The sequence below is a fragment of the Mus musculus genome, chromosome Y (assembly GCF_000001635.26).
Source record: "Mus musculus strain C57BL/6J chromosome Y, GRCm38.p6 C57BL/6J".
In the NCBI taxonomy this organism is placed as follows: Eukaryota; Metazoa; Chordata; class Mammalia; order Rodentia; family Muridae; genus Mus; species Mus musculus.
Window position 1 is genome coordinate 71,682,192 of NC_000087.7, and position 72,089 is coordinate 71,754,280.

The 72,089-nt window shown below is 37.6% G+C and overlaps 1 protein-coding gene across 1 annotated transcript; it reads left to right on the plus strand.

Moving 5' to 3' along the window:
- Positions 1–11,275: 11,275 nt before the first annotated feature.
- On the plus strand, positions 11,276–35,840 carry 1700040F15Rik (RIKEN cDNA 1700040F15 gene). The gene is made up of 9 exons (XM_017318757.1): positions 11,276–11,393; positions 16,730–16,796; positions 17,442–17,476; positions 24,486–24,552; positions 25,128–25,162; positions 32,319–32,436; positions 33,221–33,320; positions 35,353–35,451; positions 35,811–35,840. The coding sequence occupies exons 1-9, from the start codon at positions 11,276–11,278 to the stop codon at positions 35,838–35,840; spliced, it is 669 nt and encodes a 222-aa protein (XP_017174246.1).
- Positions 35,841–72,089: the final 36,249 nt, after the last annotated feature.

Here is a 72,089-nt window from a genome sequence, read left to right on the forward strand (position 1 = left end):
AGTGGAATTGAATTTGTGTTGTGTATTACTAACTGAGAGGCCAATTTATAACCACAGAGCACTTTGAGTTGAGTGAAAATAATATTTTTACAATTATAAAATGCATAAAATTCCGTACCAAATTTTTATCAAACTTGCTTTATATGTAAGATAAACCAAAAATTAACAGACAACTACCAAACAGTTAAAGCATACAACATGGCAATAAATTAAACGAAAATGCTTATTTAGAAGTGGGAGAAGATAAGCTTTTATGGAATCTGTTTAATTGTATAAGAAAGAGAAACATCACTTTTCTTCACATGCTCAGAATATAAGAGGGGGAAAATATCCATGTGATAATCCAGTTCTATGTACACAAAATTAAGCAAGATCCTCATAATTAATGTGTGAGTACACAATGCCTGACTCAAATTCTATCATAGACACTCAAGTCCTGTCACTGAAGGCTCATCAGTCTCACTGTATTATTGTTTATTATTATTATTATTATTATTATTATTATTATTATTAATTGCTGTTGTTTTTCTTTTTGTTATAATTACATAATTTAAATTTAAAATTTATTCAATTTCAGTAAATGATATTCAAGAAATGTTTAAAACTTTTAATATTGACCAGGGGCAAATGACTCTGCACTAAAAAACTAGATCTCATTCCCCATATTATTATCTGTTAACAGTGTGCACAAGAAGACCTGAGACCTAACAAAGTTGTCCTTTAGTTCCTCATTTTGCTCACATCAGCATCTGTAAACCATTGCCAAGTTCAGAGGCTAAGAATCTGCATAGTATCTTTCACAGACCAAGTCCTCATCGATGACAGAAACTGTGGCTATGTACTGTGTTTATACTTTATTCCTCATGATGAAGGAACAGCTGAAAGCAAGAAACTGATGCTCTAAAGGGCTTACCAAGAAACTTCCCTGGACAATATTGGTATGAATTAATACAATTTGACTAAAAGAGCACTTTGTCCACCAGGCTTGGAAGATGTAGAAAATGTAAAAATATTAAAGAAAAAAATGTAAAGATGTACTTGTAATATAGTTAACAAAACACCCATGGAAGGAGTTACAGAGACAAAATTTGGAGCTGTGACGAAAAGATGGAGCATCTAGTGATTGCCATATCCAGGGATACATCCCATAATTAGCTTCCAAACGCTGACACCATTGCATACACTAGCAAGATTTTGCTGAAAGGATCCAGATATAGCTGTCTCTTGTGAGACTATGCCGAGGCCTAGCAAACACAGAAGTGGATGCTCACAGTTACCTATTGGAATGGGTCAAACGGCCCCCAATGAAGGAGCTAAAGAAAGTACCCAAGGTGCTAAAGGGAACTGCAACCCTATAGGTGGAACAACAATATGAACTAATCAGTACCCCAGAGCTCTTGTCTCTAGCTGCATATGTATCAAAAGATGGCCTAGTGAGCCATCACAGGAAAGAGAGGCCCTTTGGACTTGCAAACTTTATATGCTCCAGTACAGGGGGACGCCAGGGCCAAAAAGGGGGAGTGGGTGGGTAGGGGAGTGGGGGGATGGTATGGGCAACTTTTGGGATAGCATTGGAAATGTAAACGAGGAAAATACCTAATTAATAAAAAGAGAAATAAAAAAGACTTTATGGTTAATGAGAGTAAATTTTTGTTAAGATTTGTTCACATAGCCTGTCTTCCACTTAGCTCTATTTCCATAGCCAATGGAATGAAATTCTGCCAGGCCTTGTCTATCATCAATATGAGTGGATGTGCAACTACAATAGCCAAAACTAGAAGTTATCATGGAAGATCTCTTTTCTGAAGAAAAATTGAGGAAGAGTGGATTGGGGTAGCAGGAGTGGAGGAGAAGTCAGGGAGCAGAGAAGAGAAGGAATACTAGGTTTGGGATGTTGATTGATTAACTAATTTAAAAAATCAGCTCCAGGACAGATTATTTTCTGGTGTTAGAGAAAACTCATCTCAACAATTATTATTAAGGAGAATTTTATTATCTGAGATCCTACAGTGAATTCGTATTGGTGTTTGTGTCTGTGTCTGTGTGTCTTGGTGTGTGAACCTACTATGTTGCTTAAAGTAGCTAGCAAAATATAATTTGTCTTTCATGAACTCACAAGCCAGGATTCACTTCTCTGACTACACGGCCATCTTAAGAAGTATCCTCCTGACCAAGCAGTTGTTATTTCAACATAAACCTGGGATTCAATCTACCCTGCTTCTAATTGGGACCAAATGTATAAGCCACATGTGTTTCTCTGCCAGACTACTAGTGGATGAGACCCTCGAGTATCAGATGCATACCATGTTGGAGAGGGTACAGAAGCTCCCATGCACTGACCTTATCAATAAATTAATGCTCAAACTTTTCTATAGAGAAAACTGCTATACTCATTTAAAATTAAGAAATCACAAATTGTACATCCCTTTAGGCACAGGAGTGGTATGCAATCATTTAAAAATTCCAATTTGTGTAATAAAAGCCAAAATAATCAAAGTCACTTTACTGCTCTCTTTTACTTCCACAGAGATGGATAACTAGTATGGACAGTGAGATCTGTAAGTGGACTTCAAATGCTTACAACTTTCTTAGGTTTGTGCTGGCTTTCAGGTCTTCTTGTGTTCCCCAAGCTTCCTTGAAAATAGACAATGTCAAGGGAGAAACTGAGGTGACAACTACCATGCTTACACTGAAGGAAGACACAGTCTTATCATCTTGTTCATAAATTTACCTGAATCTTTGTTTTGGTATTCTATGACGGTCAACATTATAGCCACTGAAACTATGCCATGAATATTAATTCTTTCTGACTTCAAGGGCCATAATAGCATTTTACATCTCTTCTGAGAAAAGTGAAGAATTAAATCATAGTCCATGGTACCTGAAACCAGAGGATAGTGTCTAAGAAAACATTGCTATGGACACAGATGTCTAACAAAAACATAGGTATGGATACAAATGTCAAACAAATACTCATTTCTTTTATTACTAATACAAAAAAAAATGTGTGGATAACACAGATAATGAAAGACAGTGGGAAACAATGTAGAATTCTATTGTATCTTTTTTTATGATATGAAACATAACTCTCCCAAATTTTCTAGATTTTAAACCTTCTTTACATTCTGTCCCTGCAATATGCTAATTTTCCTTAGCTTGGCCATTCTGTCTGAGTTTTCTGACTAAGTACATTCTGGTGTCTGAGAAGCCTTGATCATCTGTTAAACATTTTCTCACACAGGTTACATGTATAGGGATGGTCAGCAATGTGGGTCAGCTGGTGCTTAATGAGGTGACATTTTTGAAGGAATGGTCTCCCACATTCAATACAGTTAAACAGGATTCTCTCCTGTATAAAATCATTCATGTTCAACTAAATTTGTATTATGATTAAAGGTTTTCTGGCAACAGGAACACAGATGTAGTTTTATTTCTTAGTGAGTCAGATAATGTATTTTAAAATCTGAACGGTGTTTTTCTGTGTGTGAGGGTGCATGTGTGTGTGTGTGTGTGTGTGTGATATGTATTCAGAATCCAAAGAGACCAGAAGACTTAGAGACACAAGTAGGTTTTTATTCTTGTTTTTTTTTTTTGTTCTTTTGTTTTGTTTTGTTTTGTTTTGTTTTCTAGACAAAGTTTGTTTGTTTACCCCTGGCTTTCCAAAAACTCACTCTGTAGACCAAGGTGGCCTCAAACTCAGAAATTCGCCTGCCTATGCCCCCACCCCCCAAATGCTGGGATTGAAGACCTGTTCCCACACTGCCTGACATTAGACAGTTTTTTTGTTAAACTATATTTGGCGCTATAAACAGAACGGGAAGTTTAACATGTACTGTTTAAGAATTGAGCCATCTCTTTCTTCACAATGCAAAGAATAACAAGAATGAATAAAATAGAAAAATATTGTATAATAGATATGAGGGCTTATCTATAATTGTTTAAGAGTTAAATAATAACAACAAAAAGTCAATCAGCTCAGTCTGGACATATGTATACAAATTGCCAAGTAACTTTTAACAAAACACACAAGCAATTCAATGAAGGAAGGCTATAAATGTCAATAAATGATGGGGAGCAAATTGGACAATGTGATGAGTGTTCTTGGGTTTGAACTTTACTGCATCAAAAATTAACTAAAATCCAAATGACTGGGCAAGACATTAATGGATTTTTTTCTTAGTAATTTGAGATGGCAAGATCCATTTTGAATCTGAATCTTTCAAGTGGGAAAAGTCACTTTAAACCTGGCACACACTTATATAAATGTTCTGCAACCTATATGAAAGACATGGAAGAAGAAACTTTGTTTTCTTTGCCTGTTTGCCCTCATTGGGAAGCCCATTTCTTCACTGTCAATACAGGCCATTTTCAGTATTCCATAATACACTGGAGACTACCTGAGACAATCCACCTCATTGACTGAATAACTATGAGGTTCTTAGAATATCAGTTGGTAGACAGCTATTGTTGGATCACACCCTGTAATTCACTTTAAAGTATATTTAAACTACATTTACAGTATATTATATAACAAAATATTATAAATGATAAAATATATTACATATAAAATAAATTATATATAATATATACACCATAGTTTTATAAAATTATGCATATATATAATTTGTGCTGTATGTTTTGTTTCACCCGAGAGCAGTGACACATAATAGGTAAAAGAGTCAGCCTCACACTCAATCTCAACTTCATACTGTATGTAAAATAATTCACAAGGGCAGGTAAGAACAAAAAAAATTTAGGAAAATTGGAGTATATGTATGATTAAGAGAGTTAAGAGTGCTAGATTTCATGGAAGAAATATTCATTCTAAGAGAAATAATTGATCCTCACTAAAATTAAGAACTTTCACGCTGAGCTGGATGGTGGTGGTGTGTGTTTTAAACCCAGAACTTGGGACACAAAGGCAGGTGAGTTTGTGGTAAACCTGCTGTACAGATTGATCTTGAGGACAGCCAGGGTTATGCAGAGAAATTGTATGTTAAAAAAACAAAGAAAACAAACAACCCCAAAACAAAAAATAACATAGAAAATATTTTATTTTTCTGTAGCAGTTCCTGATTCAACAGTGAAGAAGCAATCTAAATCAATTATAATCCAAAAGGCAATATCGCCCAGAGTATATTTTTCACTGTTACAGTCCAGGTTACACAATGTATACACAAAGGAAAGGAGTTATAGTTAACCAGTTAAACTAGTCAGGTGGTTAGCTTGTAGATGGCCAGCATTACAACACTGTAGAGTGTCTTCTTCCATGGGTTAGCATAGCCCATTCTACCTCAGATAAATAAATTTGTATATCGTCAAATATTAACATTCCTGAAGAAGAGAAAGGACTTGAATTTAATACTGAGTCAGAAGCAGTTGTTGTACCTGTCTGTGAATCATGGCAGGCTGCATACTGAGGAAATTATCAGTAACGAATTTAGGTGGAGAAACTGGGATAACCAGAGGTAGGCAAGTGGACCAGATAATTGGTTGTAAAATATCCAGTTTCCACTCTGATCCTGACAAGTCTAGTCGCCTGGAGATCAGTAAGGTTGAATGTACCAGAGAACACTAGTGGTCTTAGCAGCAGGAAAAATCTAAAATGAGACTGCCTGAATTCAAAAGGGAAATGTTAAAATAAAATAAAACAATAACAAAAAGCAATCTGACTTTCTCCAGCCCCTCTATGGTCCAGTAGCCTCCATGGCTTTTTAACACCAACAAACCACTAGTAAACACTACTGTTGGGCAGATTTGTGTGTTGCTATAAAGCTGCCTTGATCATTTGCTTTCTTGGGTGTTATCCTTCATGAAGTTATTTCTCTCTTTTCCTTCTCTGTAAAATATATAAGACTAAACTTAAAAGCATTTTCTGAAGCGATACATGAGTCCCACCCTCTCTATATAAGATCTGTTTACCATGAGTCAGCCAAAATAAACTCTGCCTGACATTCTTAGGTTGGATTCTGAAAGAGGTGGTTTCTGTTGTCACTGGGGTGTCACTTATTTCCCCATTCACTAGCAGCACCTAGAACATGGCACTAGGGTACAAAGGCCAGTGGAAGTCCTCCTCTCTCAACTCATGGATGTATTTTCATAAAAAAGATATTAATCCCAGCATCTATTCCACCTCTAGAGAACATGAATGCTAGCCTAGGCTCCTATACCTAACAAAACTCTCAATCACCATAGACGGAGAAAACAATATATACAACGACAAAGCCAATTTTACACATAATCTTTCCTTAAATCCAGCCCTACAAAGAATAATAGGTGGAATACAACAACACAAGGAGTGAAACTACACCATAGAAGAAACAAGAAAGTAATCTTACAACAAATCCACAAAAACATGCTTCCACCTCTAAGAATAAAACTAATAGAAAGTAACAATCACTTTACCTTAATATCTATTAATATGAAAATTAATATTACCATCATAACCTAATTGAATGAAATTCAAAAATATGAGGAATTAGAAATTGTCCGTTTTTCATTATGTTGTTCCTAATTTCGTAAATAGGATTAATAAGTCCAATATTGTATAATCCATATATTCTTTCTTCTTGTTTATACATAACACTGTATTGCTGTGTGCCACATAATGGTCTTGAAAACATGGTTCCCCTATCTCAGCCTCTGTATTAGTAGGATTGTTTATTTGATATTTTTACACTATACTATGGTTTTCAGAACAGCTTAAATTTTTCAAAACTCTTTATAAACCAAAATAAATGTAGACAATTAATTTGGGAGGTGGCTTATAAGAGAACAGCAAAGAGTGAGACTAAAGGCTTTGCTTGATATTTATTATTATTGTATAAATTCTGAAGAGGACTTTATAAGTTACTATTATTCTAAGGTGAATGCTTTTGAAAAAACATCACATCCAATAAAACTGAATTCTATCATCAACTAACTTCTGTGACACTCTCCAAGCAGAACAATTCTTCATTGAAACAGTTGATCAATGACTTCATGGATAGACCATCTTAATAAACACCCATTCCATAAGTGAATGTACCCTGTTACATGTGGCCTGAGAATGACAACAATCACTCAAATCAAATAGCTTTGAACATAGCAGGAAATTAGTATCCAAAAATCATGCCTACAGTTCATTCCTTGCCACAGCAGATATATCAACTCTACCCTTAGTACTATGGAGGTAAAATACTTTGGTGATGTGAGGGACATTCAAGTACAGCCTTATTACAATGAAATCCAGTGTCCATAAATTGTTCTTCTTTTTTTCTTTTCTTTTTTTTTGTATCACAGTAAGCCAAGATTTTTTTTTTAAATTTTACAATTATTATATACTTTCTTCGTTTACATTCCAAAAGTCCCCTCCCGCCTCCCCCCTTACCTCTCCTTGATCCCCAACATACCTACTCCCACCTACATTCCCTAGCAGTACCCTGAGCTGAGGCATATAACCTTCACAAAACCATAGGCCTCTCTCCCCACAGATGGCCTACCAGGCCATCTCCTGCTACACATTCAACTAGAGACATGAGCTCTGGAGGTACTGGTTAGTTAATATTGTTGTTCTTATTTAGGGTTTCAAACCATCTCAGTTCCTTGGGTACTTTCTCTAGCTCCTCCATTGGGAGTCCTGTGTTCCATCCAATAGATGATTGTGAGCATCCACTTCTGTATTTGCCAGTCACTGGACTATCCTCACACAAGACAACTTCAGGGTCCTGTTAGCATAATCTGTAAGTCAAGAATTTTAAGATCTCCTAAAAACACAACAAACAAACAAACAAACAAACAACAAACAAACCAAAAGACTATTTATGTTCACCAAAAAAACTAATAGTGATATATTATTTTAATATATCATACAGTTAATATATTTGCAGTTATTTAAAATTTATGAGAAAAAAGAATTTTCAGTATTGCTGCAGACAAATATATAAATTGATTGTTGTTTCTATCAAACAACATTTTTAATATTCATTTTTATTGTTACAATATTTTATAAATATTAAGGAACATGATAAAAAATGGAAGGTTGATAGGTTTTGAGTGGGCATCAGCTGGAAGAGTTGGGGTACAAAATAAAAAGAAGAATGTGATGTAAGTCTGTTTACTCAAAATATGTTTTTAGATGTTAACAAATTCAGATAAATTGAAATTATGTATATTTTCTTATCATAATGCAATAAAAATTAAATCAAAATATATTTCTAGAACTGGTGGGATTGCTCAGCAGTTATGAGAACCGGCTATTATTTTACAGTTCCTGAGTTCAATTCCCAGCAACAACATGGTGGCTTACTACCATATACAAAGTGATCTGATGACCCCTTCTTTCATGAAGGTGAACCCATAAAAAGAGGACTCATACATTTTAAAAATGATAGACTTAAACACATTAAAATGTTTCTATTATTATTATTATTATTATTATTATTATTATTATTATTATTATTATTAAAGTGTCTAACTACTTCCTTTCATTTCTTTCCACCAAACCAGCCTTGGAAATCTAATGCACAAGTAGGAAAACACTGCAAGTTAATGGGCGGAATGCTCTTGGGTACATGAAATACACACTAGACTAGTTGAAAAAATGGAAAAACTAGCTGTTAAGGGCAACTTTTGGTTAGGCAGTGTTGGTTCATGCCTTCAATCACAGCACTTGTGAGGCAGAGGACAAGGATTTTTGAGTTCAAAATCAGCCTGGTGTAAGTTCCAGGACAGACAGTGCTACACTGAAAAACCCTGTCTTGAAATTTAATAATAATAATAATAATAATAATAATAATAATAATAATAATAATAATAATAATAATAATAATAAAAGCACCTATTCTATGCAGAGGACCAGGCACAAAGCACCCACATTGTGGCTCATAACATATGCACAATCACAGTTTCAGAGAAACAGTGCTCTCTTGCAGCGTCTGTAGGCAACAGAGGCATAAGTGAGAGAGAGGGGCTGCTCAGCCTAGCACATAAGTGAGAGAGGGGACCTGGGCAGCCCAGCATATAAGTGAGAGAGAGGCCCTGCCCAGCCTAGCACATAAGTGAAAAAGAGGGCCTGCAAGGACTAACATCTAAGTGAGAGGGAGGTCCTGGGAAGCCTAGCACATAAGAGAGAGAAGGGCCCTGGGCAGTCTAGCACATAAGAGAGAGAGAGGACATGTGAAGCCTAGCACCTAAGAGAGAGAGAGAGAGAGAGAGAGAGAGAGAGAGAGAGAGAGAGAGAGAGAGAGAGGACCTGCCCAGCCTAACTCCTAAGTGAGAGAGTGGGCCTGAGTGGCCAAGCACATAAGTGAGAGAGAGAGGGCCTGCACTGCCTAGCACACTCTTCTATCAAGCTGAGGACTAGGAAAGTAGAGAAAGGAGAGTACCAGGGGTTGTAGGAAATCTGCATGTTCCCTTCTGAACTCTTAGGGCAGCATAGACTCTTCTGGTGTGCGTGTGTACATGCAGAAGTCCACATTATTAAATGTTTATGCACATAAATAAATAAAAAACCAAAAATGCTTACAAGAGCCTCTACAGCTGAAATTAAGTAGAGCCATTTGCTGTATTTCATATGTTACATATTTGTTCTGGATTTTCAAGTTTGTAAGCACTTGTCAACCAACAAACTGGAAATCATTTGTCTTAAAGCCAGTAGATTACTCCCACCTTCTAAAATCTCCCTTCAAAGTACTTGGTATTCCGTGAACGCATGCGCAGGGTGTATTCAGCCAATCAGCACAGTCCTTTGGTGAGACCTATTTGCTCAAGCTGGCATCACAAAGGATCCTCTGAGTCTTCTGTCTGGGTGTGGCCCCTGACAACGGTTTTTTTTTTTTTTTTTTTTTTTTTTTGCCATTGAGGAGCTAAGCACAGAAGGGTGCGGTTTGGAAGGTGTTCTCCTCTTAGATGAGCTGTAAGTGATAGTCTGCCCTGATCAGGGTTGTTGGACAGTTAATCGAGGTGTGACAGGGTGGGGAATCTCAGGCCCAGGAGCCCACTATGTGAGGAAAAGCCTCCTGATCGCCATTTTCTGTGGAATCTGAGGGTGAATGGAAGGTGGAGGACCATATTCATGGAAGAGGATCGAACAGGTCAGGGCCATAGAGAATTGGGAACCCTTGGAAGAGAAAAGCTTGGGGCCTGGGGATAGGATCAGAGAACCAGCTGCAGGACTGTGGGTCAGGGAACAGGGAGCCATTGGTGAGATGCCTTGGCGATTGTCCTGTGTGATATTCAGGATCCCTTAGAAACACACTGAGGATTCCTCCCTCCTCATTGTCTTCTCTATGGTGTGTTCCTTTAGTATAGACTGTATGAACATTGCAGACAGTAGAATGGCATAGGAAGATGAATGAAAAGAAGAAGAGGAGATAATTGTAAGAGATTCATAAGTCATTGGGGATGGATTCTGACCACAGATCTTTCTGTCTCAGTCTCCCATGTATTGGGATTAAAGACTTGCACCACCAAGTTCAGCTTTTTCTCTCAGTTTAGTTTCTGTAGGATGGGATCTATCTTTGTAGTTTCAGCTGGCCCGGCTTGGCCTGGCCTTGAACTTACAATCTTCAGATGTTTGAAATCCTCGGCTTCCCCAAATCCCTAATTTCTCCAATATAAGGTCTTTCTGTGTGGGTGGTGGTGGTAGTTCATGTTTTTTTGTAGACTTAGTGGTGGATCTTTTTGATATGAATATACAGTTACCATGTTCTTTATCTTTCTGGATAGAACTGTGAGTTTACGTTAGACTGAGATAAACTGGTAAACAGAATTGCTGATGTTTTGTTTAAAAATATTCTGTGGGAGATAGGACCAAAATTCAGATACCTCAAAGGTTAAAGGATGTTGCTCATCGTTTTTTGGGAGGAGGGGAGGACTCATATGTTGAAGGTTGGCCAGTTTTTGTCTCTTTTTAAACTGAGAAATGGCAAACTAATAATTTAGGTTCTAAAGGAGGTTTTTAAAGAAGTGAGTTAAAGAAGTTTTTAAAACAAGTTGTGAGGGAGAGGGACATGATAAATGGGATACACGGAGGAAATGGTACGGGTAAGTGTATATATATATGCATCACCATATTGAATATGTACACAGAACTCTCTGATAAAGGCAATTGATTAAAAATATACATGTTAAGTAAAAAAAGAAATGATCTTTCATTGAGCTAAAATAATTATTTGATTTTTTGTTATTTTTAATTATTTAAATGATAATTTTTAATCAGGTAACTAAGTTCTTTTTTTTTCCTTTTTATTTTTATTGTTTTTTTTTTTTAAACTAAGAAGACTACTGAGTTCTTATGAGAAGAATGGCTCTTAAGAAATTGAAGGTGATACCAAAGGAAGGTTACTTATTACTTTTGGACTTTGATGATGAGGACGATGACATAAAAGTTTCAGAGGAGGCTCTTTCGGAAGGTATCGCATTTCCAGTATTAATTGTGTCCTGCAGTTCATTAGACTTTACCTAGTCACCTGAAATGGAAGAAGTCTTTGTTAAGAGTTTACATATACTTCATTTCTAATTTTACCTATATCTCTCTATTCCTATATACAAGGTTTTGCAGCACATAAACCTACTCTTGGAACTATATCAGCATATGTTGAGAGAGAAGAACTTTCTTGATTTCACCTCAAGAAAAGACATGAACATTGTTCGTATAATATGTTTGCCAAACATGAATTTATTTCATAAAACTTGCAAATAAATTATTTCCTTTCTTTTTCTATTATAACTTTTCCTTATTTACATTTCAAATATTATCCCCGTTTCTAGTTTCCACTCCAAAAAATCTCCTGTCCTCTCCCCTCTCCCCCATCTCCCCAACACATCATCTACCAATTCCTAACCCAGGTATTCCCCCATACTGGGGCATAGGATCTTTACAAGAACAAGTGTCTCTCCTCCCATTGATGCCTGACTAGTCCATCCTCTGCTACATAAGAAGCTGGAATCATATATCCCATTATTTGTTTTCATTGATTGGTGGTTTAATCCCATGGAATTGTGGGGTACTTGTTAGTTCATGTTGTTTTTTCTTCTAGGGGCCTGCAAACTCCTTAAGCTCCTTAGGTATTTTCTCCAGCTCCATAATTGGGGACCCTGTGCTAAGTCCAAAGGATGTCTGTGAACATCCACTTTTTTATTTGTCAGGCATTAGCAGATCCTCTCAGGAGACAACTATATCATTCTCCTGCACCCAATCCCTTGTTGGCATCTTCAGTAGATTTGGTGGTTGTATATGGGATGGATCCCCAAGTGAGGCAGTCTCTGTATTCTTTTATTCTCAGCTCCAATCTTTGTCTCTGTAACTCCCTCCATGATTATTTGGTTCCCCATTCTAAGAAGGAACGGCATATCCACACTTTGGTCTTCCTTCTTCAGTTTCATGGGTTTTGCACATTTTACCTTGGTTATTCTGAGCTTCAGGGATAATATCCACTCATCAATGTGTGAATATCATGTGTGTTTTTTGTGATTGGGTTAACTCTCTTAGGAAGATATCATCCAGATCCATCCATTTGTATAAAAATTTCATGAATTCATTGTTTTTAATAGCTGTGTAGTAATTCATTAAGTAAATGTGCCATATTTTCTATATACATTCCTCTAAAGAGAGTCATCTGGGTTCATTTCAGCTTCTTGTTATTATACAAAAGGCTGCTATGGACAAAGTGAAGCATGTTTCCTTATTACAAGTTTGAACTTCTGGGTATAACCTTATCAGTTTTATGAGGTCCCATTTGTCCATTTTTAATCTTATAGCACAAGACATTGGTAGTATTTTTTTTCAAGAATATCCCCCCTTTGCCCATGTATTCCAGGCTATTCCCCACTTTCTCCTCTATAAGTTTCAGTGTCTCTGGTTTTATGTGCAGTCCCTTGATCGACTTAGACTTGAGCATTGCACAGGGGATGAGAATAGATCAATTTACATTCTCCTACATGCTAACTGCCAATTGAACCAACACCATTTGTTGAAAATGCTGTCTCCTTTCCACTAGATGGTTTTAGCTCCTTTGTCAAAGATCAAGTGACTAAAGGTTTATTTCTCTGACTTCAGTTCTATTTCATTTATCTACCTGTCTACCACTATACCTGTACCATGTAGTGTTTATCACAATTGCTTTGTAGTGCACTTTGAGGTCAGGCATGGTGATTCCACAAGAGGTTCTTTTATTGTTGGGAATAGTTTTTCCTATACCAGGTTTTTGTTTTTTGTTGTTGTTGTTGTTGTTGGTTTTTTGTTGTTGTTGTTGTTGTTGCTTGTTTGTTTTTTTCAAATTCCAGGAGAATTTGTAAATTGCCCTTTCTAACTCAGTAAAGAATTGAGTTGGAATTTTGATGGGGATTATATTGAATCTATAAACTACTTTTGGCAGAACAGCCATTTTTACTATATTAATCCTTCCAATCCATGAGCATGGGAGTTCTTTCCATGTTCTGAGATCTTGTTTCATTTCTTTCTTCAGAGACATGAAGTTTTTATCATATATATCTTTCACTTTCTAATTTAGAGTCACACCAAGCTATTTTATATTATTTGTGAGTATTGTGAAGGGTGAGTTTTCCCAAATTTCTTTCTCATCCTCTTTTTCCTTTGAGTAGAGAAAGGCCACTGATATGTTTGAGTTAATTTTATATTCACCTACTGCACTGAAGTCATATATATGGTTACGATTTCTCTGGTGCATTTTTGGGTCACTGATACATGCTATCATATATTCTGGAAATAGTGATATTTTGACTTCTTCCTTTCCAATTTGTATTCATTTGTTTTCCTTTTGTTGTCTAATTGCTCTGGTTAGGACTTCAACTACTATATTCAATAGGTATGAAGAAAGTGGGCAGCCTTGTCTAGTCCCTGATTTTAATGAGATTGTTTCATTTAGTTTAATGTTTCCTACTCGTTTGCTGTCTATTGTATTTTTTTTTTTATGTTTAGATATGGGCCTTGAATTCCTGACCTTTCCTGGACTTTTATTATGAATGGGTGTTGTGTTTTGTCAAATGCTTTCTCAGCATCTAATGAGGTGATCATGTTGTTTTCGTCTTTGAGTTTGTTTCTATAGTGGATTAAGTTGACAAATTTCCATATATTAAACCATCCCTGCATTACAGGGATGAAGTCTACTTGACCATGATGGATGATCGTTTTGATGTATTCTTTTATTTGGTTTGCAGTGATTTTATTGAGTATTTTTGCTTCGAAATTCATAAGGGAAAATGGTCTGAAGTTTCCTTTCTTCATTGTGTTTTTGTATGGTTTGAATATAATTGTAATCTGGCTTCATAGAACAAATTCAATAGTGTTCCTTCTCTTTTGATTTTGCATATTAGTTTGAAGAATTTTGGTCTTAGGTCTCCATGTGTAAGACCCCGAAGATGGACCTCCTCTCAAGTCCAGTAAAGTCCCGGGATGAGCTGGCCAGCACCCCAATGACTTGAGAGAAATCGATACCTGATGCAAACTGCAAGAGTTTTTATTATCAGCTAGCTAAGGACAAACTCCTTCCACTGTGCAGGGCAGGGGCGTATGACTCTGAGATGTGACAGAAGAAGGTTTTTAATAGCTAGCTGAGGAATTGGGATGAGTTGGGAGGAGAGTTTGGAGGAGTTGGGAAGAGATGGGAGGAGTGTTCTTCTCTGCCCAGATGTCCTTGTCAAAACTCCAATTTTGAATCTCTAGCTGTAAGGCTCAGAAACCAAAAGGATTTTTGGTGGCTGTAGAGAACATAGAGTCTCTTTCTGGCTGTATTTTTATAAATCAGGGAAAACAATCTTGGAGAATGTCCAGGTGCTTTACCTTCCAGGGAGAAACGCTCTATGTTGTGGTCTCACATTTCCCACTCCTTCTAGTACATAGTTCTGATCTTATAAGTTAGAAAATTAAACCTCTGACCCAGCTGCCAAACAAAGCCAACATGAGGTCACAGCTTTAGGATATGTAAGATTGAGAACCTCAGAAGCCCATTGAATGAGACAAAAGAGCCTCTTGCCATTGGGAGGAGGGAGGGAGGGAGGTTCCTGTGCAGTGCCCACTGTGTGTGAGCAGTGCCAGGCCAGTGGGCCATGGCAGGCTGGATGCCAGAACTGGGCACATACTGGAGGTGTGGCAGCAGGGCTTGTGAGAATCATCAGGGAAAGTCCTTTTGATCTGAGTTCAAGTTTGCCAGAATGGTGGCACCAGACCAGGACAGGTACTCCTGTTTGAAATTTATGTGGCACCAAGATGGTTTCTGGTTCGTATGTTTTTTGTTTTTTTGTTTTTGTTTAAGTTTTTTATTGTGTTTCAACATTTCCAAGGCATCTTTTCTGACCAGTTGTAGGTCCTTCAAGTGAGCTAGTGGGAGTTCTGAAAAAGAAACATGAGGGTCAAACATTCCACCTGCTTCTGTTAAAGGGGGGGGGGTCCCCAGTTGAGGAGTTCGAATGGTGTAAGTTTAAATTTCCCTGTGGTGTTCCATACTCAGAACAAGGTGAAGGGAAAAAGAGCTGCATAATCTTTTCTGCAGGTCTCTAAAACCAATTTAGTCAAGGTTTCTTTTAATGCTCTATTCATGTGTGTTTTTGAGCTTTACTAAAGTTTCTTTTATGAGTGTGGATGACATTGCATTTGGCGTATAAATGTTCAGAATTGGGAATTCATTTTGGCAAATTTTAACATTGATGAATATGAAGTGTCCCTCCTCTTTTTTTTTTTTGATAACTTTGGGTTGAAAGTCGAATTTATTTGATATTAGAATGGCTACTCCAACTTGTTTCTTTGTAACATTTCCTTGGATAATTGTTTTCCAGCCTTTTACTCTAAGGTAATATCTGTATTTGTCCCTGAGATTTGTTTCTAGTATGCTTGGTCTTGCTTAAACATCCTGTCTGTTATTCTATGTTTTTTTTATTGGTGAATTGTGTCCGCTGATATTATGAGATATTAAGGAAAAGTAGTTGTTGCTTCCTGTTATTTTTGTTGTTAGAGTTGGAATGTGATTCATGTAGCTTTCTTCTTTTAGGTTTGCTTCAAGATCAATTTCTTGGTTTTTCTAGAGTGTAATTTCCCTCCTTATATTGGAGTTTTCCCATTATTACCCACTTGATGGGCTGGATTTGTTCGAGCATATTGTGTAGATATCGTTTTTTTTTTTCACAGAATACCTTGTTTTCTCAATCTATTGTAAAATTTTTTGATGCATCTAGTAGCCTTGTCTGGCATTTCTTTTCCCTTAGGGTCTGTATGACATCTGCCCTGGATATTATGGCTTTCATAATCTCTGGGGATAAGTTAGGTATAGTTTTGATAGGATTTCCTTTATAAGTCACTTGACCATTTTCCCTTAGTGCTTTTAATATTCTTCTTTTTCTTTTCTTTTTTTTTTTATTATGCATTTGGAGTTTTGATTTCTATATGATGGAAGAAATTTCTCTTGTGGTCCAAACTATTTGGAGTTTTGTAGGCTACTTGTATATTCATAGGCAACTCTTTCTTTAGGTTAGGGAAGTTTTCTTCTATAATTTTGTTGAATATATTCACTGTCCCTAAATTTGAAAAACTTACTTGTCATTGATACCTATTATCCTTAAGTTTTGTCATCTCCTTGTGTCCTGGATTTTCTCGGTGTAAATATTTCCTTTCTAAAATCTCTTCCAAAAATTTACATGGAGAGTTTTTCCAGATAAATTCAAATCGATAGTACTTTATTAACTATTACTTATATAGAATCCTTTCAAATGTTTCTGTTTTCTATTGTTAATACAGTAAAGAGCCCAGCATTTGATAAAAATGAGAATATATCGCCTCAAGCAGAAGCAGATGAAGATATGGGGTAACATTTTCAATATTTTTTGCCAGCTCAATAGATTACTTCATAAGTAGTGTTTGTATTACCTTCACTGGAGAAGTAGATTCAGGAAGATAGCAATACAAATCAGACACTGCTATATGTTGAGTTCAAGCCCAGCTTGAGGTCCTTCAGACCTTGTGATAACAAACACATAGCAACTAGTATAATATGACCACCTGCCTGAGATCTTCCAAGATATACACACAAAGAAAAGGAGAAAAATCATGAAAATAAGAGGGGGACCATCTGGCAAGAACAAGGGTCTCAGCAAGAGTGGGAGAGTAATGAATAAACTACTGTGGGTGTAAATGTATGAATTGGTAAAAGTAAAGGATACAAGATCACTTTGATACTCCACCATGTAATATATACATATATATATATATATATATATATATATACATACATATATATACATACATACATATACATATCTACACATACATATACATATGTATATATGTATATATATATATATATATATGACATTTGTTCTTAACCAAACATTATATATTTATTATAAATAATTAAAAGAAAGTTCTTTTTAAAGTTTTGTGTGGGTAAGAAAAATGCCTACCAGTCCACTATATTTCTTGCATTAATTTTTTTATTTTCCTTTCTTCACAGAGATGAAGTAGACAGTATGTTGGATAAATCTGAAGGTATGTGTTTTTGGAGGTATTTGCCTGTTTTTTAAAGAGGTCAGAAGAGGGCATCAGATTTCTAGACTGTATAGCAAAAGGGGATAATTTTGGGTTCACAGTAATTGTAGTTTCCTTTAAAACACATATGAGATAACTTCTCAGCAAACATTCAGAATGCAAGATTAGCTGAAGATGTAGCTCAGTGGTAAATCACCATTTAAAAGTGATGAGTTTCATCTTCAGTGGCAAAAATAAACAAACAAAAACAAACAAAGAAACAAAACAAAACAATAACAATAAAAACCCCAAAGAAACCAACAAATGCACCAAATTAACAAAAATCCTACCAAACAAGCAAAACACAGTTATAAGTCTTGCAAATGAAATGTTAGGTTGTCCAGTTTGCCAAATTAACTGCAAATTGTAAAATGAGCAAGAAACCCAGTTTGCTCTTGTAAGGAAACAAGCAAAACCAGCAATAAGCATTTTAGGAGCCTAAACTTAGGCATGATTAGAGAATAAAAAAAAATATACAGTGGCTACCACAAGAGAACAAACCTCTCAGAGGGGCTAGAGAGATGGCTGTTTTGGTAATGTGCTTTACTTGAAAGTATATAAATTAAGGAGGGGGTCTTAAATCGGCTTTAAAAATGCAGGCTGCAACCCAGTGAAAAGTAGTTGGAGACAGCTTGCTGGCTAGCCAGGCTAGTGGCATTGGTGAGCTGCAGATTCAGAGAGAACCTGTCTCATGTTTTAAATTTGGGCAGTCAGAGGTGGTTCATGCCATAATCCCAGCAGTTGGTAACCAGGGTGAGGTCCAGGACTACAACCCTGCCTTGAAAAAAAAAAAAGGAAGTTGGAATGTGATTGAGAATGCAGCAAATGTCTATTTGTCGCCCTCTTATGCATACTTATACTGGAATGTATATACATCAGTTTTTTACAATACTCTTTATCTGATTTACACAATCCATTAAAATGATGGTTTTTGTCTTTTTGTTTTTTCTCTATGAGCAAATTGTCAATATTAAGAAAGTGTTATAATTTTGTAATCTCCACTGTATAGTACAAAGAAACATCTTTCAAGAAAAATGATCAGCACACCTTAAAAGACACAAAGGACAGGGATGGAAAGATGGCTTAGAAATTAAGAGCACTTGTTGTTCTTGGACAGAACCAAGTTTTAGTTCCTAGGACCCACACAATGGCTCAAAACCATTTTTAATTCTATATCCATGGGTTTTGGAATTCTCTTCTAGTTTCTATGTGCACCACACATGCATGTTTATAAACACAAACATGCAAAAACAAATTACTTAAATAAATAAAACAATTGAAAATTACAAACAACAGCACCTTCATCTGAAACAAAGTAGGAGAGTCTTGTTTGGGGTCCGTTTTATTTTAGCTTTCAAGTTAGTATTGTAAACTTGGAAAATGGAAAGCCTCTGGGTAGTAGTGGCAGCTAAAATACTACCTCCTTTTTGCTCTTCAATGACAGACGACTGATTGAGCCTTTCTCACCCTTAGTACACATGTGCAAACACTGCCAATCAGCAAGTGCCTTGGCTGAGATTGTTTTCCCGCTATCCAAACCCTGTTACCCAGTATGCTTTGTGGTAGTCATCAAGCCGAGTTCTTGTGGAAGCATGGTAGGGAGAAGTCTCAGTAGAGGTAGTCAATTGTCTGTTGAAAGATGATTAATACTGTTTGAGCTGGGGGCCTGTGTGGGGAAGAAGGTGGAGGGGTGGAGGTGTTACTTTAGGAGTAAGGAGAGGAGGTGACCCTCACTGGACTCAGGAAGGTACTGCTTCCAGGCTCACAATCAACTTTTCCCACTTAGTTCTCTGCTGAGAAAAACAGAGAACTTCGCTAAGGGCAGGGGTTTGAACAGAATTATCTTCTAACAGAAATCAGGAAGGCCAGGGAATTGGAGACCCTGGAAGTCTTCTTGGGGCTTGGGGAGGTGAGGAGTGAGTAAATTGGAAGTCAGTTAGTGGAGCCAACAGACTAAAACCTTCTTTTAGCTGCTGCTGCCTGCCAGGAATTCATTAAAAACGAACTGAAAACCAGTCTTCATTTACCTCTACCTGTTGTTAAAATGGCAGATTCCCGAAATTTCTATGTATAGGCTCCAATTGCCTCAAAATACAGAGGCTCCTCTCAGCCTCAGAAGTGCTGGGACTTCAGACATAATTCAGGCCAGGTTGTTGTTATTTATTTGTTGTTTTGGTTTAGGACAGTAAGCTCTAACTCTATATCTCAGGATTGTCTGAAACCTCACCTGCAGCTTTGACTGGCCTTGAAACTGAAGTCCCCAGCCTTACAAATGTACCTGGGCCTGAGGAAATATGTGTTCTTTATTTTTTATATTTAAATTTTTGTTTGTTTGTTTGTTTGTTTGTTTGTTTTTTATTCCTTTTTTCCTTGTTGAAGATTGAAACCAGAGCTTCTTGCTGTAGCAGTAAAATATTTGTCCAGCCAGAAAAACTTTATATTTTAGATCTGCTTTAGATTTGTATTATGATGAAAAAAATTGAGGAGCTTGGTTATGATAAAAGCAACCATGATTTCATTTGGAGATTGAGATGCAAACACATTTACTCTAATTTATCAAAACCCTAGCAACAATGGGACCAAAATTTAGATCATCCTGTGATTGCATATAAACCCACTTGAAGTCACAGTTAAAGCCATCATATTAGGTGTGTGTGTGTGTGTGTGTGTGTGTGTGTGTGTGTGTGTGTGTGTGTGTGTTTATTTACATTTCAAATATTAGTCATTTCCTGGTTTAACCCCAGAAATTCCCTTTACCATTCCACCCTCCCTCTGCTTCTATGAGCATGTTCCCCCACCCACCAACACCCATGTCCCTGCTCTGATATTTGCCTACACTGGGACACCAAACTTCACATGACCAAGGACCTCTCCTCTCACTGATGTTTGACAAGGACATCCTCTGCTATGTATTTAGCTGGAGCCATGGTCCCCCTCTTTGTTTGCTGGCTTCGTCCCTGAGTGCTCTGGGGGGAGGGGGGCGGTCTGCTTGGTTCATATTATTGTTCTTCCTGTAAGATTACAAACCCCTTCAGCTCCTTCAGTCCTTCCTCTAACTCCTCCACTGTGGACCCCATAATCAGTCTGATTGTTGGCTGTGAGCATGAGCCTCTGTTTTTGCCAACCTCTGGCAGAGCCCCTAAGGGCACAGCCTTATTAGGCTCCTTTCAGCAATCATTTGTTGGTATCCACAATAGTGACAGGGTCTGGTGTTTATATACGGGATGGATCCACAGGTGGGGCAGATTCTGAATGGTCGTTCCTTCAGTCTCTGGCCTGCACTTTGTCTCCATATTTCCTCCCAGTAGTATTTTGTTCCCCATTCTGAGAAGGACGGAAACATGCACACTTTTTTCTTCCTTCTTAAGGTTTATGTGGTCTGTGAATTACATTTTGGGTATTCTGAACTTTTAGGATAATATCCACTTATCAGTGAGTGCATACCATATTTTTTCCTTTGGGATTGTGTTACCTCATACAGGATGATATACTTTAGACCTATCCGTTTGCGTGTGAACTTCCTGAAGTCATTTTTTCTTTATGGTCACTATACATTTTTATCACTATTTCTCTATAATACAGCTTGAGGTCAGGGATGATTCCCCCTGAAGTTCTTTTATTGTTGTGAATAGTTTTACAATATCCTGGATTTTCGTTATTCTAAATGATTTTGCATATTGCTCTTTCTATCTTTATAAAGAATTAAGTTTGAATATTGATGGAGAGGGCATGGAATCAGAGCTTACTTATGGCAAGATAGACATTTTTACTAAATTATTTGGGACACCAATCTATGGCCATGGGAGATCTTTCCATCTTCTGAGAATTTCAATTCTATCTTCAGAGACATGAAGTTCTTGTCCTACAGAACTTTGACTTGCTTTTTTCGTGTCACACCAAGTTATTAAAATATGAGACTATTGTGAAGAGTGTTGCTTCCATAACTTCCTTTTCAGCCTGTTTATCCTTTGAGTAGAGGAAGGCTACTGATCTATATGAGTTAATTGTATATCCAATCACTTTGCTAAAGTTGTTTCTCAGGCTTAAGGGTTCTTTAGAGGATTTTTTGGGGTCACTAAATATACTATCTTATTACCTATTAATAGTGATATTTTCATTTGTTCTTTTCCAATTTTTAACTTTTTGACCTCTTTTTGTTGTCTATTTAATCTGGCTAGAACTTCTAGTACTATAGTGAATAGGTAGGGAGAGAGTGGGAAGCCTTGTCATATATTAGTGGGATTGCATCGAGTTTCTCTCCATTTATTTTGATGTTGGATCCTGGTTTGCTACTATGTTTAGTTATGGGCCTTGCTTTCTGAATCTATCCAAGACTTCATCATGAAGGTGTGTTGATTTTTTTTAAATGATTCCTCAGCGTCTAATGAGATAATACTGTGTTTTTTTCCTTGAGATTCTTTACATATTGGATTACATTGATGGATTCCCATATATTGAACCATTCCTGTATCCCTGGGATGAAGCCGCTTGATCATGAAGAATGATCATTTTGATGTGTTCTTGGATTGTGTTTAACAGGATGTTATTGAGTATTTTTGCATCAATATTTATAAGTTAAATTGGTCTGAAGTATCCTGTCTTCATTGGGTTTTTGTATGGTTTGGGTATAAGAGTAAATGTGGCTTCATAGAACAAATTAAGTAGTGTTCATTTTCTTTTGTTTTTGCATAATAGATTGAAGATTGTTGGTATTGGTGTTTCATTGAAAGCCTGATAGAAATCTGTACTAAACCCATCAGATACGGGGCTTTTTTTTTTTTTTTTTTGAGGGGGGAGCTCTTAATGACTGCTTCTATTTCTTTGGGGATTATGGGAGAGTTTACAGGGTTTATCTCAACCTGATTGAAATTTAGTACCTGACATCTGTCTAGATAATTGTCCAATTCATCCAGATTTTCCACTTTTCTAAGTTACAGGCTTATATAGTAGGATCTGATGATTTTTTTGGATTTACTAAGTATCTGTTGTTATGTCTCCCTTTTCATTACTGGTTTTGTTAATGTTGATATTTTCCCTGTGCCCTGTAATTAGTCTGGCTTATGTTTTATCTATCTTGTTGACTTTCTCAAAGGTCCAGCTCCTAGTTTGTTTGATTTTATGTTATAGTTCCTTTGTTTCCACTTGTTTGATTTCAGCCCTGAGTGTGATTAGTTCCTGCCTTCAACTCCTCTTGGGTGAATTTCCTTCCTGTTATTCAAGGGGTTTTAGGTGTGCTGTCAACCTACTACTGTATCTTCTCTCCAGTTTCTATTTAGAGGCATTCAGAGCTATGAGATTCCCTTTAACACTGCTTTAGTTGTGTTCCACAACTTTCGGTATGTAGTAACTTCATTTTTTTTTAAACTCTAAAAAGTCTTACATTTATTTATTTTTTTTTTTATTTCTTCCCTACCTGATTTATCACTGACTGGATTTTTGTTCACCTTCTACGTGTACATGGGTTTTCAATTATTTATATTATTATTTCAGATCAGCCTTAGTCCTTGGTGATTAGATAGGATGTATGAGATTATTTGGATATTTTTATATCTGTTGAGGCATGTTTTGTGACTGATTATATTGTTAATTTTGGAGAAGGCGTCATGAGGTGCTGAGCAGAATGGACAATTTTTGTTCTAAAATAAAATGTTCTATAGATATCAACTAATGTATTTGTTTCATAACTTCTGTTAGTTTAACTGTGTCTTTTTTTAATTTTTCTTTCCAGGATCTTTCCATTGATGAGGAGGGTTGTTGAAGTCTTCTGCTATTATTGTGTGTGGTGCAATGTGCATTTTGAGCTGTACTAAAGTTTCTTATATGAATATGGATGCCATTGCATTTGGACTATAAATGTTTAGAATTGAAAATTCATCTTGGTAAATTTTAACTTTGATGAATATGAAGTGCCACTCCTTGTCTTTTTTGATAACATTGGGTTGAAAGTCAAATTTATTTGATATTAGAATGGCTACTCCAAATTTGTTTCTTTGGAACATTTGCTTAGAAAATTGTTTTCCAGCCTTTTACTGTGAGGAAATATCTGTCTTTGTCCCTGAGGTTTGTTTCTGGTATGCTGGGTCTTGCTTACACATCCAGTCTGTTTGTCTATTTCTTTCTAATTGGTGAATAGAATATGGTGATATTAAGAGATACTAAGACAAAGTCTTTGTTTCTTCCTGTTATTTTTGTTGGAATTTTGTTCATGTAGCTATCTTCTTTTAGGTTTACTTCAAGATTAATATCTTGCTTTTGCTAGCATGTGATTTCCCTCCTTATATTGGAGTTTTCCCTTTATTATCCCTTGAAGGGTTTGGTTTGTTCAAAGATATTGTGTAAATATTGTTTTTTCACGGAATACCTTGTTTTCTCAATCTATGGTAAAATAGTTTTACTGCATATTATAGCTTTGGCTCTTATTTCTGCTCTCTTAGTGTCTGTATGATATCTACCGTGGATCTTATGGCTTTCATAGTCTCTGGGGAGAAGTTAGGTGTAATTCTGATAGGAATTCCTGTATATGTTACTTGACCATTTTACCTTACTGCTTGTAATATTCTTTCTTTGTTTTGTTCATTTGGTGCTTTGATTAATATATGATGGCAGGGATTTTTGTTTTTGTTGTTGTTTTTCTGGTCCAAACTATTTGGAGTTCTGCATGCTTCTTGTATGTTCATGGACATCTCTTTCATTAGGTTAGGAAAGGTTTCTTTTATAGTTTTGTTGAAGATATTCACTGGCCCTATAATTTGGAAATCTTACTTCTCATCTATACCTGTTATCCTTATGTTTTTTCTTCTCCTTGTGTCCTAGATTTCCTGGATGTACTTAATTTTAATTAATTTTTAAAATCTGTTTCAAAAACTCAAAATGGGCAGTTTTTCCAAAGAAATTCAAATTGATAGTACTTTATTAACTATTACTAATATTGCATACTTTCAAATGTTTACATTTTCTATTGTCAATACAGTAAATAACCCAGCAATTGGTAAAGATGAAAATATATCGCCTCAAGTAAAAGGAGATGAAGACATGGGGTAATATTTTCAATTCTTTTTCTTTTTTTCTCTTTTTTTTTCTTTCTTTTTTTTTTTGCCAGTTCAATAGAGTACTTCAAAAGTAGTGTTTGTGTTACCTTCACTGGAAAACTAGATTCAGGAAGATCAGCATTTCAATGTCAGATGCTGATATATGTTAAGTTCAAGCCCAGCTTGGGATCCTTTAGACTTTGTGATCACAAACACATAGGAACTCATACAATAGGACCACCTGCATGTGATCTTTGACACACTCAAAGAAAAGGAGAAACATCATAAAAATAAGTAGGGGACTATCTGGGGGAAAAAAGGGTCTTGGCAATTGTGGGAGAGTTATGAATAAACTCCTTGTGGGGTGTAAACGTATGAATTGTTAAAAGTAAATAATTCAAGTTCAAGTTGGTAGTCCACCATATATTTTATATGCATATGACATTTGTTCCAAACCAAACATTATATATTTATTATAAAAAATTAAAGAAGGTTCTGTGTAAAGTTTTGTGTGTGGTAAAAAAAAATGGCCTACCAGTCTACTATATTTCTTGCTTTAATTTTTTATTGTTCTGTCTTCACAGACATGAAGTAGGCAGTATGTTGGATAAATCTGGAGGTATGTGTTTTAGAAATATTTCCCTGTTTCTTGAAGAGGCCAAACGAGGGAAACAGATCTCTATAGAACCTATAGCATAGGGGGATAATTGTAGGCTTCACAGAAATTATAGTTTTCGTTAAAAAATACACACAGATAACTTCTCATCCAACATTCAAAACTAAAGATTAACTAAAGATGTAGCTCAGTGGTAAAGCACCATTAAAAGTTATAAATTTCATCTTCAGTGGTGAAAACAAAAACAAAAACAGAAAACCAGCAAAAAAAAAACAAACCCAGCAAATTAAAAAAAAAAAAAAAAAAAAAAAAAAAGCACCAAAGAAACAAAACACAGCAATAAGACTAGTAAATGAAATGTCAGTTCGTCCAGTGTGCCAAATTAGCTGCAAATTGTAAAGTGAGCAAGAAAACCAATTTGCTGTTGTAAGGAAACAAGCAAAACCACCACTAAGCATTTTAGGAGCCTAAACTTAGCCATGATTAGAGAAATAGAAAAAGAAACCAAACAAACAAAAAACAAACAAACAAAAAATTGCAGTGTCTATAGCAACAGAACAAACCTTGAAGAGTGGCTAGAGAGATGGCTGTTTTAGTAAAATGTTTTTCTTGAAAATAAAAGTGGGGGCCTAGAATCCACTTCTAAAATGCAGGCTGCCAACCAGTGCTGAGTAGGTGGAGACAGCTTGCTGGCTAGCCGAGGTAGTGGCATTGGTTAGCTGCATATTCAGAGAGAACCTATCTCAAGTTTTAAGTTGGGTCAGTCAGTGGTGGCACATGCCTTAATCCCAGACGTTGGGAGGCAGAGGCAGGGAGATTTTTGATTTTGATGCCACCCTGGTATACAGGGTGAGTTCCTGGTTAACCAGAGCTATACAGATAAACCCTGACTTGAAAAAAAAAAACTGAAAATGAAAAAGAAATTTGGAATATAATTGAGAATAAAACAGATGTCTATATCTGGCCTCCTTATGCACCCATATACTGAAATGTATACACTCCATTTTTATCCTGAAACTATTTATGATTTACACAATCCATTAAAATTATGTTTTTTTTGTTGCTGTTTTGTTTGTTTGTTTGTTTGTTTTTCTGTTTCTGGAAATAGACAACATTAACAAAGTCATTTTTTATACTCTCCATTATATAGTAAAATTAAACATCTATCGTGAGAAATGGTCCAGCACACCTTAAAACACACACAGGATAGGAATGGAAAGATGGCTTAGAAATTAAGAACACTTGTTGCTTTTGTACAGAACCAAGGTTTAGTTCCTAGAACCCACATAATTCTCAAAATCATTTTTAATTCTAGATCCAGGGATTTTGGCATCCTATTCTAGTTTCTAGGGGAACTAGTCATACATGTTATATAAATACAAACATGCAAAAACACTTTAGTTAAAAAAAAAAAAACCAAAAAAAAGAAACAAAAAAACAAAACAAACAAACAAACAAAAAAAAACAATTTAGAGTTACACAGAACAGTCCCTTCATCTGAAACAAAGTAGGAGAGTAGTCTTTGGAGTTCATTTTATTTTAACTTTCAAGTTAGTATTGCAAACTTAGAAAATGGAAAGCCTCTGGGTAGTAGTGGAAGTTAAAATACTACCCGCTTTTTGAAGCTTTAATCACAGATGACTGAAAGAGCCTCTCTTACCCTTAGTACTCATGTGCAAACACAGCCAATCAGCAATGGGCTTGGCTGAGATTATTTTCCTGCTGTTCAAACCCTGTTACCCAGTATGGTGGCTACAAAGAGTTCTTGAGGAAGCAAAATTCTTGAGGAATCATGGTAGGATGAAGTCTCAGTGGAGGTAGTCAATTGTCTGTTGGTTAATCCTGGTTCAGCTAGGGGTCTGGGTGGGGATGAAGGTGGAGTTTTGGAGGTGTTTCTTCAGGAGTAATGAGATTAGGTGACCCTCACTGGACTCAGGAAGTTGCTACTTCCAGGTTCACAATCGACCTTTCCCACTTAGGCCTCTGCTGAGAAAAACTGAGAACTTCACTGTAAGTGCAAGAGTTTGAACAGACTAGCTCCTAGCAGAAATCAGGAAGGCCAAGGAAATGGAGACCCTGAAAGTATTCTTGGGGACAGGGGATGTGAGGTGTGAGTAAACTGGACTTCACTTAGTGGATGAAACAGACAAAACCCTCTTCTGTGCAACTGCTTCCCACCAGGAATTTATTAAAAAGAAACTGAAGACCAGTCTACATTTTAACGTGTTGTGAAAATGCCACATTGCCGAAATTTCTATATATAGGTTCCAAACTGCCTCAAATACTAGAGGCTTCTCTCAGCCTCAGAAGTGCTGGGAATTCAGACATAATTCAGACCAGGCTGTCTTTATTTATTTGTTGTTTTGGTTTAGGAAAGTAACCTCTAGCTCTATATCTCAGGATTGTCTGAAACCTCAATTGCAGCCTGGACTGGCCTTGTACCTGAAGTCCTCAGCCTCAGAAATGTAATGGGGCCCGAGGAATCATGCCTTCTTTATTTTTTATATCTAAATTTTGGGGGTTTTTATTTTTCATTCCTGAAGATTGAAACCAGAGCTTCTTGCTGTAGCAGTAAAATATTTGTCCAGCCAGGAAGAATTTTATATTTAAGATTTGTCTTAGATTTGTATTGTGATGAAAAAGGTTGAGGAGCTTGGTTGTGATAAGAGCAACTATGATTTTATTTGGAGATTGAGATGCAGACACATTTACTCTAATTTATCAAAAAACTAGCAGGAATGGGAAAAATTTAGATCATCCTGTGATTAGATGTAAACCCACCTGAAGACACAGTTAAAGCCATCTGTGTGTGTGTGTGTGTGTGTGTGTGTGTGTGTGTGTGTGTGTGTGTGTATTTATTTACATTTCAAATATCAGCCATTTCCTGGTTTAATCCCAGGAAATCCCTATTCCATTTGACACTTGCTTTGTTTCTATGAGCCTGTTCACTCACCCACATACTCCACCTCCCTACCCTGGCATTTGCCTACACTGGGGCATGGAGCTTTCACAGGACCAAGGACCTCTCCTCCCACTGATGTCTGACAATACCATCCTCTGCTCTATATGCCGCTAGAGTCATGGGTGCCCCTCTTTGTTTGGTGGCTTAGTCCCTGAGTGCTCTGGTCTGTCTGCTCGGTTCATATTGTTGTTCTTCCTGTAAGGTTGCAAACCCCTTTAGCTCCTTCAGTTCTTCCTCTAACTGCTCCCCTGGGGACCCCATGATCAGTCTGATTGTTGGCTGTGAGCATCAGCCTCTGTTCTTGCCAAGCCCTGGCAGAGCCTCTCAGGAGACAGTCATATTATGCTCCTATCAGCAAGCACTTGTTGGTATCCACAATAGTGACTGTGCCTGGTTTCTGTATATGGGATGGATCCAAAGGTTGGACAGAATCTGGATGGTCATTCCTTAAGTCTCTGCCCTGATCTCCACATTTCCTATCAGGAATATTATGTTCCCCATTCTAAGAAGGACTGAAACACCTACACTTTTGTCTTCCTTCTTCTTCAGCTTCATGTGGTCTGTGAATTACATTTTGGGTATTCTGAGCTTTTAGGATAATATCCACTTATCAGTGAGTGCATACCATGTTTTTTTTTCCTTTGAGATCACACAGGATGATATATTTTAGATCTCTCCATTTCATGAAGGCATTGTCTCTGTACCATTACCATACATTTTTTTAATCACTATTTCTGCATAATACAGCTTAAGGTCAGGGATGATTCCCCCTGAAGTTCTTTTATTGTTGAGAATAGTTTTGGGATATTCTGGAGTTTTGATATTCCGAATGGTTTTGCATATTGCTCTTTCTGTCTCTACGAAGAATTGAGTTTAAATTTTGATGGAGAGTGCATGGAATCTGCAGATTGCTTTTGGGAAGACAGCCATTTTTACTAACTTAATCTATGACCATGGGAGACCTTTCCATCTTCTGAGATTTTTCAGTTTCTTTCTTCAGAGACTTGAAGTTCTTGTCATAGAAATCTTTCACCTGCTTGGTTTGAGTCACATCAAGGAACTATAATTTGTGACTTTTGAAAGGTGTTGTTTCCATAATTGCCTTTCATCCTGTTTATCTTTTGAGTAGAAGAAAGGTACTGTTTTGTTTGAGTTAATTGTATATCTAGCCACTTTGCTGAAGTTGTTTTTCAGGTTTATGGGTTCTCTGATGGAATTTTTGTGGTCACTTAAGTATACTATTTTATTATCTGCTAATAGTGATATTTTGATTTATTCCTTTCCAATTTTTATTCCTTTGACCAATTTTTGTTTTCTAGTTGCTCTGTCTAGAACTTGTAGTACTATAGTGAATTGGTAGGGAAAGAGTAAGAAGCCTTGTCTAGTCCTGTCTTGTCTTATTTTAGTGGGATTGCATCAAGTTTCTTTCCATTTAATTTGATGTTGGCTTCTGGTTTGCTTCTATATTTAGGTATGTGCTTAAAATTCTTAATCTATCCAAGACTATTATCATGAAGGTTTGTTGATTTTTTTTCAAATAATTTCTCTTCATCTAGTGAGAACTGTGTGTGAATTTGCTTCAATATATGTGTGCATGTTTGGATGTGTGTGTCTGTGTGTGTGTGACAGATACATATATATGTATCTGATGAATCCGATTGTTTCATAACTTCTCATTAGTTTCACAGTGTCTCTTTTTCATTTCTTTTTTTCCAGGACCTCTGCGTTGCTCAGAGTGGGGTGTTGAAGTTTCTCACTATTATTATATGGGGTACAATATGTACTTTGAGTTCTAGTAAAATTTCTTTATGAATTTGGTTGCCCTTGTATTTGGAGCATAGATATTCAGAATTGTGAGTTCATCTTTGATGAATTATCCTTTGATAAGCATGAAGTAACATTACTTACCTTAAAAAAAAAAAGTACTTTGTGAACCTCCTCTTTTCACAGTAGGCCCTCTTGACTACTGAGCCTTTTTTGTAACAGCTTTGAAGGAATTTTAAAAGGAAAAAAAATAGATGTAAACATTTTCACAGTTCCATGTACTCATAGCTAAGTGATATGTATACAAAATTCTGTACATGAAACATATTTTCATTGATCCAGTGCTAATTTTATATTAAGTCAGTTTCTTTTCTAGGAGTCTTCTGTGCTTCCTTCTTTATATGGCACAGTGCAAAACTGAATTCTTTAATGTAACCCTTATAACTTATTTTTAAATTTTATGTTATGGTTATTTTTTTTTTCTTTCACGTGTGTATGTGCACAACTAGTGTGTCTTGTACCTGAGGAAGCCAGATGAAGGCCTTGAATCCCCTGAAACTGAAGTTATAGGTAGTGAGCCACCTTGTGTGTTTTGGTACTCCAATCTCAGAAAGCTGGAAGGGAACCAGTGCTCTTAACTGCTGAATCATCTCTCCAATCCCTTCATTGTTTTTTTTTTTTTTTTTTATGAAATGAATTATGTAACTGTAAGTGGAAGACAACTTACTAAACAATGAGAGAATGATACTCAGATTCTAAAGTATCTGTTTTAAATTATATGTAACTGAATGCTAAGTGAGCTTTCTCAGAAGACAGTAACTTGTCTTTGAGATATGGTGTCATTATGTAGTTCAGGCTGGCCTGCATTTTCCTATTTAACCTATGCAGTCTTTACACTGGAAATCTCCTGCTTAAGCTTCCAATACTAGGATCATACACACACAAAAAAACATCTTTACATGGCTTACTAAACAATGCTCCTAATACCTATTTTTGGACTTATTTATGTGTATTAGTGTTTTGCTTACAGTTATATATGTGCACCACATGTGTACCTGTTTTTCAGATATCAGTTGATTATTTCAGATACCTGGAACTGGAGTCAGATAGTTGTGAGCCACCATATGAGTGCTAGACACAAAACCTATGTCCTTTGCAAAGAACAGGAAGTACTCTTAACTGCTGAGCCATATCTCTACCCCCATGAAACAATATTATATTTTTAAAAAATAATATTTTGCTTCTTTCAAGTTACCCATTTTACCAAATTATTTTTTTTCAACTGAAGGATTTGCTCTATTTAGAGGAGGCAGAATAATCATTTAATAATCTGATTTTGTCTAGTACTATGGATGGTGAGAATATTAAACATGTACACCGAAATATAGCTTCATCCTAGTTACTGAAAGCTAACTGTGCATGCTAGAAAGGTACTAAACATTTTCTGAAGCATTACAATTTTCATGAACTGCAGCAGTTACTGATCAAAAGTTCCTACCATAATTTTCTTCAAGTGTTTTTTTTAAAGGATATGTTCTGAAATATAATTACCAATTCACTTTAGAAATAATTTTATTTTGATTAAAAAAAAACTTGGAGATCATTGTTTTAAACATAGATTTTAACATTTTTATCTATTTTTATTTATATAGGTATTTTGCCTATAAGTATGTCTGTGAGTCATATACATATGTACCTGGTGCATGCAGAATTTAGAACAGGGCATCACATCCCCTGGAACTGGAGTTGGAGGTATTTGTGCACATTATGTAGGTGCTAGGAATCAAACGCAGGTTTGATTCTGACAGGGTCTCATTTGTAGCTCTGTCTGTCCTGGAACTCAGTATATTGACCAGCTTAACCTGGAATACACAAATATCTCTCTGCCTTTTCCTCCAGAATACTAGGATTAACATGGGAACCAATATGACCGGTTGCCCTCTTATTTTAATTGAATATTTTAAACAATGGGTCTAACAGTTCCACAGTCAAGTTTGTTCTTTCAGTTGCATCATCTTTTTTAGATTTGGAAAAGAATTAGCCTTTATTAAAAGTGTTTCCTTATGAAGAATTAAGTATACTTTTGATCCTTTGTTTTGTGCATTTGTTCTTTTGAAAACTGTTCTTGAAGCTCAAAATTATTTTCCTTACAGAAATTAAAATTCAGATAAGATTAGATATTTCTTATCCAAAATACATGGACTGTTTTTTTCTATGTTGTGGAACATTTCTGTAGACTTTACAGGTTGAACATCCTTCATCTGAACATACCAAACCCTAAGTATTCTAAAGTATGAAGCATGTTTGTGATATCTATCATTTAATTTTAAGTTTCCATAGCATTATTGAATGAAATTTATCTATATCTATTTTTACTTGAATACATGGAATCATCTAATTTTTCTTCAAAATGACTCTTTATTTTTAATATAGATGACATTTATAAGACGCTTCACATAAAGAGAAAATGGATGGAAACTTATGTCAAAGAATCTTTCAAAGGCAGCAACCAGAAATTAGAAAGATTTTGCAAAACGAACGAACGAGAGAGGTAGAGTTGTTATATTTGTAGGGTCAAATGTGTATCATTTTAAAAATTATATGTGGCTGCAGTTTAAAAAAATTATATCATGTCTGATTCTTTAGTAAAAATGTGTGGCTTTGATTTTGTCTAAACAGTTAACCCTATAACATCATGCCTTCAAGCAAACTAAATCTAATTCATAGAAATCTATGAAAATTTTATTTTCTGCTTTAAGTCAATGTTAATGAGATTTAAATTTTAATTTACATTCATTGTGGAAATACAGAAGTCTTGCACATAGTCTTAGGAATGTAATTTATGGATTATTATGTTTAACAATATTCAAAAGGAACAACTACAATTACATATGCAGACAATTTGTATATTTTAGTTGACATGTTTTGCACTGTCTTTACTAAGGCAATGTATGAAAAATAAATTAGAACTTATATTTGGTAGAAAATAATGAAAAAAAAACCACATTGAAATATAATTAAATTTTGTACATGTATATATATATATATATATATATATATATATATATATATATATATATATGTGTGTGTGTGTGTGTGTGTGTGTGTTACGTGTGTGTTGTGTGTGTTTATATTTCTTTAATTTTGAAAAGCTAAAACGTAAATGAAAACCTCTCTGATAATATGTTAGCGGAAAAATCTATAATGATTTCCCATTAGATATTTTATACTGCTATTTTTCTTTTTATAGTATGAAATGTTCAATTGAATTTGTTCTGAGTGTTCATTTTCATATTGGTATGAAATGTGCCTGCTTTTGTTACTGTGCTTTACAGGAAGAACATCAACAACAAATTTTGTGAGCAGTATATAACTACATTTCAGAAGTCTGATATGGATGTACAGAAATTCAATGAAGAAAAAGAAAAATCAGTGGTTGGTACCATAAAAAAACTTAATATTTAACCTAGTATTACTAAGTAGGAATGGAACAACTAGCCTTGAGTTGAGCATATGAAACTAAATTAAGTTCCATTATCTATCTATCCTTGCTTCTGTTCTAGTCTTACTGAGATATAAACTATTGATTGCATACTATATCAATGAAAACGACTAGGCATTTTATGGTATACCAGATCATAAATTTTCAAGAGGCAGACATTTGCAGAAAGATCAAGAGATGATTACCAGTGACTACAAAAAAAAAAAACAAAAAAAAAAAAACAAAAAAACCACAATATATCAGAGTTCAAAGAAGAGAGAAAGCTTATTTATTGGTTTCACCTGGACTCTGTTGTTTATATTAAAAAACCAACTCAATTTGGTAAATCAGTTCTTACAGTCCTAAATTTAGTAAAGATTTAGTAACAACAGAGGATGGAAACAAACAATCTCAACAGCCCTGGAAGAATTTTCCTGTGGAAGAATATCAGCAAACAATTTTAGATCACGTCTCCATTACTCTACCTGTAGAGTCATCACCTGGTTTCCAAGTAAGATCTGAGACAACGATAATCATATTAACTATTTTATTTTATTTACTGGTTAATAGTTTGGAAAGTATTCAATTTGAAAGGAACAGCAAATTCATTCTTGCCTCAGAAGGCATTGAGGAACCTGCCATTATGAGTCAGTTCTGGAAAGAGATAGGAACTAAAGATAAGTAATAAATACTCCAATTGAAGACAGTTTTTAAACATTGGACTCTGGATGACATTTCAAGGGAAAGTGATCATCCCTGTAAATAAGGAGTCTAAAGACAGAACAGCAGGGTACTTCAAAATTTGTAATTCTGCATATGGCAGCTGGTGAGAGGGAGCCAGTAAAGGAAGAGAACCACTGGTAGAAAGAAAACTACCATGAGTGAAGGAAAGTTTTAAAGAAGAAAAGATCCCTAAATGTGTCATATGCTGCATGTGGGCCCAATAAGATTGATTTACAGGGCTGGAAGATGGTTTAATTGGTAATCTTTCTCCCGTGTAGGCATGGAGACCCCAGCTTATATTCCCTGCATTAGGATGAATGCCCACACCACCACCAACAACAACAAAATAAACAACAACAAACTAGCAACACTAAAAACAAACCACCACCACAACAACAAAAAAAAGTTGGTGTGGTTGTGAGCATTTTAAAACAACCAATCTCAGATTTAGTTCAGAGAAAAGAAGATCTCCAGATCTTTGTAGCCAGCAGGTGTAGCATAAATGATGAGCTCTAGGTTTAGTGAGATTCTGTCTCTGAAACAGTACTGTGAAATCAAAGATGACACCCAATATTAACCCTTTGTCTCCAAATGTATGCAGGTGCACTTTTTTTAAAGATAAGCATTGCAAATTAGAGGTAATTTTACTTAATTATGATGATTTGAGTGCAAATGTGAGGTAAAAAATTGATCACAGTGAATAAAGGGCAAAACAGGATTGTAGTAGCCCAAGGTGAAAAGGTGTAAAGGGCTTGTCTTAATTTTTTTTTAATGCAAATTATCATGGTTGTGCGCAACCCTAAAGAATACAATGAGAACTTTATGTTACTACTTCTATATGTTGCTTGAGATTGGAATCTAGAGAAAACCAATCTAAGCTTCCAAGACTAGGATTTTACCGAGTTCATGTATACATGGTGCATGCCTATAAACATAAGAACTTGGGAGGCTAAGGCCAGTCTGTGCATTATGAAAAACTCTTTCACATTAAAAAAAATTCCTACCCCACAATTGGTAGCATAATGTTATTTCATATTATTGTAAATATATATATATATTTAGTCAAAATAGTTGTTAAAATTTTAAATCAGTTGGAAAACTATTCCTTTTAACTTTCATATAGAATTATTTTTGCTCACATAAATGTTTTAGTATTAGATATACATTTAGTGTTTTATTGTTAGACTGCCATGCATGTTGCATGGCAGTAACAACAAAAATAAACAGAATTGTTATACTAATGTTTTCCTTTTACATTTGTAGAATAGTTGTCAAAAAGAACAACAAGCATTGAAACTGTCCAAATGTAGTCAGAACCAGACCCTGGAAGCAGTTAAAGAAATGCATGAGAAGTCCATGGAGGTATGTTGCACATGGTCCATAAAATGACCTTAGGAATCTAAATATGTTTTAATAATCATAAAGTTTTAACTACTTATTATTTTGAATTATTTCTTACTGAAATGACTGCTATTATCCATAAAATCCTAATGGCTTTGTATGAATTATTAAAGATATAAAATGATAAAATGGGAATTTGACCTCAGATGTACCTCATACTTTAATAACACTATAATTATCCTGCTTTATTAAACATAACCCTAACACTAACCCTAATCCTAATCCTGACCTTAACCTTTACCCTATACATCATCTGCACAGAATCTTTCATATTTGTATCATGGGTAATTTATTTAATAAGAGGTACTTTTCTGTTTTAGGTTTTGATGAACTTGGGGACCAAGAACTAAGATATGCTTTTTGGTGTAGATGGTGAACTGAGAAAAAAAATGTCTATGTTTGAAAGAGCCATCATGGAGAATAATCTGAAGTACTCTTCTACTTTCCCATCTTCAGAAAAATGAAGCATGAAAAATTTTCACTTGCTGGTATATATATAAAACAAATAAAAAAATCTCTAACTTTTTTGTTTCCTATGAAACAGAGTTTTAAAGTTTCTTTAATCCTTGTTATTCTGATGATTCTGAGAAGGAAGTTAATCCCAGTGATGTGATTACAAAGTTAACTAGCAGTTATACCTTTAGAGTTAAAATAGAACTTCTTTATTTTTAAATATCTTTAATCATTTTCTTGTTTAAGTGTAAGTGCATCTTTATATTAACTTCCAAAGGAAATCTAAATGAATATGTGAATGGTATATAGTCCCGTGGACTGAAATTCCACACACTAATATAGTTGAATTATTTAAAATTTATTCTTATACTTTTTTTAAAGTCGAGATTTTATTCTTCTCCTAGTTCCCCCTCTTACTGTTCCACACCCCATATCTCCTGCCTATATGCCCCCATGCTCCCAGGGCCCCAAGCCCACAATCCCCATCTCCAAGAGTATGTCCCCACCATCCTGTCCCCTCTCCACCAGACCTCCCTGCTCCCTGGGGCCTGAAGTCCCTTGAGGATTAGATGGACCTCATCTGACTGAGTCCAGACCTGGCAGTCCTTTTCTGTATATGTGTTGGTGGCTTTATATCATCTGGTGTATGAAGCCTGGTTGCTGGCTCAGTGTCTGAGACATCCTGGGAGGTCCAGGTTATTTGAGATTGTTGGTCCTCCTACCGGGTAGACCTCTTCCTCAGCTTCTTCCAGCTTTTCCCCAATTCATCCACAGGGGTTCCCAGCTTCTGTCTATTTGTTGCATATAAATTTGAGCATCTGACTCTTTCACCTGCTGGTTTGGTCTTTCAGAGAGCAGTCATGATAAGCCCATTTTTTGTGAGCACAGAATAGCATCAGTAATAGTGTCAGGCCTTGATGCCTCTCCTTGAGCTTTATCACAATTTGGTCTTGTCACTGGATCTCCTTTTCTTTAGGCTTTTCTCCATGTTTTTTCCTTGCAGTTCTTTCAGACAGGAACAATTCTGGGTTAGAGCTTTTTACTGTGGGATGGTAACTCAATCTTTCCACTTGATGTCCTGTCCCTCCACTGGAGGAGGACTCTACAAGTTCCCTCTCCCCACTGTAGGGCATTTCTTCTAAGGTCCCTCCCTTTGAGTCCTTAGGGTCTCTCACCTCCCAGGTCTCTGATATAACCGAGGGTTTTCTCACCTCCTACCTCAAAAAGTTGCCTGTTTCCATTCTTTTTGCTTTTCCTCAGCACTTCAGTTATGTTCCCCACACACATAATACCTGATCATGTTCACCTTCTTGTCCCATTTCCCACCCAGGCTCTTTCCTCCCCATCACTGTAGTGATTTTTTTAACCTTCTTAACATTTAAAATTGTTTTCATTCATACAGATAATTGAAATTTATTTATTTTTTGATTCATTATCTTATTAGTTTCCAAAGGTAAGAGATACAAATAAAGAAGGTACATTGGGTTGATTTTATTTCACTTCATTTCATTTTTGAAATAGGCACATAGTATGTTGTGTATTGTCCAAGAAGTTCTAGAATGTTTAGGTTCCAGGTGATCTCAGCATTCCATGTAGGTATTATTACAGGTATGTGACAACATACCTGGCTTATATTGTTCTTAAGAAAGTAGTCCCACAAAAATTTCCTATAAACACTTTAAAATTAACATTGCTCTCAGAGATGAAAATATTTCCTGTTAACTTACAAAATTCATAGAAAGTATATTTCTTTCTTGAAAGAAACTAAACTGCTAACTTCAAGGCAGGATAAAAGGACTGATTAGCCCCCTCTCTCTATTCTAGGCCCAACCTCTCTGTTCCCATTGTTCTTGTTTCTATAGCTCTGTCTCTCTCTTTGTTTTCAGCTAGCCCTCTATCTGTTCTTTGCCCCACATTTTTCTGACCTAATGGTTTTGTTTCTGCCTCTATGCCTCTATACCTCCCCCATTTCCTCACTCCTCTACCCTCTCCCAATCATTCCCTTTATACCAGGTCTGTTCCGTGGTGTAATTTCTGAAGGTCACAACATGCATGGGTCCAGCAAATGTATTCCCTTGCTATGTAATATTTCATAACACTAACACATTAAAAGCAACTGACAAAATCTATAAATATTAGTTTGAGACATGGATTTTTGTATTCCCAAAAAGGAATCAAAACAACATTTCATTTGGCTTGGCCTTCAGATAAATTCAGATAACCTAACCTTACCTAATCACTAAGAATGCTAAATTATGCACTTGTTTTTCTCCTTGAAACAATGTATGTCCATCAGTGCCCTTTGACACAAATAAATCCACAAACTTGCTCCATTGACAAGAGCATTGCTTATTTAATCCTGTGATAACAAAAGCAGGTGCAGCAGGAGCAGCATCTGCCCTAGGTCCTCTCAGGAGCTCTTTCTTTTATTCTCTCTCATGAATCACTAGAATTTCAAACAAAAACTATCTGCAGCTGGAGCAGACATGAGATTAAAACAAAACAAAATAAAAAAAAAAAACTACACATATAACATTGCTGGGTTTTTATAGGAAGCAAAATTCTCATACATTTTTTCCTATAAGGAGGATGGAGGATCCTACAACTCAGAAGCAAATAAAACTTCCAAGTTTTAGGAAGCTCAGAAAGGGCTAGGTTTGCTGAGGCCCTCCCAAAGGCAAGAAAAGAGGAACACAATTGCTGGGGTGATGTTTCACCTACCTCTTCCTGGTAAAGAGAATTCAACACAGTTGAATTCTTTTCAACAGCTTAAGAGCAGGAATGCCTCAATGCTACAGGAACCCCAGGAACCCAGGGAGGACTGCTTAAATACACCCCAGCACTGGGGAGGGCTATGCGTCCTGCTAGGGTTGGTCAGTCTGCAGACATGTTAATTTGCATGCACCCACTCAGGAGGGGTTGGTGCCAGATTTGGTCTAGCACCTGCTCAGTGGTGTTGTTTACTGCGATGGTGTACCGGAGACCAGCACCATCTTTTAGGTGCTGGCTGCCTACAGCATGAACAGATTTTTTTTTTAACTACTTGCTTGGACTGATCTTCCCCTGCTTTGTGGGCCCAGCCTGCTAATTCTGTTATCTACTGTATTTGTCTGACTCATTTGGGATAAGGATTTACTTGGACCCAGCTTCATTTGTCACATCCACTTTTCAAGTATAAAAAAAATCACATACTCCATCTACCAACATGGGAGACATTATTTTTTGATATGCAGTTTTCCCCAACAGTGGAATGACAAGACGACCAGAGCCATCCCTTAGGACAGGGACAAATGATCCAAAAGTTACTATTCTCTAACCTAGGACAACCAGTGTCAATAATTTTATATGTCTCTGCAAACCTAGATTATGGCTGATCAACTTCATTGAGTCAGTGGTAGCACTCAGAGTGGGCATACAGGCTAAATGATAACTATATATGTGAACATCCTTCAACTCTGGCCAGATGTACCACTAAAGCCCATTTTTACATTTCCTACTGGAAGCACATCTTATGAACAACCTGGCACTACAAGTGCAAAAATGGTGCTCCTTCAAAAGGAGCCTTCTGCATCAGACTGTCAACTAGGGACCTGGAAACATTCTAATTTCAATATCACTAACTTAAGAAACCCCTGACAGAATACTGGCTGGCAGATTGGAAAGGGCACGATCACAGGGTCTGTGTTAAATGTCAAGAGAGTTTCTATCATGCATTAAGTGACATCCAGATCTTCCATTCTTTTCATGAGGAAATAAAAATTAGCCCATTTCTCATTGCTCCCATAGCAAGAAATCTGTTTTTGGTCCTGTTGTCACAGACCCTCTGGGTCCCTCTTTCTGCATGGAAAGAGTCACTAGTCCGAGATGGGCAAAGAGTCTGCGAATGACAGAAAGATGAACACGTGAGATTGTGTACTATCTGAATGTCATTTGTCAAATTGAGCATCAAACTTTTTATACACAAGAAAATAGGGAAGTTAGGTGACACATTGGCAAAGTACAAATGAGGTTACTGGGTGCTTAATGGCTCTTACACAAAACAGAGGAATATAAACACAAAGACAGGCAGGAACTGGTCAATAAAACAACTGAGACAAAGTCAGCCCTATCTAAGGTCACCTAAAGTCTTAGAAGCCAGGTGTGAGGTCTTACACTCCTAGGGCAATGGCTTTCACACCCAAGTCTTATTTCTAATTAGGGAGTTTGGCTCTAGCTAACCATCTCATTACCCTAAAACCACAGCCAGATCTACTGCCTAAACCATTGTAAATTCCTGTATGTGGGAGTGATTTGGCTTTTATTCTAAGTGATAGTTTAATACCAAAGGCAATTCTGAATGTCACTGAATAGGCAACATTGAATTCCAAACCCATGGTCAGCTCAAGGACTTTCTAGGACATTGGAACACTGGCAAAGGCTTAGCTATGTCAGAAATCAATCTTAAAAGGCACTTATAATAAGATATTACTAAAAGAGAGCACATGGATCTGTACACCAGACTAACAAGGGGATAGGGTATGAATATGTGGGTTATGAGAATGCCAAAGCTCCAGGAGTTGAGTTCATTTTGAAACTCTTTGACTCATGAGTGCTTCCAGGGCTCTTGGACTGCCAAGCAGACTTCACTACAGTGTGCATGTGCGGCATCCTGGTAGACACTAGAGTCCAGTAGCTAAGGGTGTATTTTGGCCATGCATGTGAAAAAACTAACATGGAAGAACTATGGCCTGGATAGATAAAAAAAAAAAAAAAGAACTGGATTCCTGTAATCCTTTGTATGAGACAAGGTTCCCCGGTCCTGCTACAAATCTTGACTCACTAAAACTTCAATTATTGGGACTAGGAGTGGTAATAGCACATGTGTTTAAACCTAAGCACTCCAGAGTCAGAATCCTCTGTGATTTTGAGGCTAGCCTGGTTTACACAGTGTGTTCCAGATTACTCTGACCTACATAATGAGATCCTGGACAAAACCAAAACCAAAATTGAACTAATACTTAAGTTGTTGGGGAAAACTGACTTACCTAATGGAAGGGTGATTTAAACTTCAGCTGGAAGCCCCACATGCCTGGGCCAAACATTCTTTAGCAGTCACTTGGGAAATTCAATGGTGTGGATTCCCAAACCACTTTGAACAAAACATCTATTCCTTGTCTAGTTTCTCTAATCTCTGACAGGACCGAAAAAAAATGTCAATGCAGGTATCAGGTACCATGCCCTTTGTGGGCTATACTGGATATGTTGGGTACACAGCCTCGATTATACTTTTTCTCACCTAATCAGGATTGTGTGTTTTGGGGACTAGCTGTACAATTTTCTTCCTGTTCCAACTTACCAGAGGGGACCATTTAGAAATCTAAAGTACTAGCCAGGTGGTGGTGGCACTCGACTTTAATCCCAGCACTTTGGAGGCAGAGGCAGGCAGATTTTTGAGTTCGAGGCCAGGCTGCTGTTCAAAGTGTGTTTCAGGACAGCTGGGGGTATACACAGAAACCCTGTCATGAAAATAAAAAAAAAAATCTAAAGTACTGGTAGTCGCAAAGTAAATGGTGTGCCCTTGAAATTGGCAACTAAAAATAAAATGAATGGCAATCTGAGTGTAAAATTCATTAACATGATCCAGCTACCTGGACAGAGTCCTGAGGCTACCAAACTCCCATGTATATGTGAAACCATATTAGCAGTATAAGACACAGTTTAAATAATTATTAGTATAATATTATTTTGTGACATAAAATTATTAACTGTACAATACAAGAAACATTGAATTTATTACTACTATAACTCCAAAAGCCCTTAATATACATTTGTATAATAGTATCCTCAGAGGATTGAAACCTTCCACCCTACAGGAAGCTCCTTAAGCAGAGAGATAAACAACTCAAAAGAAATCCAGGAAGCTCTTTAAGCAGGAAGGCAAACACCTTCAAAGAGCTTCAAGGAGTCCCTCAAACTGACAAAAGTCAGTAGGCTTCTCCCTGCCAGAGAAAGGAATAAAAGCTGAGAGTCCCTCTCATATGCAGAAAGATGAGGTACAAAAGAGAAATATGAGGCCAAGGCTTAGAGCATTTCTCCCTGGAAGGTAAAACCCTGGACAATCCCCAACCTTGTTTTCCCAAATCTCTAAAATACATTCAGAAAGAAGCTCTTTGTTCTCTATAGCCAGCAAAAAGCCTTTTTGTTTCTGTGCCTTACAGCCTGAGATGTGATAATTGTAGGAAGACCTATAGGGATATGGAGATAGAGAGGATATGCAGACTACTCCCCACCCATAGCCAAGTTTACTCCCAACTCCTCCCAACTCTCCCCATCTCCTCCGAACTCTCCTCCCAACTCCTCCCAATTCTTCATCTAGCTGTTAAAACCCCCTGTTCTTACTGCTCAGGGTCAAACTCCCCTGCCCTGCAAGGCAGAAGGAGTTTGTCCTCTGCCACAGGCCCTCTGGTCTCTTGTGCCTGCGTAAGAAAGGGTCTCTAGAGTAGATGGGCAGAGATAAGATGTAGTGACAGACAGTCGAACACGGAGAATGGTGTTGGATCTGAATGTATTGTACTGGTTGAGCTTTAGACTTATATAACAACGAATTATCAGAGGATACAAATCACAAAAATACAAGATACACTGAAATTCACCAGTTACAGCAGAAAGGAATTTACAGGGACTAATTAAATGTTTATATTAGGGATAACAAGCCCTGTCTAGGATCAGCCTAATGTCAGGCAAGAATTTCACACTTTAAGGTTAAAAGCATCAGGGGGTTGTTAACTCTTGACAGGCCTTAAGAGTAATGTGCTATCACAGAGCTCTAAATTCTTAGGTCTAATAAAATTTATCTTGTCTGGAGAGTTTCTCCTTATCAGGGTAGTATATCAACTTATACTTGACATGGAATGAAGCCTGTAGTAAAAGATTTCTATCTCAGTGAGACTTTTAGTCTCTATCTGTAAACAGCTGAGTAAAATGGCAAGTGCTTAATTGTTTACTGAATGGGTTAAGTTCCTTGCTGCTATCTGGAATCTAAGAACACTGGGAAAAGGCTTTAGCTATGTTAGAATACAATCTTAAAAGGCATTTACTATAAGGTGATGCTTAATAGAGTGCACGTGAATCTATACACTAGATTAATGTGGTGGAAATTTGAATATAATGGGTTAGGGAAAGAGATGCCATAACTCTGGGAGGAAAATTTCCCTGGACTCTTATCCTCGTGAAACAGCTTCCAGGCTTTTTGCCTGACAAACCGATCCAAACTGGAGAGTTGGCTTTCGCCAGAATATCCAGGAGGAGAGTCCTAGAAATTCATTTCTCATGAGGAGCTTTTTGGCATTTCTGCCTCACAAGCTGACTCCACCAGAGTATCCTGACAGTCCTCAGCTAGATTTAGTAAAAACTCTTGAATTTGGCATCAGGGGGGGTTTTCTCTTGAGTCTTTGGGGTGCTGGCCAGCTCATCCTAGGACTTGAGTGGAGGCCCAGCTTTTGGTGGTCTTACATGTGGGTGTTCATTTGCTGAGATTTGTGGCCTACCCCAGTTCTCAGAAATCCCCGCTGAGAGGTAAGATCCTGCCTTTGTCTATGTCTTTGTCTATGTCTTTGTCTGCAGGCTTTTTTTGAATTTTGTATTCTTAGTTTACAGTAGCCTGTGCACATGAGAGCAACAAATTCCCTGTCTGGGATGGAGGGGAGGGTTACTGACAGATGTGTCAGGAGTAACTGCCTGCCAACCTGGGAGACATCCCAGAAGGTCTGAGGGAGCTCCAGGGATGCCTGGGTATTTCCCATCGGGGAGCCAATTGAGACTGTGCTCACTCACCCGTCTGTTTCTGTTACTAGGTGCTAATTGAGGGGTGCTCACTCAACCATCTGTTTCTGTTACTGTGTGCCAATTGAAAGGTGCTCACTCAGCAATCCATTTCTGTTACTGGGTGCCAAGTGAGAGTGTGCTCACTCAGTCATCTGTTTCTGTTACTGGGTGCAAAGTTAAGAGTGTGCTTACTCGGCTGTCTGATTGGGTACTGGTTGCAGTTATTGTAATTTATTGTGTGTATATCTTGTTTGTCTCCCTGAATGTGACTCTGACAATGAGACAGACTCTTAGCACTCCCCTCGTATGAGTCTTGTGATTTGGACTGAAATTAAGACTAGGATTCACAACCCGTCTGTAGATGTCAGAAAGAGATTTTGAAGAACTTTCTGCTATAGGGAATGGCACGCTTTTGGTGTTGGTTTAACACCAGAGGACACTCTTGATTTGATTGTGATTTCTGCCCTTAAAAATGTTGTTTAGGCAGAGGGGACCAGGGTCTCAACCAAATCAAGTGCCATAGAATCTCATCTAAAAAAATTTAGCCAAAGATCCCCCCCATCCTTGTTGAAACCTTGAGTTCAGTGGAAAAAGCCAGACTCCTGAGACCTAACTCTCTGCCACTCAGAGAAAAAAAAAAACTGAGATAAAAATAGTGGAGTCTGAACTGCAACCCTGGCTCCCACAAAGATATATCCAGAGTTAGAAGAACCTCCACAATGGCATAACACCCTACCACCATATCCCCAACTCGTCCCCTCCCAGACCTCTCAACATGTCTGAGGTGCCGCTGGAGATGTGGGGGTGGGACCAGCAGCTGGAACCTGAGGCTGTTGAGCTCGGAACCTAGAGGAAACAGACTGCACAGTGCTGCCTTTATATACTTACGGCCCTCCTCCATCAGAACCCAGACAACTGCAGTCCCTTTAGTACTGGCCATTTTCCTCTACTGATCCTATAATTTGAAGGCATATCATGCCCCCTTTTCTGGAAATCCCTCTAGCCATACTCATCTAATGTAATCTCTCATGTTCTCTCATCAGCCCACTAGGGATAACTGTCAACAGAATTTGAGCATTCTTTTCACCACAGAGGAGAAAAAAAAGATACTGCTGGAGGCAAGAAAGAACATGCTAGGGGTCAATGAATGGCTGTCACATCTTCTGAATGAAATAGATGCAGGCTTGCCTCTGACAAGTCCTGACTGGGACCCTGAAAGTCCTCACAGTAGGGGGCAGTTGACAGTTTTCCTCTGGGCTCTAGTAACAGGGCTGAAAGGAGCTGGCAGGTGCCCCACTAATTTGGCCAAGGTAAGAGGGATCCTACAAGAGGAAAAGTAGCACCCAGCAGTGTTTTTTTGAGCACCTCTTAGAACCATACAGGCCTTACACTCACTTTGACCCTACATCAGAGGGCCAGCAGGCAGCGATGGCCATGGCTTTCATTGGCCAGTCTGCTTCTGACATTAAAAGGTTACAGTGTCTATAGAGTCTGCAAATATTATCTTTGAAAGATCTGGTTAAGGAGACAGAGAAAGTGTACTATAAGAGAGAGACTGGAGAAGAAAAAAGAGAAAGAGTAAAGAGAGAGTCTGAAAAAAGATAAATTATACGAGATAGAAGGCTGTAAGAAATTTAACTAGGGTTTAGACATAATTCCAGGTGATAAGGAATATTATAGAAAGGGAGGAGGATGTAGGCATACAGTGTACCTGGGTAACACAGCACCAAGAAGATGTCAAAACTCCAGAGGACCTTCGCAACCACCTCTAGATAAGGACCAATAAAAAAAAATGGACACTGGGCAAAAGACTGCCCCCCCCAAAAAAATAGATATAAGTCCTCCCAAGGTCCTTAACCCAGATGACAATGCCTAGGGCAGATGGGCCTCAGGCCCCCCTCCCCGAGCCTAGGGTAATCCTAACTGTGGAGGCGACCACAACATATTTCCTTGTTGATACCAGAGCAGAATTTTTAGTCCTGAAAGAGCCACTGGGGAAATTGAAGAACAAGAAAACTGTAGTAATAGTGGCTACTTGTCAGAATCCATACTCTTGGACCACTGATAATAAAGTTGATTTAAGAAGAAGCCAAGTAACTCATTACTTTCTCATCATTCCTGAATGCTCCACCCCATTGTTGGGGAGAGACTTACTATCAAAATAAAAGCCCACATAAGTTTCTTTTCAGAAGGAACTTCAGTCTCTTGGATTCCACCATCTCTATAATTTTAGCTTGAAAATCAGAAAACTAATATAGATAAAGTGAGCCTCAAACCTGTTAGAGAAAAGTTCTAGAAGGGAACTGGTTAGAGAGATATCCTCAAGCCTGGCCAGAGACTGCAGGTATAAAAATGACAAAAAGGGTGCCCCCATCGTTGTGATGCTCAAAGCTGGTGCGACTCCTATTGGGGTATGATAATACCCCATGAACAAAGAGGCCTTCAAGGGCATCAGACCTCACCTCAAAAGGCTCTTAGAACTGGGTGTTTTATTCCCTTGTCAGTCTTCCGGGAATACTCTGTTGCTAACAGTTAAAATTCAGGCTTCGCCCCGGGAAAGCAGCTAAGAGGTGACCCGCTAGGGGCATACTGGGCAATAAATTTTACTGACGTTAATCCAGCCAAGTACAGTAATAAATATTTATTAGTTTTTTTAGAACCTTTTTCAGGGTGAATGGAAGCCTTCCACACTAAGAAGGAGACCACCAATGTCATGGTAAAGAAGATATTAGAGGAAATTTTCCCAATATTTGACATCCCTAAGGTAATTTCATCAGACAACATCCCCTCCTTCGTTGCTCAGATAAGACAATTGCTTATAGACCCCAGATTTCAGGACAGGTAGAGCAGATAAAGAGAACATTAAAGTAAACCTTAACTAGATTGGCTTTAGAGACCAGCAGAAAAGATTGGACAACACTCCTAACCTTCGCCTTGTTCCCAGGGAAATTTATACTTACACCCTTTGAACTCCTCCATGGGAGACCTAATGAAGCAGGGAGAATGTTTGACCTGGTGTTCCTTTTTCCCAACCCCTGCCAGCTCACTTGAAGGCCCTATAACTGATCAAAAATGATTCCTGGGAATTGCTGAAAAAAATCAAACAAAGACACACAGACACACAGACACACACACAGACACACACACACAAACAAACAAACAAACAATACATAGGTACCAGGAACCACAATGGGACCACATCAATTTCAAATAGAGCATCCTATCCTGGCCTGACACCACCTTTCTAACAACCATAAACCCAGACGAAAAGGACCCTAACTGGTGCTTGTGACAAGCTCTGCTGCTGCTCCTCCAGCCTGTGTCTGGCTCCTCCTATTGGCCCCACCGAGGCCCACTGACCCAGCCCTGCTTGCACTAACTGGCCTTGGCTCAGGAACTGAACCTCCTCCCTCCATCCCACCTCTGGTGAGAAACTCTTTAGTCTCATTAAAGCGCTTCTGGGGCTCTCAATGTAACAAATTCTGAAGATGTGACCTCATGTTGGCTTTATTTGACAGCTGGGCCAGAGGTTTAATTTTCCTAGTTCTAATATTAGAACTATTTACTAGAAGGAGTAGGGTATGTGAGACCCTGTCTTATAGCATTTATCCCTGGAAGGAAGAGCCCCTGGACATTTCCCAACCTTTTTTTTTCCCTTGATCTCTAAATAAACATCAGAAAGAAGCTCTTTGTATTCTATTGCCAGCAAAAGGCTTTTTGTTTCTGTGCCTTACAGCCAGAGATGCGATAATTGTAGGAAGACCTACAAAGATATGGATATAGAGAGGAGGTGCAGACTACTCCCCCACTATACCCCCACCTATAGCCAACTCTCCTTCCAACTTCTTCCAATTCCTCAGCTAGCTGTTAAAGTCCTGTAATGTTACTGCTCAGGGTCAAACTCCCCTGCCCTGCATGGCAGAAGGAGTTCCTCCTCAGCTACCTGATAATAAAACCTCTTGCAGTTTGCATTAGGTGTGGTTTTCTCTTGAGTCTTTGGGGTGCTGGGCAGCTCATCCTGGGACTTGAGTGGAGGCCCAGCTTTGGGGGTCTTACAGAGTCTTGGTGAAGTTGAGACTAGTTGTCTGAAAGAAGCAGAAACAAGAGGGAGCTGGAGCTACCTTGCCTGGAAGAGGTTTAGATCCACTGAGCTACATTGAAAGGATTCTCTCCAACCTGTTGAGCTGTCTGCTCTATTCTCCAGGTTCCCGTTTTTGTGGACCATAGTGGGGTGGGTTTGGTGGTGCAGCTGTCCCTGAGTCATTTCTGCTCCTGTAAGTAACCCCTCACACTTATTCCTGTAAGGAATCCCAGTAAAACTCATTCATCAACCAATTTGGAATTCAGCAACATTTATAGCATAACCAGTTCTAATTCCACCACAGTTAATGCAATAGCCAACATTTGGCCTTAATTATTACAGATTGATTATTTTTGCTTGTTTATTGTGTATAAGAATAACTCAGTGAAATTCTACCTTTCTCCCATATGGATTCAGTCCTTGAAATCCAGATGCCAGGGAGCAAAAAAAGAAATTTGACTTGCTGAGCCTTCTTGCCAGCTCTGATTTTGCCAACTTTAATGCTTATAGCAGAAACATGGCCTAAAGTCAAAATATTTGTATTTATTTATTCAAATTCATTTGTTCATTTAATATATTCGTGTGTGCCTATTCCCATGCCACAGTACACAGGGTTTTTGGGCATTGCGGTTTTTAGTGTCTTTTTTGGGGTTCTATTTTTTTAAGGTTATTTTAGAGTTTTAGGTTTTTTTTTTTCATTAGTTTGTTTTATATTTTGTTTCTTTGTTTCATTTGTTTTTTTTAGTAAGACTTCTTGAGTTCTCTTTAGAATTTTAGATTTTTCTTTAGGGTTTGTAAAGTTTTAATTATGTCTTTTAGGATTTTTTTTTAAGGTTCTTTCATATAAAAAATAATTTTAGGGTTTCCTCAGTGTTTCAGGCAACTTTTTAAAGACATGTTTTTGTTGTTGGTTTTTTTTTTTTTGTTTTTTGTTTTGCTTTTACAATTTTTAAGGTCTTTTTAGGGTTCTTGAGATTTTGGGGAATTTTAGGGCATTTTTAAAGTGTTTTTAGAATTTTTAATGGTCTTTTTAGAGTTCCTGTTTTTTTGTTTGTTTGTTTGTTTTGTTTTGTTTTGTTTTGTATTTTTGTTTTTTTTTTGTTTTGTTTGTTTGTTTAAGTATTTTCGGGTCTCCTTTCTGTGATGTCCAATGGCTTTAATCCCAGCATATGGCAGGCAGAGGCAGGCAGATTTCTGATTTCAAGGCCAGCCTTGTCTAAAAAGTGATTTCCAGGACAGGCAGAATTACACAGAGAAACACTGTCTTGAAAAACCATAAAAAGTATATAGATAGATAGATAGGTAGGTAGGTAGGTAGGTAGGTAGATAGATAGATAGATAGATAGATAGATAGATAGATAGATAGATAGATAGATAGATAGATAGACAGATAGATAGATAGATATAGATAGATAAGATAAGATACATAGATAAGATAGGTAGGTAGGTAGGTAGTTAGGTAGGTAGGTAGGTAGATGATAGGTAGAAAGGTAGATAGGTAGATAGATAAATATAAAGTATTTTAGGTTATTTTAAAAGCTTTTTAGGTCTCTTTTAGTGTTTGGTTAAAGATTCTAAAGTGTTTTAGGGTTTTCTTTTTTAAGATTTTAGGAGTCTTTTAGGGAGTTTTAAGTATTTTAGAGTTTTTAGGATGGGGGCTTGAATGACAGGGATTTTATGTAGGGTTTTAGTTTTTTATGATTTAAAAATATTTCTGGATTTTTTGGGATTTTAGGGTTTTCTTGAGGTCTATATTTGGAGAGGGATGGATGTTTCTTGATTTCCTTTGAATTTTAAAGTATTTTAGGGTATTAGGGTCTTTTAGGGCTTTTAAAGGATTTTAGGATTTTTTTTTTAATTTCTATTTTTTTAAGGCTTTTGTTTTGTTTGTTTGTCATTGTTTATTTTATTTTATTTTTTAGAAATTTGGTATATTTTGTTAGGGCTTTAGGGTCATATATATATATATATATACATATACATATACATATACATATACATATACATATACATATACATATACATATACATATACATATACATATACATATACATATACATATACATATACATATACATATATACATATACATATACATATACATATACATATACATATACATATACATATACATATACATATACATATACATATACATATACATATACATATACATATACATATACATATACATATACATATACATATACATATACATATACATTATACATATACATATACATATACATATACATATACATATACATATACATATACATATACATATACATATACATATACATATACATATACATATACATATACATATACATATACATATACATATACATATACATATACATATACATATACATATACATATACATATACATATACATATACATATACATACACATACATATATATATATATATATATATATATATATATATTTATTTATTTATTTTCTTTTTTGGTTTTCTTGATTTTTTTAAACTTTCAGTGTTTTTTGGGTCTTTTGCAATTTTTATATTTGCCTCTCACCATTTGTTTATCTCAGATTTTTACTGGCCTTATTGTTTCTGACTGGATCCTGTTCCTCCAACGAGCTGATTATGAACTGGTTGTGGTGGAGCTTCCGGGAATCAAAGTTGTCGATGGTTGTGGGACTGGATCTGGAGCAGTGGCTCTGGCCCAGGCCGAGTTTTCGGCCAGAAGGAAAATGTATCTCTACCAGGGCAAGACAGATATGGTTTGCTTTCACTGGGCCCCTTGTGGTCCCAGGTAGGCACAGTATTGTGGCAAGTGGTATCTCATCTGTGAGCTTGGCTATGACAGACCTCCTAGTAGTCAAGATATCTCTGTATGTGGGAGGAGTTCTGGAGCACCAGCTCTGCTGCAGGGAAGAGTTGTGGCATCATGATAAAGTCTTATCCCTCTGGAATGATAAGACAAAAAAAGCTTTCCTTCTACTAGTTGCCTTGGTAATAGTGGTTGATCACAGCAATAATACAGCAATTGCTAACTCCCCTTTATGTTCATTATGATAAGTAATATATTAGGTTTTCTATCTTTCTGCAAGAGAATACTATCACTCAACCTTACACATGCACGAAATTATATAAAAATGGCCTCAAACCCGTATGAGAGCAAAACTATGTTAATTACCTTATTCCAAATCTGTGTTAACTCACCTAACAAAACACTCTCCTTCCATCCATTTTCCTCCAAATGCCTTGATTTCAGCTACTGCTACAAACACACCAGTAGTGACCCACCTGACAGGCCGAAAAGCCTAGACATGGTCCCGAGGCGAAAACTTCACGGAAACTTAATCTCCTGTATTCATGGTAACCTGTATAATGAATGTTCCAATGTCCTTGCTTTAGTCGGTAAATGGATCTGTGTGCTTTCCCTTAATATTGCTTTTTTGTAAGTGCCTCTAAGGATTGATTTTGACATATTGCTAAGTTAGATACCTCACCTAGGAATTCCTGTCCTAGGCATTCCTTGAGCAAACTATGGTCTTTGAATTCACCAAGGATGCTGCCTATTCAGTGACATTCAGATTTACCTCTAGTACTGTAAGAGAGATAATGAAAGAAATCAGGCATTACTATCTGTTCCACAGAGTTAGAATTCTCAGGGCAAACTACTACCATATGCAAGAATTTACTATTATCTAGGAATAAGAAAGGTTGTGTTATAAGAAGAAACCAGAATAGATAATTAGAACTATAGATATTTGAGCTTCAAACATACACAGGAATTTGCAATGACCTAGGGGCCCGAGGTATTATATGATAGACTAGAAGAGGAACTATTGCAAGGGCACAAAACCATTGCCTATGACTTCTAAGATTAAGCAAACCTTAGGGAAGGCTACTTTTGATCCCAGTTTTTAACATTGAATTTTATCCCAATTGGTCCCTGCCAGTCCTTTGTAGGCATTCCTCTATTTTGTGTAAAAGTCACTTATAAGACTATTGCTCCCTTTGAGACAAATTACATTCAGATCCACACTCCTTTGTGTCTTGTCTGTTTCTCAGCCTCTCTTCTTGTTAAATCCTTGCCCACCTTTACTCAGAATCCAAGATATGCCCATGGAGCAAGGACCCAAGTGAGGTTTGTCTGTGGCAAGCTACCTTTCAGTTGACTAAAATTATATCATATATATATATATATATATATATATACACTCCAGCTCTATTCAGGTACCGCAGGAGAAGGCATTAGATCTCATTATGGATGGTTGTGAGCCACCTAGTAGTTACTGGGATTTGAAATCTGGACCTTCAGAAAAGCAGTCAGAGCGCTCAACCACTGAGCCATCTCACCGGCCCTATATACCACATTTCATCTATTAAGTTCATAATGGAAAAGAAACGGTTCCATTTCCTAGCTATTGTGAATATTGCAATAAACATGCATTGAACATATATCAGATGTAGGACGTGGGATCTTTAAGTATTTGTCTTGGTGTGTGACAGCTAGACTATCTCATAAGTCTAGTTTTGAAAACCAGTGTACTAATTTACACAGTGCTGCCCATGTTTACATACCACCATGGATACATATGGGAGAGGAAGTAGTCAATTGATCCCCATTTGTAGAAAATGCAATCCTGTCCTTAATAGTTTCAACAGAAAACTTATATACAAACAGTTTCAGCAAATTGGAGTGATACAAAGTCACATTAAAAAATCAACATATTTATATATGCCATCAATGAACTTGCTGAGAAAGAAATAAAGGAAGTAAAAGCCAATTCCTAATAACATTTTTTTAAAAATAATAGGAGCTGGGAAATAGTTAAGGGGATATTGTGCTTGCCACACAAATGTGAGGAAAAGAGTTCAGATAACCCAGTACCCAGTGGTGAGTGAGTGTGTCTGCTCACCTATACTCTGAGCAGAGGAAGACTGGAAATCCTGGGTCAAGCTGCCTTGCTAGACAACCCAAACCCTGCTCAGTAAACAGAGTGAAAGTCATCAAATTACACAGCTTTAACATGTGGTCTGTACATGCACATGCACACACATGAACATATACACTTACATATATGTACAGCTTCATACATGAAAAAACATTATATATACATGCCATTAAGATCCACCTCAGTTCTCCCTCATCCACTTTACACACACACAAACACTCACACACACACACACACACACAGAGAGAGAGAGAGAGAGAGAGAGAAAGAGAGAGACAGAGAGACAGAGACAGAGACAGAGAGACAGAGAAAGATAGACAGAGACACAGAAAAACAGAAAGACAGAGACTGAGAGAAAGAGAGAAGGGATGAGGAGGAGTCATAAGAATATAAATTGTAAGAAAACATTAAGACAGGACAAACAAGAGTGTCTTACTTTTCCACAAAACTCTGCTAGAAGAAATAGCATAAAAGCACAATGGTGTCATCAATACAGCTCCAGTCATGAAAAAGAAAGTACACCAAGGCCCTATTAAATATCCAAACCAACATTTTGTTTGACTGACTTCCAGTGTCAAGCTTTTAACATGCCAAATGTCAAAAGATATTAATTTAGTTTACAAAAAGACTTGGTCTTATGTCTTTCCTGGTCATTCAGTTGTTTGTTCATGTAAGAGAATAAACTTAAGAAAAGGAATAGATTTTAAAAGCTTTATTAAAGAATATTAATTACTGTGTTAAATGCTACAAACCTATTCAGTTATTTTCATTATTACATTTACAATGAATAAAAGTCATTTTATTTGAACATTATAATGCTGTTATTAATAATGATATGTTTAAAAACATATCCAATATTTAGAAAAATTCACAGAAAACTTTTCAAAACATAAGTCAAGTAATCACCTTCATAGATTTAATTTCAAAGTGAAAAATTGAACTTTCTTTTCAATATCACCATGCTTAAATCAAGCATTTCTCCATTTATAAACCACTACTCATTTTGCCTTTATAGATTATCTGAAAGAAACATAGTAACAGTAACTTAAATCCAGAAAGCTATTTTGTTCTGACATTAAGATTGCACAGCTAATTCTCAAAAGGTGTATATTATCTGAATCGATACATATAATTTCCTACCCATTTTACCATGCAGCAAGTTCTTCATGCCTAGCAGGATTGTTCTGTTACTTAAATTCAATGTTTTCAGAGATAGCAAAAGACCAACTAGAAATTCAGATAAGAATAGTTAATACAGAATTAGCCAGGAATACAAGTTACCCCAGATTGTAGGAGAAGAGTGGATATTCTGACAGCAAATAGCTTTTAAATATAAACTCCTGAGATAAGTTGGAGTTAAAAAAAAAAAGAGAGGGGGTGGTAAAGCATTCAAGAATTCCAAGAAGAAAGAACTTATGGCATAGCACTGAGGCAATGGCACAAGGAAATAACTGGTTGATAGAAAGTGTCCCTGAGTTTCTGAATGATGCAAGCCTTTATTGCTGCATAGCCAAAGGGAAACAGAAATCCTTCACAAAAATCAAAGAGAGGAGCCAATAAACACCTTTCATCCAGCAAGATCAAAAATTGCTCTTAGAAAACTGGCAAAGTGTACAAAACAGGCAAAAAAAGTTTCTGTGTCAGTAAAGTAGGATCTTCACTTATAGCCTCAATTTTACACTTTCTCAGTGTACCAATTTCTATAAAACATGACCTTTCAAAGAATCAGCTTGACTAAGTGTTTAATAAACAATCCTGTGCAACTATATTCCAGCTGCATCATTGGACATAAACTGAATTTTCCATGTGTTGCCACTGATGTGAGCCATTATCCTGTTGTGCTTCAGGAGATTTATATGACCTTCAACAAGCAATCCAAATATGAAAATGAATAAGAACCCAACTTGCTAACTGTGACAGACAAAACAATTCTTTAAGGCCACTAGTGCTACATTCAGGAGTCCAACTTTGTCTGTGTTCTGAATCTAGTCAAAAACAGTTAAAATATTGGAAATAAAACTTGCATCTGCACTATAAATAGATTACTGTTTTGCCCTTATTCTCTGAACAATAACATGTTAATTGCACAGTAATATTTCAGTAAGTATTAGTCATTCAGAGATGTCTTTCAGCATCCAGTTAGACTCACAGTTGTCACAAATTTATCTAGGAGAGTTCGTTTTTAAAATACAGAATAATATCTGTGATATCAATTCCATGCATTCTTTGCTCTATTCAAATACTATCACCAGTTCTTTCCCTAGCAAGTATGCCAGTGTTTGTCTATCCCCATAGCCTCTGAGGAGGAATTGTATGGATAAAACTTACCCATTCATTTATGAGATGGAAACTGACGTCACTGAAAATCTCACTGACTACCACAGGTTATAGGGATCTATCCTGGTGTAAAATGGACTTGAGATCACAGCCTCCTAAGAACATGTCCATTATTTCATATCATGCTCTGACTTCAACAATTCCTTGTCATGACCCCTTAGAGTGGGCACCAGACCAGGTAGCACTCTGAACCCTAAAGAAGAGAGTCCTCGGGGTCCTTCCTCATTCAGAAACTTTGGACGATTGCCGTGCTACCTGAAGCAGAACTGCAAAGTGAGGCAGCCTAGGATTGGCCAGTGCAAGAACAAGGACAACCAATCTACAGGTTCCAGATTGGCCTGTGCAGGCAAGAGGGTAGCCATTATCTAGGCTCGGGACAGGCCCGAGAAGGCATGAGGACAGCCGTTCTCAAAATTTGCTTGATTCCTGAGGCCACTGTTACTTATATTCTGTGCGATTTGCCTTACGATATGTCCAAAATTTTCAGGAGAGAGCATCACTCTTAAAGGATGCTGCTTCATTGTTTCTTTCTGCAAGTCACCATTGGCAAGTCCATTCCTTGCCCCTTTAAGGGTCAGTCGCCCATTTCATGTTTCTTGAACAATTTTCTTAATGATTAAATGGCAAGACATGTGGAGAGATGGCAGCGAGCCTCAGCACAGACTTGACCCTATGACCACAGACCACAGGTTTCCCTGCTTCTAGAGCCTGGTACTGCCTTCAGTGTCGCCCAAAGAAAGGTGATACCCTACCCCAATCGGGGAATAGCCTGGGGCCCACTTCACTGACCCCCAGCTGTATTTAACACCTTAAGCCAACAGGGGAAGCATTTGACCAGCAGAGACCCGAAGGACTTTGTGCCTCCAGGGCTCCTTATACAGAAACGGCACAAGTTCAGGTGCCTAAAGCCCTATGAAGACCACACATTCAAAAAAATCTGATGCTCATGTTGCAGACGAGCTACAGAAACCCAAAGCTCTTATAAAGCGTTTAGCCATTTACACGACCCTGGGCCCTCTGAAGGAGCTAAAAGAGAACAAAAAAAAATGATCAGTTACACTTTCTCTGATGTTTCCTGAGTTCATGAGTAACCCACTGAGCAGGGTACCAGACAATCTGTTTTACCACCTTCCACCAGAAAATGAGTGGCCTCATCTGCTGTGTCCATGCATAGATAGGTGAAAAGAAGCCAGCCTATGTCCACTGGGTTTGAAGAACCTAGGGATTTTGACCAGTCGGGTGCCAGAGTGCCTGCAGCATCTTCCAAACACAGGGCTGGAGATACCAGTCACAAATTCAAAGAAGATAACACAGTGCCTGGGCCATCGTCTGCTGGACAACATGGACAGGTAATTTCCCCACACATTCAAGGTTCCCTACACCCTTCCCAATCTAACCAAGGAGATCTGGGATCTTCAAATTCTCAGGGCAGGTCCTTATGCACCAAAAAGTTTTGAGAACTAACGCAAAGTTTCCAAGACTCTATGGGACATTGCACATCTGCCCAGGCATCCCATAGACTTCCCACGTGTGCTTAAAAGAAATTCATAAATGCCTCCTCTTCCAGAAGGAGTTCAAAAGTTTGTTCCCTACCCTACATAACTGTATTCTTTCCAATTCTCCTCCAAAGCATTTTGGAGAAGAACTCTCTTGTCAAGCAACAGGCCCCATCAGACAAAGAGGGCTCCAAACCTTCTTCGCCTAACGGTAATGTCAGTGATGTCTTATTAGTCCCTAATGCATCAAGTCCCACCTCCTCTTCCCAGGAGAATTCAACATGTTTGACAGATGCCAAGGCGGGGCAGAGAGCTAAGTCCTCTCAAAATGACAGCCAAAGATGTTCCCTTTCTCCCCCAAAGTGCCATATGCAATCTGCTTTTAGTAAAATGAGTTTGAGAGCGGACCCTGCTGAACAAGGGGGTTTCAAAACTTCCCCATTAAACCAAGAGGGATTTCAAAGTCATTTATCATTATAAAATGGGCTCATGTCATCTCTTACAGTAAAAGGGAATTAAATGCACAACTTCCTAAGTGAGCCTCACACAGCTCATACCTGCCCAAGCAGAGAGAAAAAAATTCCACAAGGAGCTCAAGTACTTTGCCATTCATGGAATTGCACTTGAGTGTTCCACACATACTCAAGATGTGGTAGAATCACTTAAGTCCTCCAAAGGGACTCTACTTTACTTCTGCACAAAGTGAACTAGAACCATAGGCAACTTCCCCAGGGGTTATGATAAATTCTCATTCTGTCAGGGGGCCAAGAAGATTATCCCCCTCTATGGAACAGATTCAAAGACAGTTCTTAAGTTTTCTCTACCACAGAAAGGAAGATTATATCATTCTCCTGCTATGAAATGTGACACAAACATTGTCATTCTAGTAGAAGACTGAAAGATGCTCTGTCCAAACAATGGGTCTTCAGAAAGTCCTGATCTGATCAAGAATTATTCAGATATCTCTTATCAGCCAAAAGAGCCCTCTTGATTTGTCAGCAGGCCCCAAACACCTGAGAGATTATTCCAAAACACTTCCAGTGAGCTAAACAATTTCAATATTTGTCGTAGAATACACAACTAAGAGGATATCACCCTCTCAGCTGCCACTAGGCACACTAGAGGCTGTGAAGAATTCCCCATATATGTCCAAGTTTCTAGGATTTCCAAAACCTGTACAGGACTCTCTGCATACTACTCTATCACATAAAGGGACTGTAGGACAGGATAAATCTACAGAAGAGAGTTCTAGCCACAGTCCCATCTTTAGAAATGGCTCATGGATATGATACATCTTCAAAAGATGTTCTAGGACAGATCCCATCTGTAAAGAAGGGTCTGGATCCAATCCTATGTGAACATGGTGCTATCGGATGTGATTTGCACGCACAGGAGTCTGTAGCATCCTGTACAGCCCAAAGAAGGGAATTCCATGTATTCTACCTGTGCACAAGAATTCATATGATCTCCCCAAACTTCACAGGAGACTATGAGAACTTCTCTATCTCTCAAGAGGATCAGCCCTCTTCTCCAAATACACATTCTTATCCACCTGCACAAGGGCTGTTGGTCCTTCTCCATGCCTGCATAAGTCTCCATAATATATTCCAAATGCCTGAAAAAGCTCTGGATTTTACTTCATCTTCCAAAGGGCCCTTGGAACCTGTTTGCCCATCAAGTAGTCTATGACACCTGAAATATCTACACAGAAGTTGTTATCCAATTCTCTAGCTGAAGAAAATTTTCTTGGAACTTCCACTGTTACACAAGGAGGTCTAAAAATTTCACTAAATGCCCATGAGGCTCTTAGACCTTTTACACATGTCCATGAAGCTCTAAGAGAGGCCACATCTACGCAGGTATCTCTAGGGCCTTCTCCTAATTCTGAAGCTATTGTCAAGACTTGTACATATACACAAGGAAATTTAGACCTTCACCATCTGTGCAAAAGGTCATATGTCTATCATATCTGAACAGGGTGCTTTACAATTATTTCCATCTACCCTAGAGTGTTTATTTTCCTTGTCTTGTCTGGTTGAAAGCAGTAGACATTTGCCCTCTACCAAAGTGATCCACAGGCATCCAGTTTCTAGGAATTAAAAAAAAAACAAAAACAAAAACAAAAAACAAACAAACAAACAAACAAAAAAAACAGGTTAATTGTTGATCCTTCTGAAATAGGACACTTCAGAAATTCTGTTAAAAGGTAATACTTGCATCATGTCCTGCTGAGAAAAAAACAAAAAAAAAAAAAAACATCAAAAGCTACAACTATTCCTCAGGTGAGTCCCACAACATCTCTATCCAAAATACCTTGAAATGTTCAACAAATGACCAAGGGACTGTGGAAACTTTCTTGTCTACCCAAGAGCATGTTGCCCACTTACATACCTTATAAACAGACTCTGCATTCTTCAATATCTACACTAGGGTATTTCCATTTGCAAAGAAATGTTGAAATGTCATCACTGGCACAAGGAACACTAGAGTCTTTATATCATCCCACAAGGAAAGGTACAAAATACAAATCAGAATAAGACATTCTGTGACAGTCTATATCACCACGGGGGACTGTAGAACCATCACAAAGTAATACAAGGGCTTTAGGATCTACTCAACATGCTCATGGGAAGGCTCAAATATTTCCATCTACTCAAGGAACTGAGAAACATTCTTTGTCTCTTAGAGGGGCTATGGGACTACCCAAATCTGAAACTAGGCCCTAAAAAATTCACCATCTGAACCAGGACCTGAGAAAATTTTCAGTTTTTTTTTTTTTTGGGGGGGAAGTCTTCTACAGGTTCTCTATTTTTGTAAGATACCCTGTGACATCTACCATTTGATACAGAGGTTCTTACATCTTCTCCATCTAACCAGGGGACTAAGAAAACATTGTTATCTTCCAAAGGGAATGTGAAACCTTCATCAACTGCAACACATGCTCAGAAACCTCCATGCACAATGACGGGAACTTTAACAAATGTCAGATGTAACCAAGGGCCTCTAGAAGATTCTGTTCCTGTCCAGGTGAAGGAGGGATTTTTACTTCTATCTCAGGAATTCTAAGAGCGTTCAGCACCTTTCCAAAAGAAGCTATGGTACTTGTCACACATGGTAGAATCTCTAGATACCTTGCCATCTTTCCATGGGACTACAAATCCTCTGCCTTCTACAGAGGTTATGTGACCTCCCAAATCTGAACCTAGGAAGTCAGAAACATCTCCATCTGAAAAAAATTCTTCATCCACCAGGAAAACTAAAAAAAAAAAAAAAAAAAAAAAAGAAAGAAAAACAAACAAACAAAAAACAAAAACAAAACAAAACAAACAAACAACAACAACAAAAAAACATTGTTATCTTCCCAAGTGACTGTGAAACCTTTGTCTTCTGTACCATGTGCTCAGAAATTTCCATTAATTACATCAGGTACTCCAACAACTGTGAGATGTAAACAAGCAGTTCCAGAATATTCTATACCTGTCCAGGAAACTTTGGATTTTTTGCTGACGATTCCCGGGGTTTCTAGAACATTCAGCATCTTTCCAACAGAAGCGAGGGAACTAGTCAACATGGTAGAATCTCAGGATACCTCACCAATATTCCAAAGTACTACAGTCCCTTTGCCACATCCCTCAAGTCATACAGGATATTCACAACCTGACCAATGATCTCAGGAGAATTCTTTAGAAGTCCCAAGGGATCTAGCACCTTTGAAGTCTACCAAATTTTCATATCTGTTGAGGCATGTCTAGGCCTTTCACTATATGCTCAACAGTCTATCCAGCAGTCATCATCTTCCCAAAAGATTCTGGGAACCTCAGAGTGTGCCAAGTGTATTCATTAACATTTTTCTTTCGTCTCAGGTTCTTTGGGAATGTATTCATGTGTCCTATGGATGACAGGAACATTGCTACAAGTCCCAAAGCCTATTGGACATTCCTCACCAATACAAGCATGTCAATCCCCTCCACCATCTATGAAAAGAAACTGTGACAACTTGTATTCACAAGCAACTCTTGTAGCATAAATCTCTCCATTGTTCTCACCATCTACTCAGGTGAATGGACAAGCTTACCTCAATCAAGAATCTACTTTGGGACAGCCCATAGCTGCCCAGGGAGTTCAACAACTTTTGTTGTCCAGCCCAGGTTATAAAGAAAGTGACAAGCAGGAAATAGGAATTTTTCCATCTTACCAAGTACTTCTGGGAATTTCCTTACCTGCAGAGGGAATGGTAGGATCATGACCATCTGTACAAAGGGTTCTGGGAACTTCCCTATCTGTCCAAGAGTCTCTGTTCACACCCAAACAAGAACCTGTAGGTACTCTGCATCTCTAACAAAGTCTTTCAAATATCAATCTACACACTAGAGGGCTCTCAAATTTTTTCCATGTGCTCAACATACAATGTTCATCATGTTCCCCACACTAATGAACCTCTCCTTTCTAGCCAGAAAAATCAGAAGAAATTTTTATATTTGCCAGGTTATCCAGAACACTACCTATCTGCACCAGATGGTCAGGGGCATATAATACCTACTCGAGTAGCTGTAATACTTTTGCTTACTTCTCAAGGGCACAAGAAAAACTTAACAATTGCAATGGAAACTTTGCATTTTCAAAGTTCTTTGTCATCCATTCAAAGGAATCCATTACCTTTGTCAGATTCCATAGGTATATTGGAATTAAGACAATGTAAACACACAGAGACTTTTTTGGACCCTTTGCCTCAAGTGAAGAAGGATGCCAGATCTTCTAAATCTGCTTTCCCTACTGTAGGAAATTAGTCACCATCACCTCGAGAACCTGTGAGACATTCATCTTTTCCTAAAGGAGGTATAGAAATGCTCTCAACTGGTCTAGGGAATCTAGTACCTTTGCAATCAATCCAGGGGCCTTTGACACTTTATATCTCAGCCCAGACAATGACACATAACTCAGGATCTGCCAATGGGGTTGTACTGCATTCAGCTTCTTCCCCAGCAGTTTCAGAAAGAAATGAATATTCTCCATTTACCCAAGGGACTTCAGAAAGTTCCAAAAGATCTGGATTGCATCTGGATCTTACTACATCACTACCGGTAACACAATCATCTTCAAGATTTGAACAAGGAATTGTGGAAACTTGCTTATCTGAACAAGGGACTAAATTTAAAGAAACATCTATAGGGTTGTATGCTTATGCTCAGGATACTATGGGGCATTCTTTATCTGCACAAGCCACAGTATGAAAGTCCATGTCTGCAAAGCAGACTTGGAAACTTTGGCTACCACTACAGGACCTTTGGGGTCTACACAAGTGACTCTTGTAGTCTCAGAGTCATTGTCATCTGATCAGAGGCCTCTGGGAATTTATTTAACTTCAACGGGAACTCTAGGCTCTTCGTCTTCCATAGAGGCTTTTGGAATATCCCTTTCTGAGCAAGGGTCTCTAAAACAGTCCACATCAAAATTAGGGTCTGTAGAAACTGTGACATCTTCTCCAAAGACTGTGCATCATCCAACATATTGCCAGGAAGCTATGAGATTTTCTCCTCTTTCTAACATTTTGGACAAAAATCCCCAGCTTTTTCAAGGTTCATTGGTCTGTTCCTACCTCGCCAGAAATCTCAAAAATCCATTTCATCATTCATCACGAGATGTAACATACTCATCATCTGTACTAGGTACTCAGGATCACCCTCTTTCTAGTCCAGAGTTTCAAGGATATTTTCTGACCTCTCTAAAGTCTAAGGAATGTCCCACAGCTGCAAAGAGAACTTTGACTATGCAAATTTCTTTGTCATCCATCCAAAGGTATGTAGAACCTTTGGCAGAATCCACAAGGATATTGGGAATGGGACAATGTAAAGACACAGAGACTACTGTGGGCCCATTGCCTCAAGTAATGAAGGATATAGAAACTTCTCCATCTGCTTTGCCAATTCTATGAACTTTGCCACCATCACCTCAAGAACCTGGTAGACATTCATCTTTTCCTAAAGGTGGTGCAGAAATATTTCCATCTGGTCCAGAAATTCTAGGACATTTGCAATCAGCCCTGGGGCCTCTGGCACTTTCCATCTCAGCCCAGGCAATGACACATCACTCAAGGCCTACTGACAGGGTTCTACTGCATTCAGCTCCTTGCCCAGCTATATCAGAAACAAATGAATATGCTCCATCTTTCCGAGAGACTTCAGACACTTACAGATGTGCTGGACTGCATCTGAATCTTACTACATAGCTACAGATGACACCATCATCTTTGAGATCTGAGTAAGGAACTGTGGGATTCTTGTCTATCAGAAGAAAGGTGTCTGAAAGTGACTAAATCTAAAGAAAGTACTATAGGGTATTCCACATCTGCTCAGGCCACAGAGGGGCATTCTTTATCTGCACAAGCCATAGTAGGGAAGTACATATCTGAACAGTTGCAATTGGAAATTTGCCTGTGCAAAGTTCTTTGTCTGGGCACACTGTGCAGACTGTGAGAACTTTGCCTCCCACTCCAGGACCTTTGGGGTCTACCAAATATACTCAGGTGCTACCAGGATCTGTGTCATCTGATCAGAGGCCTCTGTGAGTTTCTTTAGCTTCACAGGGAACTCTAAGTTCTTCATCTTCCCAAGAGGCCTTTGGAAATTTCTGTTCTACCCAAATGTCTCTAAAACTGTCCACATCTAAACAAGGGACTGCACAAAATGTTTTATCTGCTCAAAATAGTTTGAATGCTCCAACTTCTTTGCAAACAGATATGGGATTTTTTCCAACTTACTAACATTTTGCATAAAGATTCCCAGCTTTCCCAAAAAACACTGGAATTTCCCCACCTAGTCAGAAATGTCAAGTATCCATTTGTCCTTCACCATAATATGGAGGACATTTCACACCTCTACTAGGTGTTCAGGAGCATATTGTACCTATGTGGTTTTAGAAGCTTTTCCATCTTTTCAAAAGCCCAAGAAAATTTTCAGGACAGAAGAGGGAACTTTGCACATACAAAGTTATTTTTTCTTCAACCATATAAATCTGGAAAATTCAACAGGTTTCACATGGATATTGACACACACACACACACAAAAAAAAAAGACTCACAGAGTAGTTTAGGGCATTTGCCTGGAGTGATAGAGGATATAGAACCTTCTCATTCAACTTCAGTGACTCTATGAACTTTGCCACCATCACCTCCAAAACTTTTAGACATTCATATTCTACCCAAGGATGTGCAGAGACTTTCCCATTTGGCTAAGGGTATCTAGCACCTCTGAAATTTACCCAGGGGCCTCTGAAACTTTCTATCTCATCATAGGCAGTGATGAATACATACCAATGATATGAATGTTCTTCTAATTCTCTAGGTCTTTCCTCCTCAGAACAAGGGACTCCAGCATCTTCAGATTCTCCTCTTGGAGGTGTGAGTCCCTGCCTCTCTGCACAGGAGACCTTATGTCTTTCCACATGTCCACAAAGGTCTACCCAAGATTCTACATGTTCCAAAGGCTTTTAAATCCTTCTTTACATAAACAAGGTATAGGAACTCAGTCCACATCTACATACTATACAGTAGAAGACTCACCAACTTCCCAGCTGTGTCAGGGATATACTGACCCTGCTCCAAATAAAGCAAGGACTTTTAGATCTATCCAAGGACCTCTGAGTATTTCAGGAACTGCATAAGGCTCTATAGAACCTTTGCCATCTCCCCAGGGGACTCTAGGATATTCATCATTTGCATCAGGTGGACAATCTTTTTCAACAGCTACCCCAGGACATGTGATATGCAGTGACTCACCAGTGTAACTTGCAATTTCTGTCCATCTTAGTTCCTCACTTTTTTCCTTAAGCATTTTGAATCCATTCATTTACACATAATCACTCTAAACCTACAGAGGGGTCTTAAACTTCATGCTACAGACCAAATTATTATTTGATTACTCCACAAATGGTCCAACAAACAGATCCATATGCTTCAGATGCTTCAGGATCTACTCATTTTTCCAAAGGAGTCATGGTAATTTCTTTATCTGGACAGGGAACACTATGACCTGTATCATCTGCCCTAGAATCTTTGACAATGCCCTCATCTGCTCAAGTGAATCAGAACCTTCTTTATCTATTCTAGAAGTTGTAGGCCCATGCCTGTCTTCTACAGGAAAATCTGGAAGCTTGTCATGTACAAAAAGCAAGCCAGGAATAGCGAATGTTTCTCCAGGAGCTTTGGAAATTTCACTATCTACCATAGTGAGTCTAGGGTTTCCTTTATCTGTCCAATTGGATTTGAGTGATACAACCTGGATTTTTTTCCTCAGAGACTTTCTCTGTATGCCCATGGTATAGTAGAACTATCAACACCTGCACAATGACCTTCAGACACTTCCTTTTTATCACAAGAGACCCAAAAACCCTGTTTGGAAAAAGAGGCTTTAGGTTATTCACCATCTGATCCTAAAGATCTTGGACTTTTTGCCGAGAACAAATTATAAACATGGCCATGTATGCAAAACCATTCAGATATAACACCTGTCACCAAAGAGATCATAGCATCTTTGTCATCCATGCAAGATACTCTCAGATAGATGGGTGGATGGATGGATGGATGGATGGATGGATAGATGGATGGATGGGTGGATGGATGGATGGATGGATGGATGGATAGATGATAGATAGATAGATAGATAGATAGATAGATAGATAGATAGATAGATAGATAGATAGATGGATAGATAGATGAGATAGAAGAGATAGATGAGATAGATAAGATAGGCTGAGAGGTAGAGAGGTAGATAGGTAGATAGATAAAATATACTAAATATAAAGCACTTTAGGTTATTTTAGAAAGCTTTTTAGGGCTTTTTTAGGGTTTGTTTAAAGATGCTAAGGTTTTTGAGGGTTTCCTATTTTTAAGGTTTTAGGTATCTTTATGGTGTTATAAGTATTTTAGAGTTTTTACAATTTTAGGGGGGATTGAATGACTTAGGGACTTTATGTAGGGTTTTAGTTTTTTATGATTTTTAAAATAATTTTGGATTTTGGGGGGTTTTAGGGTTTTTTGGGGTTTATTTTTTGGGGGGTTGGATGTTTCTTGAATTCATATGGATTTTAAGGTATTTTGGGTTATTAGGATTTTTTAGGGCTTTTAAAGAATTTTAGGATTTTTTTTAAACCTTCTATCTGTTTTGTTTTGTTGCTGTTGTTTGTTTCTTTTTGGCTTATGGGTTTGTTAAAGGTTTTAGTTTTTTTGGGGGGGGCTCTTTTTAGAGTTCTAGAAATGTGTTTGTCTTTTTTTTTTTAATTTTGGGATATTTTGTTAGTGTTTTATGTTCTTAGTTTTAGAATTTAAATGTATATAGTTTTCTTTTTTAGGGTTTTGTTGATTTTTTAAAGCTTTCAGTGTTTTTTTGGGTCTTTTCCAATTTTTCACTTGCCTCTTGATATCTGTTTATCTCAGATTTTAACTTGGCTTATTGTTTCTGACTGGATCCTGTTCCTTGTATGAGCTTGTGTACTGGTTGGGATTCAGCTACCAGGAATCAGGCTGTCTAGGGTTGTGGAATGGGATCTTGAAAAGTGGCTCTGGCACAGGCCAAGAAGTGGGCCAAAAAGAAGATGTGTCTGTAGCAGGGCAAGACAAATAGGTTTTGCCTGCACAGGGACCCTGGAGGTCCCAGGTAGTCCAGGTATTGCTGCAAGGGGTATCTCATCTGTGAGCTTGGCTATGACAGATCTGGTAGTCAAGGTATCTTTGTATGTGGGAGGAGTTCTGGAGCCCCAGCTCTGCCTCAGGGCTGAGTTGTGGCATCATGACGAAATCTTATCTCTCTGGAATGATAAGACAAAAAAAGCTTTCCTTCTACTAGTTGTCTTGGTAATAATGGTTTATCACGGCAATAATACAGCAATTGCTATACACCATTTTATATTTTTTATGATATGTATTCTACTTTGTTTTCTATCTTTCTCCTAGATAATAATATCACTCAACCACACACATGCATGAAAATATATAAAAATGATCTCAAACCCGTATGAGAGCAAACCTATGTTAATACCCTCATTCCAAATCTATGTTAACTCACCTAACAAAACACTCTCCTTCAATCCATTTTCCTCCATGCCTTGATTTCAGCAACTGCTACAAACACACGAGTAGTGACCCACCTGACAGGCCAAAAAGCCTAGACATGGTCCTGAGGCGAAAAATTCATGGAAATTTAGTCTCCTGTATTCATGGCAACATGTATAATGAATGCTCCAGTGCCCTTGCTTTAGTCGGTAAATGGATCTGTGTGCTTTCTCTTAATATTGATTTATTGTAAGTGCCTCTAAGGATTGGTTTTGACATATTGCTAAGTTAGATTCCACACATATAAATTCCTCTCCTAGGCAGTCCTTGAGCAAACCATGGTCTTTGAATTCAGTAAGGATGCTGCCTATTTGGGTACATTCAGATTAACCTCTAGTATTGTAAGACAGACAGTGAAAGAAATCAGGCATTACTAACTGCTACATAGAGTTAGAAATCTCAGGACAAACTACCATATGCAAGAATTTACCATTATCTCGAAATAAGGAATGTTATGTTATAAGGATCAAGCAGAATAGATACTTAGAACTATAGATAGTTGAGTTTCAACCATGCACAGGAATTTACAATGGCCTAGGGTGGAGGGGTACTATATGATAGACTAGAAGAGGAACCATTGTAAGGGCATGAGACTCTTGCCTATTGCTTCTAAGATTAAGCAAACCTTGGAGGGGGGCTGCTTGTAATCACAGTTGTTAACATTGAATTCTATCCCAATTGGTCCCTCCCAGTCCTTTGTAGGCATTCCTCTATTTTGTGTAAAAGTCACTTATAAGACTAGTGCTCGCTTTGAGACAAATTACATTCAGATCAACCCTCTGTTTGGTCGTGTCAGTTTCTCAGCCCCTCTTCTTGGCTAATTCTTGCCTACTGGTACCCAGAACCCAAGTTATGCCAATGGATCAAGGACCTAAGTGAGGTTTGTCTGTGGCAAGCTACTTTTCCTTTTACTAAAATTACATCATATATATATATATATATATATATATATATATATATATATATATATATATATATATATGTGTGTGTGTGTGTGTGTGTGTGTGTGTTTTTGTGTGTGTGTGTGTGTGTGTGTGTGTGTTTATGTGTATGTGTATGTGTATGTGTTTGTGTATATGTATATACATACACATATACATCAATACATATACATATATATACATTATACACATATACACACATACATATACACATATATATATGTGTGTGTGTTTGTGTGTGTGTACATATGATATATATGTACAGCTTCATACATGAAAAAACATTATACATACATGCCATTGAGATCCACCCCCATTCTGTTTCAGCCATTCTACACACACACAAACACTCACACACACACATACACACACAGAGGGAGAGAGAGAGAGAGAGAGAGAGAGAGAGAGAGAGAGAGAGAGAGAGACATGGAGACTTGGACAGAGATGGAGACAGAGACAGACAGAATAAATTTGGAAATCACCAAGACAACAGTGGATTTTTCTATTACACATTGCAATAAGTTAAACCAATAAAAGCATATTTGTGAAAATGCTCTAAGGAATCTTATTGCTTTGTACTCTGACAAAGAAAATGAACAGAATTTAAAAGCTTTATTAAAGAATATTAATTACTGTGTCAAATGCTACAAACCTACTATTCAGTTATTTTCGTTATTAAATTTACAATGAATAAAAGTCATTTTGTTTGAACAACTTTATACTGCTGATATTAATAATGATATTTTTAAAAATTCACAGAAATCTTTTCCAAACACAAGTTAAGTTATCATCTTCAGAGATTTAATTTCAAAGTGAAAAATTGTAATTTCTTTTCAATATTATCATGCTTAATGCAGACATTTCTTCATTTATAAACCACTACTCATTTTGCCTTTATCGATTATCTGAGTGAAACATAGCAACTGTAACTTAAATTAAGAAAGCTATTTTGTTCGGACATTAGAAATGTGAAGCTAATTCTCAAAAGGTATATATTATCTGAATTGATACTTATAATTTCCTACCCATTTTACCATGCAGCAAGTTCTTCATGCCTAGCAGGATTATTCTGGTACTTAAATTTAATGTTTTCAAAGATGTAAAAAGACCAACTGGAAATTCAGAAAAGCACAGTGAATACAGAATTATCCAGAATACAAGTTACCCCCTATTGTAGGAAATGAGTGGATATTCTGACAGTAAATGGCTTTTAAATATAAACTACTGAGATAAATTAGAGTTAAACAAAGAAAAGGGGTGCTAAAGCATTCAGGAATTCCAAGAAGAAAGAACTTATGGCATAGCATTGAGGCAATGACACAAGGAAATAATTAGATATTAGAAAGTGCCCCTGTGTTTCTGAATGATGCAAGACTTTATTGCTGTGTAGCCAAAGGGAAACCGAAATCCTTCAGAAAAATCAAAGAGAGGAGCCAAATAAACACCTTTCATCCAGCAAGATCAAAAACTGCTCTTAGAAAACTGGCAAGGTATGCAACAGGCAAACAAAGTTTCTGTGTCAGTAAAGAAGGATCTTCACTTATAGCCTCAATTTTACACTTTTTTAGTGTATCAATTTCTATAAAACATGACCTCTCAAAGAATCAGTTTAACTAAGGGTTTAATAAATCATTCTGTGCAACTATATACCGGCTGCATCATTGGACTCAAACTGAATGGTCCATGTGTTGCCACTGATGTGAGCCATTTGCCTGTTGTCCTTCAGGAGAATTATATGACCTTCAACAAGCAATCCAAATATGAAAAAGTAATAGGAACCTAACTCACTAACTGTGACAGACAAAGCAATTGTTTAAGGCCACAAGTGCTATTTTCAGGATTCCATCTTTGTCTGTGTTCTGAATCTAGTCAAACACAGATATAAGTATTTGAAATAAAACTTTCATTTGTACTATAAAGAGATTACTAAAGTTCTGCCCTTATTCTCTGAACAATAGCATATTAATTGCACAATAATGATATTGCAGTAAGTATTATTTAGTAATTTAGAGATGTCTTTCAGCATCCAGTTATCACAGATTTATCTAGGAGAGGTAGATTTAAAATTCGAAATAATATCTGTGATATCTATTCCATGCATTCTATGTTCTATTCAAATATTAACACCTGTTCTTTCCCTAGCAAATATGCCAGTGTTTGTTTAGCCCCATAGCCTGTGAGGAACAAGGGTATGGATAAGCATTTCCCATTCAGTTATGAGACAGAAACAAACATCACTGCAACACTCACTGATGACCTTAGGTTAGAGGGATCTATCCTGGATTAAGATGGACTTCAGAGCATAGTCTCCTAAGAACACCATGTCCTTAATTTCCAACCATGCTTTGCCTTCAACAATTCCTTGTCATGAACCCTTAGAGTGGGCACCAAACCAGGTAGCACTCTGAACCCTAAAGATGAGGGTCCTCTGGGTCCCTCCTTATTCAGAAATTTTGGATGATTGCCCTGCTAATATGAGGTAGCTCAGGACTGGCCAGTGCAAACAGGAGGACAGCCAAACTGCACGCTCCAGATTGGCCTGTGCAGGCAAGAGAACAGCAATCATCTAGGCTCGGGAATGGCCTGAGAAGGCTTGAGGACAGCCTTTCTCAAACTTTACTTGATTTCTGAGGCCACTGTAACTTATATTCTTTGTGATGTGCCTTCTTATATGTCCACAATTCTCAGGAGGGATGCTGCATAAGCGTTTCTTGTTACAAGTCACTTTTGCCAAGTACATTCACTGTCCCTTTAAGGGGCAGTCATCTATTTAATGTTTCTTGAACAATTTCCTTAATGATCAAATAGCAAGACATGTGGAGAAATAGCAGTGAGCCTCAGCCCAGACTTGACACTATGACCACATACCACAGGTTTCACATCCTCCAGTGCCTGGAACACCCTTAAGTGTAGTCCAAAGAATAGTGATACCCTACCGCAACTGATTTCACAGCCTCCATAGCCTTGGACTCCCTTCACTGTCCCCCAACTGGATTTTACACCTTAAACTAACAGGGGAAGCAGTTGGCCAGCAGAGACTCGAGGGATTTTGTGACTCCAGGGCTCCATATACAGAATCGGCACAAGTTCAGGTGCCCAAAACCCTATGAAGACGAGAGATTCAAAAAAAAAAAAAAAAAAAAAAAAAAAAAACCTGATCTCATGTTACAGAAAAGTTACAGAAACCCAAAGCTCTTATAAAGCATTCATCCAATAACAGGACCCTGGACCCTCTGAAGGATCTAAAAGAGAACATAAAATGGACAGTTACACTTCCTCTGAGGTTTCCTGAGTTCACGAGTAATCCTCTAACCAGGGATACCAGACAATCTGTTTTACAGCCGTCCACTAGAAAATGAGTGGCCTCATCTGCTGTGCCCATGCATAGACAGGTGAAAAGAAGCCAGCCTATGTCCACTGGGTGAAGAACCTATGGATTTTCACCAGTTGGATGCCTGAATGCCTGTAATATCTTCCAAACACGGTACTGGAGATGCCATTAAAAAGTTCAAAGAAGATCACACAGTGCCTGGGGCATCTTCTGCCTACTCTTCTGCTGGCCAACATGGACAGGAAATTTCTCCAAACATTCAAGGTTCCTTACACATTTCCCGATCTAGCCAAGGATATCTGGGATCTCCTAATTCTCTTCAAAATGCTCAGGGTCTTTCCTTATCCAGCCAAGAGGTAATGGAACTATCCAAATTTTTCCAATACTCTATGGGACATTGAACATCTGCACAGGCATCTCAAAGACTACTCACTTGTGCTGACAGTAAAATCATAATGCCTGCTCTTCCAGAAGGCTTTCCTAAAGGTTATCCATTACACTACATGACTCTCTTCTTTCCAATTTTCTTCCAAAGCATTTTGGAGAAGAACCCTCTGGTCAAGAGGACCTACAACAGGAGTGTAAGTCACATAAAGGGGGCTCTAAACCTTTTCCCCCAAGGGTAATGTCAGTGATTTGTCCCAAAAGTATCATGTCCCACATCCTTTCCCTAGCAGAGTTGAAAATGTTTGCCAGCTGCCAAAACAGGGCAGAGAGCAAAGTCTTCTCTGAAAGACATCCAAAGATGTTTCTCTTTCCCCCCAAAGTGTCCTATGCAATCTGTTCCTACTAGAGTTATTTTGAGACATGACCCTCCTGACCAAGGGAATTTCAGTCATTCTCCATGAAACCAAGAGGCCTTTCAAAGTCCTCTACCAATAAGAAATGTGCTCACATCATCTATTTCAGTCCAAAGGGAAATACATGCAATCATAATGTCCCAAGTGAGCCTCACACCTCTAATAAATGCTCAAGGAAAGAGAAAAATGTCCACACCTACACCAGGAGCTCAAGGATATTTGCCATTCCAAGAATAGGATCTTGTGAGTTCCATACATACATAAGACGTGGTAGAAATTCCTGAGTCTTCCAAAAGGCCTTTTGCTTCTGCACAT

Bases quoted from the DNA above. Each gene is read 5' to 3' on its own strand.
- 1700040F15Rik (XM_017318757.1), top strand. From the start codon at position 11,276: ATGAGAAGAATGGCTCTTAAGAAATTGAAGGTGATACCAAAGGAAGGT. The intron at 24,553-25,127 runs GTAATATTTTCA...CTGTCTTCACAG, and splicing joins AAAGGAGATGAAGACATGGG to ACATGAAGTAGGCAGTATGT. The intron at 25,163-32,318 runs GTATGTGTTTTA...TTTTTAATATAG, and splicing joins TATGTTGGATAAATCTGGAG to ATGACATTTATAAGACGCTT.